Source organism: Borostomias antarcticus (genome assembly GCF_949987555.1).
Source record: "Borostomias antarcticus genome assembly, chromosome: 1".
NCBI classification, from domain to species: Eukaryota; Metazoa; Chordata; class Actinopteri; order Stomiiformes; family Stomiidae; genus Borostomias; species Borostomias antarcticus.
In genome coordinates this window covers 53,757,503-53,826,152 of record NC_140234.1, presented here as the reverse complement: position 1 = coordinate 53,826,152, position 68,650 = coordinate 53,757,503, and the positions used below count along the sequence as shown (strand labels likewise).

General features: G+C 41.8%; 5 protein-coding genes across 6 annotated transcripts; 3 read left to right on the top strand and 2 right to left on the bottom strand.

Annotated features, from left to right (window-relative positions):
• Window positions 1-12,972: 12,972 nt before the first annotated feature.
• On the top strand, window positions 12,973-18,048 carry jam3a (junctional adhesion molecule 3a; the record flags this gene model as incomplete). Its single annotated transcript, XM_084436669.1, has 9 exons — window positions 12,973-12,991; window positions 13,265-13,333; window positions 13,432-13,545; window positions 13,656-13,808; window positions 13,928-14,130; window positions 14,290-14,389; window positions 14,661-14,790; window positions 17,650-17,701; window positions 17,847-18,048. The coding sequence occupies 9 exons, from the start codon at window positions 12,973-12,975 to the stop codon at window positions 17,880-17,882; spliced, it is 876 nt and encodes a 291-aa protein (XP_084292795.1). The 3' UTR covers window positions 17,883-18,048.
• A 1,100-nt stretch (window positions 18,049-19,148) lies between these two features.
• Window positions 19,149-22,577, top strand: LOC311316974 (vacuolar protein sorting-associated protein 26B-like). Its single transcript, XM_084447959.1, has 7 exons — window positions 19,149-19,261; window positions 19,444-19,874; window positions 20,066-20,222; window positions 20,529-20,693; window positions 20,850-21,025; window positions 21,105-21,247; window positions 21,430-22,577. Exons 2-7 carry the CDS (start codon window positions 19,652-19,654, stop codon window positions 21,565-21,567), a joined length of 1,002 nt encoding a protein of 333 aa, XP_084304085.1. The 5' UTR covers window positions 19,149-19,261; window positions 19,444-19,651; the 3' UTR covers window positions 21,568-22,577.
• Window positions 22,578-22,789: 212 nt separating this feature from the next.
• On the bottom strand, window positions 22,790-26,552 carry LOC311309601 (thymocyte nuclear protein 1-like). 2 transcript variants are annotated; one of them, XM_084438932.1, is made up of 8 exons: window positions 26,477-26,552; window positions 26,298-26,351; window positions 25,991-26,205; window positions 25,825-25,893; window positions 23,451-23,543; window positions 23,276-23,371; window positions 23,013-23,163; window positions 22,790-22,934 (listed from the first exon to the last, which is right to left on the bottom strand). In XM_084438932.1, exons 2-8 carry the CDS (start codon window positions 26,347-26,349, stop codon window positions 22,888-22,890), a joined length of 723 nt encoding a protein of 240 aa, XP_084295058.1. In that variant the 5' UTR covers window positions 26,350-26,351; window positions 26,477-26,552; the 3' UTR covers window positions 22,790-22,887. The 2 variants fall into 2 exon arrangements, with proteins under 2 accessions (XP_084295058.1, XP_084295057.1); XM_084438931.1 differs by having other exon boundaries at window positions 22,790-23,163.
• A 539-nt stretch (window positions 26,553-27,091) lies between these two features.
• LOC311317267 (isobutyryl-CoA dehydrogenase, mitochondrial-like) lies at window positions 27,092-32,307 on the top strand. Its single transcript, XM_084448341.1, has 11 exons — window positions 27,092-27,226; window positions 28,188-28,288; window positions 28,529-28,698; window positions 29,459-29,568; window positions 29,714-29,790; window positions 29,944-30,081; window positions 30,227-30,362; window positions 30,496-30,593; window positions 30,711-30,863; window positions 31,401-31,503; window positions 31,673-32,307. Exons 1-11 carry the CDS (start codon window positions 27,109-27,111, stop codon window positions 31,726-31,728), a joined length of 1,260 nt encoding a protein of 419 aa, XP_084304467.1. The 5' UTR covers window positions 27,092-27,108; the 3' UTR covers window positions 31,729-32,307.
• Window positions 32,308-33,151: 844 nt separating this feature from the next.
• LOC311307785 (endothelial cell-selective adhesion molecule-like) lies at window positions 33,152-53,300 on the bottom strand (the record flags this gene model as incomplete). Its single annotated transcript, XM_084436654.1, has 8 exons — window positions 33,152-33,611; window positions 33,718-33,850; window positions 33,943-34,065; window positions 37,932-37,976; window positions 39,458-39,613; window positions 41,054-41,255; window positions 42,796-42,966; window positions 53,049-53,300. The coding sequence occupies 8 exons, from the start codon at window positions 53,298-53,300 to the stop codon at window positions 33,152-33,154; spliced, it is 1,542 nt and encodes a 513-aa protein (XP_084292780.1).
• Window positions 53,301-68,650: the final 15,350 nt, after the last annotated feature.

Genomic DNA, 68,650 nt, shown 5'->3' with positions numbered 1-68,650 from the left:
GGCTGTGCAGCTGTTCATGGATTAGTCTACTGTACCCTCAACCCTGGCGGTGATGCTGTTCATGTGTTAGTCTACTGTACCCTCAACCATGACTGTCCTGCCTATCCATAATATTTTGGCAAATGGAATTCCATACTTCATGGAAAATGCCTCCAATTTCTGAAAGTAACACACTTCAAATGTTCATTTGTGAGTTTTGTTTCCTAACGCTTTAGGGTAAGTATCTGTTTAACTCCTGGTTGGTATACTGTTACCTTCATGAGCAGCTCTGCTTCTCTGTCCATGCCACAGTCAGTGAGATAACACAGCTTAAATGTCGTGTTTCACACCAACAGCTGCACAAAGAGTCTCTGTTTGGTTACCGTCTGCTTAAACAGAGTGCTGAGGCTGAGAGGAGATGGTGTAATGGGAGGTGGGGAGGTGATAGCAGGCTGCCTAGTGAGGGCCTTGGTGTTGTGAATTCACAGATCTAACATGGAGCTTATGTCTCACATAAAAATCCCAAAAGAGATAATTCTGATCACCTCATTCTGTGGTGATTCATGCAAGACATTTCTCTGCAAAACTGTGCACTCTGTGGATACTGAGCTAGGCTCAGTGGAGAATCTTAAATCCTAATGTTTCTGGAGCTTTAACAGGAGTATTTGATATAACATAGCATATCACAACACATAACATCTAGAGAGTCGCCATACCCATCCAAACCTTTTTTGAGTACATTCAGCATAATTAAGTGAGGACTTAATATACACAAGATGAAGAGTCATAGATAAAGTATGCTTCAGAGAGGTTAACATTCCATTCCTTTCAGAAGTTGTGGGGTTTGACCTTTCCCACTCCATAGCCTTACTGAGGAAATACAGAGCAGTACTGAGGTGAACCTGTCCAGTGTTGTTTCCATGTTATGCACCACGACCGAAAGCAAATTCCTAGTATGTTGAAAAACTGCATGGCAATAAATAAATTCTGATTCTGAATCAACAGAGTAGGGTTTTGTAATGTAATTCATGAAAAAAACTTAGCAAAGCATAATTAGCATCCTTGGTGTACTGTATGTTTGAAGTGAATGACTGCATAATATGCTAACACAATATTGTACATAAATGAAAACACACATGTCTCTGTGCCATGAAGTGCTGTTCTGTGTTACAGGACAGTGATACAGTAGGCTTCATGAGAATGCAAATGTAGGGAGCCATTTTGCATTTGCCATGATGGCTTTCTTAAAATTTCAAGCACACACGTTCCCAGGATGCTGGTCATTAGCATATAGAGCACTAGAGTTAATGTCCTATTCAGCCCTTATGTTGGTGAAGATATTGATACTCAAGGGGCACATTCAGCCATGTCAGCACTACTTCAGATCAAGCATAAATAAATACAATATTTAGTTAAATGATAACAGCAAATGATATGCATATAGATAAATAGAGGAGGAGACTGTCAAAGTAAATCAAGTAAAATGATTATGTATGACTATGAGAGTCTGGAAGGCTGGTTTCAAGTAATTTAATGGGATATCAGAGCCTTTAAAATGAGGATACTGCAAGGTCAGCTATTTCTTTGAACTTCTCCAACAATTCCTTTTGTGCCACTATCTCCCCTTGTAAATACTGCATAAGTGTATCATCCAAGGGAATAATCCCTCCTCTGCAACACACAATGTAGGCTACTAAATCTCTTTATCTGTGATTATGTATTGTAGAAAAACAAAATAATTTTCATTTGGGGAAATACATGAGAATTACTTCATAGAATATATTACTTACACTAAGGTTAAAATGATTACAGCTCAAGGCCTCCTGTATGGAGGCTTCTCTTTGATATTCTCTTTGATAATAAAACCAAGATGCATGTCACAGCACTCCATTTTAGGGCACATATAGGCAATTGCTGGGGTCAAAGTTATAAAGTAAAGCTCTAAAATTGCCACCCAATAGTCTGACCTACTGTATGCACTAAGATTTAATGTAGCTGTCATTTCAACGCATATCATAGGGCTCTTGTTCCCCGAGGTACCGGTACCTGTACAGGCAGTGTACAAACCATTGATCTGCAATGAACAGTACAGTATACTCAATAAGTCCCCAAGGTATGGACTAAACAAGAGGAAAAGACCAGAGTAATGTTTACTGATATCAGTGGACGGACTCCGGCCATTACTCAAGGGCTCACAAATCATCCTGCCTCCTACTGGTGGCCGTAGCCCAACAGACTTCCACAAGCCCAAGAGTTTAGATGGCAGGCTGTTCATCTGAGCCTTGCCTTGATTCCCTGATTACTCACAGCTCTGACCTCACACCCGCAATGAGCCAACCAGCTCCTAAGAGAGCTGGCTACATTAGCATGCGCAAATGTTCTGTAGATTGTCATATTTTAAAGTTCATGTCCTGGGTCTTATAGTCCCAATAGCTACATGTCATGTCGTGGACACGAAAACAGTCCCTATGATGAAACATTCAAGTTTCCGTGACGGAAAGAGTCCCAGGATGAGGATGCTTTATTGTCTTATCCTCGCATCACCTTGTCCTGTCAGCCTTGTGAAAATGGCAGTTTCATTCTAGTGATTATGTTTCAAACTCAGGAAATGGAATTCAGGTGACAAATGTGAGATCCATATACTGTGATGTCAAGAAGCTGCGATGTGCAGAAGGATCATTGATCCACAGGTCATTAATCTGAAATAGAGGGGTGAGAGAGAGAGACCTCAGGGATGGACCCAAGACAACAGGACTGACAGGCCACTCTGTCACGTGACAGATATAGTAAGGTAGAAGGGCAGGAAAAACAACAAAACTCCTTCAATATATATTTTGTTGGGATGTTGATAAAGTAGCAGTCTCTGAATTATCTCTGATGTCAAGGAAAAGCCACATGAACCAATCACAGCATGTTCACAAGAGCAATAAGTGTGAGGGAAATGTATTACTTTCAAGGAGGAGCCTGAGGACACTATGAGGAGGAGACTATGCTTTGCTAATTTGTGATATAAGTCCCCCTTGCAGTCCCATTTACTGAAGCAGTCTGCGATACTGTAAATGCCATGTTGCTTACATGCCAAATATGTTTTTTGACAGATATTATTCAGCCAACTTCATAGAAGCAGATAGAATGTCTATATCTGGCCGTTATTATTGAAAAGGGAGTGCATTGTTTAATTATGCATGACTAAACTAGAAATGGTGATCTGAGAGCACAAACCTCCACCCCTGAATGCATTTTGTGGCTCTGTGCATGCCAAAATTGAATGGGTTATAAATTGGCCTATGCTACACCCCTCCACTGAGTTTCATGAAAATCAGTCTGGTAGTTTTAGCGTAAACCTGGTCTAAAGAAAGAATGGAGGTGAATGGCTAGCCGTGTTTGGGAAACTCGTGGACCTGCCCCACTTCCACAACAGAGCAGTGTTATGAGCTTGTTTGCATCGATTGACACAGAGATGCTGAGCAAAGTGGTATCACAAGTTAAGTCATCTACTGTACATGCCCTCTCAATCCTATTCCTACCAAGTTTTTCAAGACCATTTATAGCTCTGTGTCTGATGACACTTTAGCTATCGTTAACTGTTCCCTCAGTAGGCCTACAGGCTTTTTCCCAGTGGCACTTAAATTTGCCCTGGTACCCTTCCTAAGAACAATAACTTAGACTGCTAAAAAATGTATTTTAACAGTTAAATGACTTTCTAGATGCAAATTGCAAATTGTATCCTTGATACATTTCAGTCTGGTTTTCGCCCTCATATTAGCACGGAGACAGCACTGGTCAAGGTTGTAAACAACCTCAGAATCAACACTGACCCCAAAAAGCTATTTGTCCTTGTCCTTCTGGACCTGAGCACAGCTTTTGACACTGTAGATCATGATATCCTTAAATCATCATAGCTCAAACAACACTTCTAAGACATGTGGGATCCCACAAGGATCCTTTCTAGAGCCCGTACTTTTCAGACTGTATATGCTACCCCTACTGTACGTGACGTCATTAGGAGGCACAATATTAGCTACCATAGCTACCTGTACAGTATGCAGATGACACCCAGCTCTATATTTCTGTGACACCCAATGATACAACTCAGTTGACCACTTGGTAGAATGTATTGCTGATAAATGTATGGATGTCACAGAACTTCCTTCAGTTAAACCAGGACAAAACAGATGTGCTGATCATTGGTACTAAAGTTGAGGGGGAGAGACTATCTGGGCATTTAAAAACACTGACTCTGAACACCAAATGCCAAGTCAGAAACCTAGGTGTCATGTTCGATTCTGATCTTACTTTTGAGGCCCATATTAAGAATGTGACAAGGACATCCCTTCATCCCTTGCTAAGGTGAAACCTTTTCTCTCCAAGGCTGACACTGAAAGACTAATGCATGCTTTTATCACTAGCAGGTTGGATTACTGTAACACTCTCCTGTCTGGTCTACTAAAGAAAGCTATTAGTCAACTTCAAATGATACAATATGTTGCAGCACAAGTCCTCACTAAGACCGAAAGGAGGGCACACATCACAGCAGAGTTACAATCACTACATTGGTTACCTGTCAGTTTTAGAATATATTTTATTAGTTTATAAATCACCCCATAGTCATGCACCTGAATATATGTCAGGCATGTTTCTAAGATATACATATAGTAGGTCCCTGAAGTCCTCTAACACCAAACTTTGAATGGTTACTAGAGCCAGGGCCAAGAGACATTTAATTTAATTTCAAACATTTATTCATACTCGTTACAGTGTTGACGAGTTCACACAACAACAAAAATAACAGAACAGATACCATACACAATAATAATAATAATCATAATAATGATAATGATAATGATAATGATAATGATAATGATAATGATAATGATAATAATAATAATAAAACAGTTACAGGTCGAAGTACAAATGTCAAGAGCCATGGATTTAAACTCCGTGATTGAAGAACCTCAAGCTTTAGAGTCTGTTGTAAAGTATTCCAGGTATAAGGAGCATCATGGAAAAAAGCAGCTCTACCAAGTTCAGAATGCACTCAAGGAACCCTAAAAACAAGCCGATTGTTTGATAGGGTCTGGTAGGTACCAAGGCTCCAGCCTTCCGTTTTTATGTTTTATGTTGGAATACCTTGCCAGAAAACCTAAGAATGGCTGAAACTGTGGGAACCTTTAAGCGAGATCTTAAGACTTACCTTTTTAATATCACTTTTATAATGTAGCTGTACATGTGTTATCATTAAATCTTCTCAATTTTAAAGGTATAATATGTAATATGTGGATTAAAATAAACATTTTTTCTAAAATAATACATCCATAGGGCTTTGCAAAGGCTGCAGAGTAAAAGTATTGCTTTTCCATAAAAAAAATATATTTTGTCTGAAATTATTACATTATGAAATTTTGACGGCCGACAATGACACTCTGTTGATATCAGACCAGCCAATAGTATTACAGCGTTGGTACTGCGCGCTGGGTTGCCAGGTAATATTCTAGCTTCACCACTGTGAGATTAGCAGTAGCCAGCTAACGTTATACTTCCATGAATTAGCATCATTATAGATGTTGGTTAGTGTGTGTGCGACTATAAAACGGCAGCTTTTCCGTCCACTTCCGCTTACTCTTTTCAGCTAAACGTTTGGTAAAATGGCCAAGTTTCGTCGTCCTGCTTCTCTGCATGAGCCCCGGCGAACCGTGCGATATGAATCTCAAAAGCTTAGTGACCGAAGAAGGAGCAAAAGTTGGATAGATATCAGGCCAGCCTTTGCTCGTTGGACGGAGTTTCATGGGATAAAGTCGCATGGTGACATGGCTACTGTTCTACTAGACCGGTAAGCTAGCTAACTAGCTATCGTTATCTTTCTTGGAATCTGCATAGCCAGACCTAACGTTATCTCCACACTACAGCATCTAACGTAACTTATTACACGTCACTCTGAAATACTTGATTGTGATTACTGATTAGTGTAACGTTATGTTCCTCTCGGAGTGAAGATCTTATCACAGTATGACTGAAACAGTGCATTCTCTGGCATTTTGGCAACAATACGTTGTGTTGTTGCAGTTCTTATCTTTAGACACTAGATGGGGGAAAAATCCAAATATTACATATTATACCTTTAAACTGTTTTTTTTTGTTTCTTTTAAATTCATTTCTATTCTCTTTTTTTCATATATTATCTGTCTTTGTTTTCTTGTTTTTGTACCATTTACTATGAACTATGTTTATATTTTCTTATTCTGTAAAGCACTGTGTGATACATTTGCTTGCATGAAGTGAATAAACTTGACTTTGACTTTGTATCTCAAGGATATCTGTCTATATTACTACCGGCCAGTGGCACTCACTCCAGTGGTTATTAATTGCCTGGAGAAACTAGTGATGAAACACGTCGACACCACACTCACTAGACCCACACCAGTTCACTTACAGAGCCACGAGTCTGTGGATGATGCCATCTCACTGGCCCTCCACTTTGCGCTGGAGCACCTGGACAAGAAAAAAACCTATGTCAGGATGCTATTCATTGACTATAGTTCTGCCTTCAACACCTACACCCCATCAACCTGGTCTCGAAGAGGTGTAGGCCTGAGCCGCTCCATATGCAACTGAACCCTGGACTTCCTCACTGACAGACCACAGGTGAGAATAGGCAGCATGTTACAGCCAGTGGTCTGGCTGTAGCTTGTGTGTATCGTATGTGTCCGTTTTGTCTCCCCCTTCTGTCTCCTACTCCCCTTTCAGTCATTCAGGTGCCGTGGGCGTGGCCCGGTTTCCTGGTCGTCATTTACAAACTCCATGCAGCTGCGGCCGTCCAATCAGCGAACACGCCACCCACTATATATACACTACTCAAACTCATTAATTTGCCTTTGTGCCATTTTGATGTGTGTGCCATTGGTTTGTATGTTCAGTTGACTTTGTGTTACTTTTTTTTGTTGTTAACCTTAGTTATGTTGCCTCTTTGTTGTCCTCAGTCGTAGCCACACTAGTTTTGTTTATTGTATTTCGTAGTTGTCCCTATACATTGTATAGACATTTTTGTTAATCACAATGTTTGCAACTTAGCCCTGTTTTCAGTTAATGACCCAGGTGAGTGGGGGGGACAGGCTAGCCACCCCGGGGTTTACACTTCTCAGCCTGTAGGTGACTCCCCTGTTTAGTACACCAGTTTAGGAGTGTGTGTCAACCGCTTGTCCTTTTTTGTCATGCTGGTCTTCACTCAGCTGGCTATTGGGTAGGGAAGGTATAGGCAAGTCTTTTTGTTTGGTGAGGTAAGTAAGCTAGGTAGGTTTAAGTAGGGAGGTTTTATTTTTATTTGACACCACTCTTAGTTTCCTCTGCTCCCTGTAGTCTATTTTGGCTTTGTTAAAATAAATATACATTTTTGTTATTCCTTACACTGGTCTCCTCCTCCACTTTGTGCCCACTCCACCTCCACTGGTACACCACGCCCTCCAGGGGGCGTAACACAAACACCTCATCCACACTGAACATCAGCACTGGAGTCCTGCAAGGCTGCTGCCTGAGTCCCAGGCTGTACTCACTGTACATCTGTGACTGCTCGGCCAAGTACAGCAGCAAAAAGTTTGCAGATGACACCACTGTGATAGGCCAGAGCTCCCCCAGTTACTCATCTGAATTAGCCTTTTAGCAGGAGGTGTAAGGCTTAGTAGCGTTGTCAAGACAACAACCTGATCCTCAACATTAGCAAGACAAAAGAGATGATTGTGGACTTCAGGAAAGGAAGAATCCCCTGCCCCCCCCCCCTCCCCCCGCCCCAATCATCATCAACAGAGAGGGAGTGGAGAGAGTGAGCCACTTCAAATTCCTAGGGATGCAGATCTCTAATGACCTGACCTGGACACAACATGGATGCCATCCTAAACACTTGATCACTTTGAGCACCTTGCATCTTGTTTATGCAACAATTGACTCTGTACTACTGTACACTCGATCACTTTGAGTTAACACTTGACAACACTTGAACAGTTGAACCCCTTGCAGGGCAACAGGCAACTGACTGTACAACGGCAGAACTTGAATTTTTTGCACATTAATTGTACCACCTATATCACGGACACAGTCACAGTTATCCATGATTGGATGGAATAAATTGGATGGATGGATGGAATAAATGAGGATCAAATTGATAGACTGATAGTTGCCTAAATTGCCAGTTAACCTTTAATGCTGTAGCCTACCAAGGACTGTTGGAATGAAGAACTGATTAGTGCTGATAAGATATTGTAAGGACAAGCCATTACAAAAATTCCAATGTAGGCTACCTGTACTGGTTAGCCTATGGCAAGAATAAACTATCATTTTCCAAAAGCAATCCGTTGGATTGTTTTTCACAAAGGAATTCTGAATGCTGGTTATGAAATGTTAACTTTGCCCCAGGGCCCAGGCCTTCAGTATTCTGGGAGAAAAACAAACTGTTCATAGTCAGGATATATGTTCTTTTTTTAACAATTCGATTGAATCTGTTCACTCCTGCTTCTGTAGCTCGTAAAGCCTTCTGATTCACAGAGAGATGCCAAAGTCCCTGATCCATAAGGGGGATTCCCACTGGGGATGATTGCCTAGCAACACATTAGCAACAGCAGGTGGGTGCAGTAGATGTTCACCTTGGTGAGTGACCATTCAAAGCAATGAGTGCATGGCTCTGTCTTTTTGACAATATCAAATAAAAAAGACAATGAATTACATCATAGTAGATTGCCGGGATTATTATGACTGAGATCTTTGTCTGCTTTCTTATAGAGAATGATATGAAATAACTGAAGGCTGGGAAGCTTAAGTGACCGCCATATTTGTTCCTGATTAGTCTACGGATAATCCGCAAAAACGACTCTTTCAGTTGGTTTTGATTGAGGCGACATGATGTTGTAGGGTGTGTTTTGTGGCGTGATGAGGGATAGCTCCATGAGTGATATTTGGATATACACTGACATCTGGTGTAAATGTAGGGAACTGAAGGAATCGTCACCTCAAAAAATAAATAAATAAATAAATAAATAAATAATTTTTGCACTCATTCGTCAGGAATATGTGAGAGATAGCTCCATGAGTGATATTTGGTTATACACTGACATCTGGTGTAAATGTAGGGAACTGAATGAATCGTCACCTCAAAAAAAATAAAAAAGAATAATAATTAAATAATAATTATATAATAATAATAATAATAATTTATATATATATATATAAATGCTGAACTATAAATGTATATATTCTATAAATCTTTATTGCACTTATTTGTCAGGAATATGTTTAACATAAATGGAAATTAACCTGGTTTCTCGAGTAGCCTGGGCTATGTCTTGACATGGTTTGAACATGAACATAGAATATGAACATTGCATGAAATAATGTAGCCTACACTACGTAGGTTATTGGCGTTTCCGGTCTCTGGACCATCCCTCTTCTGACGCCATAGTAGCGTGAACCCAGCCCAGTTCTATTAATACATCCATGACCAGCCTCACTGGGCCTCAATTGCATATCCGGTTTGCAGAACGCGCTAGACAACGCGATTTATTTTCAAAATAAAAACATGGGCTGCAATGTGTCAGAACGTGTGAATTAGTTAGCGGTACTCACTTTCAGGTTTGAAAGGTTCTCGCGGTTATTATTAGCAAGGGAAACACCGTGGTGAACATGGTTTAAAAATAGGCCTATATCTGTGTGGTTCTTTGGGTTAGAAACGAGCTGTAAAACGTATAATAAACACCTGAAAAGTATGTAGAGCATGAACTAATCAAAATATAATTAGTATGCAATTGCCATCTCTCTCTCTCTCTCTCTCTCTCTCTCTCTCTCTCTCTCTCTCTCTCTCTCTCTCACTCACTTACTCACTCACTCACTACTCAGTAACTCGCCTGCACTCTCTGGTACAATAGCCTTGTTAATTTAAGCTGATTCATATTTAGATGCAGATCAGTTTATTGCCATGGTAGTTTACACATACTTGGAATTTGTTTAGGTCGTACACTGAAGGAGACAACATTAGACAGTGCTGGACAGTGCAGAGACAGGACAGTGCAAATACAAAATACAATACCCACAAAAGAAAGTACAAATGCAAAATACAATATAAACAGAATGGAGTGTGGTGAGAGAGTGTGTATACAGTGTAATTTATGTGCAATGTTTTATATACAAGTGGTGCAAAGCGTCGGCGAGCCTTGTTGACGAGGCTGATGGCAGTGGGGAAGAAGCATTTTTTAAATTATATATATTTTTAGTTTTAGTTGATTATTTAAGTCATTTTTGTTTAAAAAAAAAAGTTTTTCTGTTTTGTTAACGTATTGGGACAGAACGTGTTCTTTGTACATGATTTCAAGGTGAAGTAACCAAGTGCATTTGTTTTGTGTGACCTTTATTTTGAAATTCCCGACAAGAACACTACCGGATATGAGTTTGGCTATTGAGGCTGAATGGTCACACTGCTCCCTTGTAGCTATGGAAACTCGTCAATGGCAACATCCACCAGCAGTCTGTTCACCTCATAACGTTACCCATCCTAGCAAGGTGCTGTGTGATATCGTGTGTGCAAGTATTATCGATAGATCAGGGGCTTCAAGATGGCGATAAAACGCATAATGGCTTTTTTCATCCTCCTTTTAAGCTTCAGTAAGTTCTTTTACTCCCCTATTATAGTAACTTAACGCTAGCTAAAATAAATACGTGTTGGGCATATATAGTAATTGAAATCACAGAGCGATGCTTTGTTATGGAAATGATGGGCTGACTTGCTTGCCAAACGCAAGCAATGTTGATATGCCACATATTTGCAACAAAGCAAATGAATGACTTTAGCTTATGGAATGAAGGCGCGCTACTCAAATGTAGCTAGCTAATGTTAGTGTTTTAAAGAGGTTGAAGTGCAGTCCTTGCGTTATACCGTTGGCTAGCTAGCTCATCGTTAGCTGTATTTTTTCTGCTGGATCTGCTGTCACTGTGACACTCAAATTAAGGAGTCCAAACCCGTTTGAACGACTCCGGCGCATATGTCCCATGTCACAGCACTTTTAATTCGTCGTTTGTGCAATAATTTGTTATAAAATATTTGTAAACTTCTGAGTAACGTTACCTACTCAGAAAACGTCAAACGTAAAAAGTGGGGTCGTTTTTGTGTCAGGTGGGCTAGGTCTAATCACTCGCGGCAATTAGAAAAAAAATGATGGCAACGTAATTTGCTAGAGCCACAGAGACACCCGTCTACGTCCAGGGTGTACGGGGAGGTCACTTATCAACATACATTCCATTTCTTTATCAGCAGACCACTGATATAAAAACGGAACGATTTCAGAATATTTGCTGCACTTAAGTCACCACACCATATGCTCGCATATAAATACATAAAAAAATCTCAAACGGAAAACGTTAAAGATCTCGATGTAACTTCTGTAACGACTGTACATGCGATCTCCAAATCCCACACACGGGATGACATTCAGACAGGCTTGCTTGTCTTTCAGCTTGAAAAACTCAGCTGGAACGTTTCGCTTCCAAAACAACTCAGCTGATCATCATTCCACAACGTACAGGCAAATAGCCTACACTGAATTTTACAGAGATTTCAGTTGTAGCAGAAAGTTACCAAACGAATGTCTCCTAGTTGCTGAAACTCATGAGGACATTGTAGTAGTAACTGTCTGTTATTGGGCTATCATTTCAGTTTGAAGATCTTAGCCATTCAATTCAGGCTTGCTGTCTGGCCATTTTCAGTTTGGCTGGAATGTCTGGGAAAGGTTTTTTTTTTAGTTGTTTTTTTTAGAAACACACTGGATCAACAGCGTGACTATAAGAGAGCATTTCACTCACAGTAGGCTATAACCTTACCAGCATTATGACCATAGAGGATTAGACCGAAATAGATTCTGTAATATCCACATACATCTGTCGCATTATTTTCTGTCTATTGTGCTGTTTAAAGAATCAGACAACATTGAGACTCTACTCCTCGCATAAGGGATCCTTTCTTTATATATTTGGGTGAACAGAGGGAGCTTCCACTAGCCTATGTGGAATGTTTTAATTATTTGTATACAATAGCAATAAGCCATTGTCTTTTTAATTGACCATGGGGATTCTCTCCCATGGCCTGAAACTGTCTGGGAACAAAACAAAGCCTTTTGGCAGCCATTGTTACAGAGGGGCTTGCATGACTATAATGACAAACGACATGTCTTATTGAACAGCCAAAAGCAGAGTTGTCTAGCTACTGTAAACCTATAGCAGATAGCATAGCAAGTCATATTTAGATATTGCTACTCACAGTAGACCTATTCAGTGTAAAGATTATTGTTATTTGGGTGATGACTGAAGGGAGGACAAATCCCTCTGTTTACCAAGAGAAAATTCATATCTTTGTGGCCAGTCACTGTTGGGTGTAAAAATAGCCCTTGATGTACAGGCAATGGGAACATCAGCCGCAGAGACGGAAACTGGGACCTGAGAGTCACATCTCATCAGTGTCCACAGCTGTGCTAATATGACTGGTTGGTCCTGTTTTAGGCGGAACTAACATAGGAGGTAGCTAGCATTCTACCATGCAGTATACTATCCTAGAGTATTTTGGCCTGTCTAGTCCTGTCTGGGTAATTAAGGAATCGTAATTAATGTGCATCATCAATTGTTAACCAAGCATTCTAATCAACTGCAGAGTGCTTTTATCTGTCTGGATTACACACACATCTGAAGTGTATATCTCAGATGAATTATACTCATACATAAGGGTCTGATTTCTCCTCTGAATAGAAATCCTTCACATCGCCCACACAGGGGAGGGAATGTTTATAGTATATCACTGGGGTCTCTTTTATCAGTTCTTATACTGTACCTCCTCGTTATTTCATTTAAGAGTGGTGTGTACAGGGCCGGACTGGGTGAATATGTCATGCCCAAGTCAGGCCACGAGCCGAGCCGACGCGGTGAGATGGAACACTTTCAGTGTTCGGGGGGGGGGGGGGGGGGATGCTCCCGATGGCCAGTCCGCCCCTGGGTGTGTAGATTAAAGTGGGGAGAAGACACTGAGTACTGAGCTCCTCTCCAGGACTACTCGCTTGCCTCTTATACTGTTAGTATACATTTTGGTGGACAATGGGAATTACAGTATTCATCAGATACTGTTATCCTAATTATTACTTATTACTCCCCTCTCCTGTATTGATATTCATAGCTCTAATCCTCTTTCAGGCTATGTGCTTAATTGGCACTGTCCCACGATTTTGGTGCAAGTGTATGCCACTAATATTTCCTTTGTTGTCTTTCACAGCCTACAATCCATCACTTGGGGTGACCCTGCGCACTACAGACCAGACTGTCTGGGCTAATGAATTTGAGCGTAAGTTGTTGAAAAACGGACCTTCTTTTTTTGCATTCCATTTCCAGTCTGCTATGCTGTTCTGTATTCTCTTTTGACACAGTTCATTTTCTTTTCAGCTATTGAACTGACCTGTTTGATAGAGTCCATCTCAACTAACAACCCCAGAATTGAATGGAAGAAAATAAAAAAAGGTGTTGTCAGTTATGTGTACTTTCAAAATCGTATTTCAGGTAAATATTCCTTGAAACACCAAACCAACCAGCCATCTAATAAAATTCATAATCATAGGCTATTATTCATGACGTACTGTCTAAGAAGAGTGGGGTTTTGTCTCTATTAGGGGACTTGGAGCACAGAGCACAGCTCAGAGAGCCAGCTAATCTTCTGATCACAAACACTAGCCGGTCGGACACTGCACAGTACCGTTGTGAGGTTGCTGCTGTTGATGACCAAAGGGACTTTGATGAGATTCTCATCAGTCTTGCAATCAGAGGCAAGCATACATTTTCATATTCCTTTCACTTAACTGTCTTATAGTTGAGACCCCTGCATGTTTATAATGTTCTACAGTGTAATCTTCAGTAAAGTGTGATCATTGTGTGTGCTGTGCAGTCAAGCCCGTGGTGCCACGATGCAGTGTGCCCGTCTCAGTGACCGTTGGCACGTCCTCCGAGCTGCGCTGCCTGGAAAACGAGGGTTACCCTGCCTCACAGTACAGCTGGTTCCATAACAAGGAGGAACTTCCTCTGGACCCCAAGAACAGCGTCAAGTTCATCAACTCATCCTACACCATAAACCCTGGCACAGGAGGCCTGGTGAGGAACTGACTGGCTTGGAAGGAAACTAACCATAATGAGGGAGATAATCTCTGCCTTTTTACATCCTCGTACTATACTGTACTATTTCTCCTACTTTCCTACTGTTGAAGAAATGTGTGGTGTTATATTTGTTGATTTTGGGGTTTGTCACCGCAGAAATTCCGGAGGGTGAGGAAGGAGGACGCTGGGGAGTACTTCTGCCAGGCCAAGAATGACGCAGGACATGCACAGTGCCTCCCACAGCTGATGGAAGTCTGTGAGTACCATAACTAAACAGGCGACTGACATTCCTACCATGACAATGTAGTGTTGTGTTAAATTTAGCTGTCTTTTATACCGTTGTTACATCAGACATGCCTTGTGCTTACTGAACTTTAGTGAGCCATTTGGGTTTATAAATCACAATGCTTGTCATCCCTTCGACAGTGACATTCCAAGGTCATTCCATGGAATTCTTTAAACGTGTGGATGTCAGCCAGATGTTCCATCTCTGAATGTCCTTCCCATGTTTTTTTTCTTTTCTTCAGATGATGTTGACATTGTGGGGATATTCCTGAAGTCATTTGCAGCAGTAGCGGCACTTATCTTTGTGGCTCTAGGGATTTGTCATGCCCATAAACATGGCTGCTTCTCCAGCAAGGATCACACAGGGAACAAGTTAGTAGTACCATGCAGGGCTTTGTGAGAAAACTGGACTAGAATGTTAGTGTTCTGTTCCATACGGGACCACGGTCCATGTAATGTTTATCAGTTTAATTTTATCAATGACGTGACTAAATAGAATAATATGTAATTGTTTGCCATATTTCAATTTAGCATTTTTTTTTACCTGATGTTACATAACGATCTGGCCTCGTTTTTTACAATTGTCAATTTTTGTATACGCTCCTTTGAAATATGAAATTTGAAATATTGACGCGGTCAGAAAACTGGAGTATTTCCTGTTTTTCGCCTCATCTGGAGGGAGGAGGGGAGGGAACTCTGCTGCACGTCATCAGATATCACAGCGGAATCACACCGCCAGCTTGCTCCTGGCACTAATTTCAGTTCATTTCTGTCTGCGTTCCCCGTAGTCAGCTAACGTTATGTTGAGCTAGCATAAGATATAATACATCTTCGCCCAGTACATCAATATAGGCTACCATGCATATTCATCAAAACAACTACTTGTCCTATGTCTATATATTCATGTAATTGTACCACCATAACAGACATATTCAAAGCATATCTTCACTATTTTTGCCAAGTTAAAATCATTGTGTTACAGTTACAGTACTGTTAGTTCAATTAAATTGATAGTCTTTTGCTCGATCTAGCCTTCAGTAGGCCTACGCTAGCCTACTCTGGCCAAATGTCAAGAGGTGGACATCATCCTCTCTTCGTAGAATCTGGCTATGTGCTTTTCTTACATTTCCTTCTGGATCAATTAAGTATTTATCTATTTCTATCTTGAGCAGTTGGATTATTGTCATTATAAGCATGGAGAATAACCATGCACTGACCCGACCCCCGTTCGGACTTGAATTACATCTTCCATTCATTTTCTATGCGGCTGTGTGTGTGAGTGATCCTGCCCACAGAGAGTAGCCTGTATGAGTCAGTCGGCTATAGTTTATCTGTGTATTATCATAGACTCTGAGGCTCCAGCGTAGGATAAGGCTCAACTATTGTAAGAACATTATGGGTATCTATAGTCTCTGTTGTGGAAGTTTGTTTGAGACAGGTAGGCTATGATCAGTCAACTTGTCTGGGGTTTATAGACCTAATAGGCCTACTTAGCTCTTAGCAGGAGCACAGACCTGCTCTCCTCTTCAGAAGACCATGTCCAGTCGAAAAGTTGCCTGACTATAGCTCAGTTTAATAAAGTATCAGGACCTAATCCACTGTGCGGATATCATCTCCTCTCAGAATTGAACCTTTTTATCCTGCACCTGGCCAAATGGTTGGATGTGCACGCAGCTACTCTGTCACTGTATATATGGTAAATGGTAAATGGACTGCACTTATATAGCGCTTTTCCACCTTAGCGGCACTCAAAGTGCTTTACAATGGCCTCTCATTCACTCATTCACACACACATTCACACACCAATGGCGGTAGCTGCCATGCAAGGTGCTAGCCTGCTCATTGGGAGCAATTTGGGGTTAGGTGTCTTGCTCAAGGACACTTTGACGTGGACAGTTGGACAGTTGAGCTGGGATTCGAACCACTGACCCTTCGATCACTGAACGACCCGGTCTACCAACTGAGCTACAGCCGCCCCCGATATATATCGCCTACTACCAGATAATATATGCTATGTCATAACCGCCACCCTAGTTCTATACCTGGAATAAAATCACCATCCGTCTTTATGTTTTGTTTGCCAACAATCTAAGGGCTGCAACAGTTACCGTGGATCTTCTCACTCCTGCACAATGTAGACTATACTGTAGATACCCATAATGTTCTTACAATAGTTGAGCCTTATCCTAAGCTGGAGCCTCAGAGTCTATGATAATACACAGATAAACTATAGCCGACTGACTCATACAGGCTACTCTCTGTGGGCAGAATCACTCACACAAACAGCAGCATAGAGAATGAATGGAGAATTGAATTCAAGTCCAAACGGGGGTCGGGTCAATGTGTGGCTCTCCGTGCTTATAATGACACTAATCAAACTGCTCAAGGTAGAGATACATAGTTAAATACTTAATTGATCCGGAAGGATATGTAAGAAAAGCACATAGCCAGATTCTACGAAGAGAGGATGATGTCCACCTCTTGACATTTGGCCAGAGTAGGCCAGCGTAGGCCTACTAGGCTATATCGAGCAGAAGACTATCAATTTCATTGAACTAACAGTAAGTGCTACTGTAACTGTAGCACAGTGATTTTAGCACGGCGAAAATAATGAAGATATGCTTTGAATATATCTGTTATGGTGGTATGATCACATTAATATATAGACATAGGATAAGTGTTTGTTTTGATGAATATGCATAGTATATTGATGTACTGGGCAAAGATGGATTATATCTTAGGCTAGCTCAACATAACGTTAGCAGACTACGGGGAACGCAGACAGAAATGAACTGAAATTAGTGCCAGAAGCAAGCTGGCGGTGTGATTGGTTGATTCCGCTGTGACATCTGATGACAATTTTCACTTTTCAAAAGAGCATTTACAAAAATCGACAATTGGAAAAACGAGTCCAAATAGTCAAATTTCTATTTAACATCAGGTATAAAAAATGCTAAATTGAAATAATGCAACCAAATACATATTATTCTATTCACTCAAGTCATTGATAAAATTAAACAGATAAACATTATACGGACCGACCACAACCTGTAGACAATCTGTCCAGATTGTAATTGCAACTGTTGAATACAACTGGTTGAACGAGTGTAAGGGTGAGGGCAACTGGGACGTCAGTTAAATATCTGTTGAAAATTAGCTGAGTATCTTTAAACTATTATAGTGGCTAAATGCATCTTTGTGTGGAAATGATGGCCTCATTTTGCCTTTCAGCTACAAACTGCCAGCACAGGATGACGGAGTTGAGTACGGAGATACAGATGAGGTGAATAAAATGAGCATGGGCCTTAATAAAGAAACGGCTCTATTAAGCTGAATTAAGACATGTTCTATCACCAATAGATTTTATATAATGTGTGGGAGAAAAAAAAAAAAAAAAAGGTAATGTATGTTCATCATGTTTCCATCAGGGTCATTTCCGCCACAAATCATCATTTATCATTTGACATCAAAGAAGGAGGACGGACAAGAGGAGACCGACGGACAAGAGGAGACCGAAGGAGACCTGCTGAAGACAGAGGCATAACAAACATGGGAGCTTTGTGTGAGAAATCTGAGCTGTTACATTGCACATTTTCGGTTTTGATGTACACAGGACGTGGCTACTTTAAATTTTCCTTGGCATAAGCGATTTATAAAATCAAGTCCTGTATTCTAACCTACTGTATGGCTTGCATCAAAAATGAACCAACAAGCTTGCCAAAGTTATCATGTTAATCATTATTTAGCTATTCCTTTCTGAAAAGCAATTGCTATTTCATGTAGCTGTATTAAGAGTATAATAATGTTTTAGGACACTATGTTTTTATTTCTTCAGTCATCACTATCATTGCATAAACAATACAGTTTCAAAGCTGTGACATTTGAGTTTGGTCAACGTGCTCATCTTAACTGATGCTGGAACATTCCCCAACACTTTGTAGAAAAACCTCTTTTTTACTACGTTCAATTTCTATAGTGTACATGTTTTACGGGAACTGTCAGCATCTCTGATTGCAAGCTTGCCTGGTTTGTGTTGATATGGTTGAGTATATGTATTTGTATATAGTTATACAGACAATATGTAGACATAAAGCTTATAAACTGTCAGAGTCCAAATGCACAGTATTATAGTCTTGATGTGCTAAACGGAGACAAGTAACCTCTCTGATTACAAGATAACTGCTGATACAGTTTATATATCCCATAAATGCTGCAACTCAAGGTATACTATACGTGAAGTAAGTATTATTTTTTTACGAGTGCCGTTTCTGTGTACAAGTGACCTTCTGTGCTTAAATTTTGTTATGAATATTGGACATATTGTCCAGTTTTCACTCAGTATTATACTGTATGTATGTATGTACATAATGTTTTGTTATATATTTTAATTTTCATTTACACATTAAAAATATTCAAGTGATGGCAATAAAACTATAGCACATTTTATTCCAGTTACGGTGTGTATCATACAGATTTAACAATGTTGCAAACTGAAATTGTTATTGTTTATATTAGTTTAAAATTTTCATTTGTATAATTTGTAAATAACTACTCAGGAATTGTTAAAGATGTTCGTCGTTCATTTGTTGGTGAAGTGCTGAATACTACTTATTTCCATTTTGTCAATAAAGACTAGTAACTGTCACTGAGACTTTTACTGTGTAGTAACAAGAATCTAACTTTTATTTTGAAATAAGAAATCCGGAAGTGTGTACTGAGAGGAAATGATCGTTTGACAACATATGACATTACCCGTCTCTGGAAAGAGCCCAAGTAGAGCCACAATTTACCAACGATTACATTTCAAGGATATTATTAAAACGCAGGTGTTGATCACTGTTGGGTAAGTATAGTTTTAACTCGAAAGAAACACGACCAACAACGGTGTTAATTTCAATGGATATGACATTACTATGCACATTTTGATCGCTGGTTGTCGAGGCTGTAACGTTAACGTTAGCTATTCCTAACCTAATTTGAAAGGAAAGTAGAAACGCTTATATTTGCATCATCCCCCCCCCCCAGACCCATCTCTATGCGAAGAACCCAGAAGCGGTACAAGGACTGATCTGTAGCTGACCACGGTGACAAATAATTCGGTTTATTGGACTTTGCCATGAACAGCCTAATTTGATAGCAAACAGGGCACTGGAGGTGTCACGTACAGTCACTCAAAAGTAGCAGACACCACTTCATTCCTGGATCCTCTTATCCAAGTGTAAAGGACAAAAGTATGAGTTTCTTCAGTTTTGGCCAAAGCGCAGAAATTGATGTAGTTCTGAATGATGCCGAGACGAGAAAGAAGGCTGAACACAAGACTGAAGATGGAAAGAAAGACAAGTATTTTCTCTTCTATGATGGGGAGACAGTTAGTGGAAAGGTGAACGTCACTCTCAAGAACCCTGGGAAAAGGCTTGAACATCAAGGGATCAAAATAGAATTTGTTGGACAGATTGGTGGGTACACACTTTTACTGCAGTGGTGATTTATATGTACATTACACATGTTGCAATCTGAACTTTCTCCTGAAATGGTGAGAAAAAGCTATTATGTTGCCCTATGTCCTGCATTGATCCATTCATATTCTATAGAGCATTACCCTAGTGATGTTAAAAATGTCTTTTTGGTACATGTCTTTCATTTTTAGAGTTGTACTATGACAGGGGAAACCACCATGAGTTTGTCTCCCTGGTAAAAGACCTTGCAAGGCCAGGTGAACTCACCCAGTCACAGACCTTTGACTTTGAGTTCACCCACGTTGAGAAGCCCTATGAGTCTTACACAGGCCAGAATGTCAAGCTACGGTAAGGCAAAGCAGTTTTCACTCTGCTATAAGCCTATAGCTGAGGAAACCATTACTTTATGAATTACTCTTTAACCCGAGTTCACCTTTGACTTGTCTGTTATGTGCACTGTTCACTGCTACCTCTCGACACTGAAGTTAGAGAGTGCAAAGATAACATTCCACATGGTTGACATTAAATGCATAAGACTAAAAAGACTGTCATTAAAGCTACATGGAGGAGAGCAATGAGAATAACTTGTGTTAAATGTCATTCATACAGTTCCATTGTATCTCAGTTCTCGTGTTCTGTCGGTTCTACTTGTAGGTACTTCCTCCGGGCTACAGTCAGCCGGAGACTGAATGACATCAGTAAAGAGATGGACATTGTGGTCCACACACTCAGCACATACCCAGAACTAAACTCATCTATAAAAATGGAAGTGGGAATCGAAGACTGTCTCCATATTGAGTTTGAGTACAACAAATCCAAGTAAGAAATACATTGCTAGCCCGCAGGGCCAATTCAGCTCATGTTCTGTGTGCTAGTCAACATTCTGCACCCATAATTGTAGGTTTGGGGTGATTTCTGGATGATTGCCAGATAATAGCGTGCTTTGTTCTTCTATAATGATATCTCCCTCTGTAGGTACCACCTGAAAGATGTTATTGTGGGTAAAATCTACTTCCTGCTGGTGAGGATTAAGATCAAGCACATGGAGATTGACATCATCAAACGGGAGACAACAGGCACCGGCCCTAGTGTTTACCATGAAAACGATACCATCGCCAAGTATGAAATCATGGATGGGGCACCAGTCAGAGGTAGGTAACAGTGGAAGATGATGATTTAGAGTCGGTCGGTCATTGCCCTGCCTTACTCTTTGGTTGTTTTGGGTTTTAGGAGAATCAATTCCCATCAGGTTATTCCTGGCCGGCTATGAGATGACCCCCACCATGCGAGATATCAACAAGAAGTTCTCAGTCCGTTACTACCTTAACCTTGTGCTGATTGATGAGGAGGAGAGGCGCTACTTCAAACAGCAGGTAGAGCATGGAGTATTCTGATGACCAGTTTTGATTAGTTTTAGTTGTGCATGCAAGGTGACAAGGATGGAATTTTCAAATGACATCTCTAACAGTGATAAGATGATACTTAGCATTTTTACAAACAAGTGATTGAAACCTAGCCATATGAGGAAGCTCATGGTCACTCCCAACTCTTACAGGAAATCACACTGTGGAGGAAAGGTGACGTTGTGAGGAAGAGTATGTCCCACCAGGCCACCATTGGTGTCCAGCGGTTCGAAGGCTCGGCTAGTTCAGAGAGTGCCCTGGAGCAAGCGGCCAGGGAAGACAGTGGCTAAAGCTGCCTTCCTCCATTCTCCTCACAAAAGACTGGCGTCTGCTGAGGAGTAGTGCAGGCACTTGTCAGCTCACATTATCACTGTTGAACCAGCCATCTGTTTATTACAGCTGCTGGATAAAGGGAGAGAGGGAGGATGAAGGGACACTGGATATATACACATGAACAATGAAAAAGAGAAGCCTGCATGTGGCATTACAGATGGATTTTGGCTGCAGGCCGTCTTCATCAACACACTTCTCCAATAAAAGTTAAGCCAAACACATATTTAGACCTTCCCTGTGTGGAAACTAAAACAAGAATATTATACTGCCCTTTTATCCATTATCTTCAATCATCAACTCTCACAAAATGCAATTATAACCTTTGCTTTCTGTATGAATGATTCTAACATAGTACATAACACTGTACGACCGTAGGGAATTACAATCATGAGACATGATGCATTTTCAACATTCCATGCCCAATCTAATGCATTCCTGGCATTTGGCATAATGGTTCAGAAGAACGATGAAAGTATACAGTATGTTATATGTTTGCAGTGATGTTTTCTTTGCTTCTAATTCTTGTGTCAGTCATTCTGTGTTACAATTGCACAAGAAAATCATTGGAAAGATTCTGTTGCATCAAACGTGTACGGTCTCCTATTGTTGATAGGGATTAGGTATTATCCTATACATTTTATGTCCTGTAAATAAGAGCAGCTATTGATTCTCTTACTCATGCCCCTCTTATGTACATTGATTAGCATTACAGTAGTCTGTTCCCCAAAATCAGTTATAATTACACGCTTTACCTCAGCATTCCTAGTGTTAGCAGAGGCAAGGGTACAGTATAGTGTGCTTGCGTTTGAGGTCTGATAGTAGTCTTCTAAATCTTCCACATTTTTAGAGACTTGAAATGTTGTGCCTATAAGTGTAACTAGCAAATGAATCCTCTTGCGACTAACACATTTTCTTGTTTTAACCTAAAAGATCAATTTGTCTATTCTTTGTGCTCTGCAAATTACTAATCCTGTCCCTAAAACGTAAATAAATTGATGCCAAATTCTCCATTTAAAGTCTCTGCATTGTCTTTCCTATATGAAATGGTGGATGGTTGTGAGCTGCTTTAAGGTATATATCTAAAACCTGACTACTTCTCCTGATAACTATTGCGAACAGTCATAGAATTATGAACCGTAATAATGACAACATAATGACAACTCAATGACATGTCTTTAATACTGTATAGACTTTGGCATAAAAATAAACATTTTAATAGTCTCAATCCAAATCGCAATCACATCCACGTCCATCTCCATGTCATCTAGTCCAAAATATCACAACGGATCTTTGTTCTCCAAACTCAGTACAAAATCAAATTCCTCTGAAAGAAAGAGACCGAAAGGGGAATTAAATGAGGAAAATGGTTTCAGTGGAAATGTACTGTGTGATCTCATCTCACCAGTAGTCAGGCGTTGGATGGACAGTCTTGCCCTCGTGAAGAGTGCCATGTCCTTCAGGGGCCCTCCTTTTGCCTTGTGCTGCTGGTGGTATTTCTTCAGCTCAGACAGAGGGATAAAGCGCTTCATCATCCTCTGATAGTGGACGTCCACCTGACAGACAAACACAAACAAGATGGTAGAAAACCAAGACAGTCTTCAGCAAAGGAATTGTTTATGTCTGACGTAACAAACAATGACTTATACAATATTACCCCATTCTTACCATACTCCATTTGGGGTTATCTAGCTTGCTGGATGCATCAAAATGGACATCCTTTTTGTCAAACTGAGTGTGGTCCACGTATGCCTCCTTTACAACCTAGGACAGACCAAGCAGGTGAGAGCCTATTACTAGCTCCTACAGTGTGTGAACTACCAATTGGAAGAAAGAGGCTCACTTTCATTATCCCAGCTATCCCAGGCTCCTTACAGTTGCTGTGGTAAAAGAATGCCTGCTGATCCTCTTTCATGTCCATCATGAAGTTGCGTGCCTGCAAAATATATTATTGCTTTATTTCAACAGGAGTCAAATTGAGGCAAACTATTGCAAGTGAGCCATGCATTAGGGTACACGAATGTGCACAATAAATAGCAAATGCAAATATATAAGGTATTAAAGTACAAATAGGCCTACAATATGTATATTTACTGATGGATAAACGACTAGAAATGGTGCTCAGTGAGCACAGACCTCTGCCCCTGAATGCATTTCGTGGCTCTGTGCACGGCAAAATTGAATGGGTTCTAAATTGGCCCATGCTAAACCCCTCCACTGAGTTTCATGAAAAACAGTCTGGTAGTTTTTGTGTAATCCTAGTCCAAAAAATGAATGGAGGTGAATGGCCATCTGGGCCGAGTATGGGCAGCAGGTGGACCCGCCCCGTGATTCGCTGGGGCAGAAATAAAAATGACGATGTGAATGGGTGGCTGTATTTGGTCAGCTCTCTGGCGCCCCCCTCAGGTCAAAGCCGGTGGGGGGGAAGTGGGATGCACTCTGGGTTAGCACACCCTGATCCAAACCCCAGTGAGAGCCTATGTTGGCTCTAGCCCCAACACAGGGAGCTGGCTTCATTCAAAGTTTCCGGCCTGTGATTCAGATCTGCTCAAAAATGTTATGGGTTCTAAGATGGCCCATGATACACCCCACCCAACCTGTGATTCGGATCCACTCCAAAATTTAAAGGACATGGCCAAGATTATGGGAAATATGCTTGTTTTCCATCTTCCCTGGGGTTAGACAAGCAGTATGAAGCATTTTCAACTCTGTGCGTGCAATATGGAGTGGCGAGACCTGGACCAATTAGCCTAGCTTAGCGGCATTCACTGGTACCAGGTTAGGCCGATTAGCCTACTTTCCAAATGTCAAAAAAGCTCCGGATCCTTTGGAAACCTATGGAACGACCCGTGATACCCTGGCCTCGACTGCCTGTTATTACAGCTCTTTACAACACACTGAACCATATTTCTAAAGTTATGGACGCTGTATCTAGATACGAGCTAGTCTACTGTAGCATCCAACTATGTGCGAGCTGATGATATTCACTTCGCTCGTTGGAACGCACGTTTGTTTACCTCGATACCTAGCTAGTCACAATGCTACGCGTTTGGAATGATGCGTGTAATCCCTACGCCTGGTTCTAAAAAAAATAGTTCTGAGTATTTCTGCTTAGAAAACAAAAATGTTTAATCAAAAATTGTGATCACTCAACGTGGTAAATACACACATTAAAAACTCTAAACAGAATAGTTTTGGAGTTGTACTGGGGGGTTATTTCGTGACATTTGGAAAGTAGGCTAATCGGCCTAACCTGGTACCAGTGAATGCCGCTAAGCTAGGCTAATCGGTCCAGGTCTCGCCACTCCATATTGCACGCAGAGTTGAAAATGCTTCATACTGCTTTTCTAACCCCCATGTCCTTTAATAGGTAACAAGTTGGCCCATGCTACACCCCGCCACCAAGTTTTATGGAATAGCATGTGCCAACTTTTTTTTTTTTTTTTCCAACACCAAATTTTGGAGCGGATCGGAATCACGGGTCAGGTCCACGGGCCGCCCAAACATAGTCGGACTGCTCATTAACTTCCCTTCATTTTTTGGACTATGATTATGCAAAAACTACCAAACTGATTTTTATGAAACTCGGTGAAGGGGTGTAACATGGGCCACCTTAGAACCCATTCAATTTTGCAGATCCCAATCATGGGCCAGATCCACAAATGAAAATAAAACTTAGAATGAATCCAGCTCCCTGTGTGGGTGTGCTAGAGACAGGGTTTGGACTGGGGTGTATGGGGAGAGAGCCAGGAGTGCACCGCACTGCCCCCCGGCTGGCTGCGATCCGTGGGGGGCGCCATAGAGCTGTTCAAATACAGCCACCCATTCACCTCCAGTCATTTTTTACCTCGCCCCAGTGAATCACAAGCCACCCAAACACGGCCTGAACGGCTTTTCACCTCCATTCATTTTTTGGACTAGGACTACACAAAAACTACCAGACTGCTTTTCATGAAACTTGGTGGAGGGGTGTAGCATGGGCCAATTTAGAACCCATTCAATTTTGGCATGCACAGAGCCACAAAATGCATTCAGGGGTGGAGGTCTGTGCTCTCTGAGCACCATTTCTAATTTAGTATTAAAGGCTTGTAAGGCTAGGACATCAAGTACTGTACTTAGCAAGAATGGGTTGAAGAGAAAACAAAGGAAAAGACATCTAGACTATCATTAATACACTGTCAGGGAAAGCTGTCTCATTGAAAACCATTATCCGGTACCTGATAGTTCCTGACACCATCCCAGCACCCAGTTTGGTTAGGAAGTGCCTTTAGTTCCTCAATCCCAAACTGCAATAGAAACCAACATACCTGCTTCAACACACCACGTGGACGACCCGATGATGATGAGAATGTGCAAGTGCATTTTACACTGTGGTGATTATACCTTCACATCTATGCCATTTTCAAACCGGCTCTCGGGCTCTGACTTCATCAGCCAGTGACAGTACTGAGGGCAGCTAGGTGGTTCTTCACCCTTTGTGTTGTCCTTCTCCGCAGACTTCTCGAGAATTGATGCCTTCCTTTTACCACCGACTTCCGGGCCAACCTCCACTTCCACAGGTGAGTCCTCACCCTGGGCATATTTCTGAACATCACTCCCTAAACAGAATAAACAATCACCCAATTGTGTTTCCTGAATCAATATTAGACTATTATCAGTGCATGCACAGATCAAATGTATGTGATCTTACTGGGCTTTCCAGTTCTTGAACGCCCAGTACGGGCCCTTTTTTTAGGTGCCATGCCTGAAATGGGGTTTGAGAGACATCAATAGCCAACAGCCAAAGGTCTCATCACAGTTCCTCAATAATCCCAGCCCTCATAAACAAACACATGCAATATATCCATTAATTAAATACATTTGACATACCCTCTCAGCCAAATATCAATTGCGGTGTGTCGTTATCGATGCCTCAGCCTGAACTGGAACTGGAGACTGGCCCGCGGAAAACAACTCGGATGTGCTGTAGGAGCTAGCCTACCACGTGACGCAAACAAGCGATTTCTTGGTCAGTGTACATAAAAACAATAACCGCGTATGACACGCAATTCTTATGTTGACATCTTTATTATGCCGCATTTCTTTGTAAAACCTAACTAAAGCTAAATGTGTTACTTAACATTCTATTGCACTACAATTCCTGGTCTAACTCGACTACATTTCCCTACACAGCAATGTGACATGACTAGACTCTAAAGCTAATGGTGCATTCGTTTGTGGTCGGAGGTGGCAAGTCGCAAGTGGCAAAATACCTTCCTCCGACCTGTGTGCATTCGAGCTATATACCATTATATCACAGTTAACTAGTTATATCTAGTGCATTCGAGCAACTGGGGGCTGAGAAACATATCCGAATTTGCGACGAGGAAGTGCGAGTTCATGAGGTGTTTTATTTAATCATTCCTAGTAGCAAGTCGCAATTTGCCACCTCCCAGTTAAAAACGAACGCACCATAAGTTACTGTGGCTAGTAGAGAGAGCTAGCTAGCTCGACCAAGCACCATGGCTGCTGTGGGGACGTTATCTAGAGTTGCCCGACTGAATTCATGCATCGGCAGAAGTCGCCATTTAATATTTAACAGCATAGTACACAGACGAGGAATAGCTTCATGCATCGACCGTAAGTCCGGTTATTTTAGCTGGTTTTCAGGCAACCAAATGGCACCATAACATGCACCATGTTAGCTAGCAGCTAGCCATATGGCATCATGGTACGTTAGCTGACAATGCTAGTAACGTTAGCGTCGTTTTGGAGTGTAACTCGTCAGTTTTGTTTTAGATAAATAACACTTTCCTCTGCATCGAGAAAGGCTGTCAATTAAGCTAAACTAACGTAAGCTAGCAGCTAGCTAGCTTGTCTCCTTCATTATTCTCGTGGGACCCTGATATCAGTTTTAACTAACGTTAGCTAGCAAACGTTATTGTAGTGTGATGACTTGTTTCATGCATTTGGCTGGATTTGAAGCAACCAATCAAGTCAGTTGATTGACTAGCCAAACCAGTTGCTCCCTAGCCTCGCGTCCTTGGGGGAGAGCCTGGTTTCTATTCGCTTGGTTTCCGGTCTAGAGCCCGCTGGTATCCTGTCACACAAATGCCGAATCGAGCAGCCTAGTCTCGCCAGTCGCTACGAATTAGAATAAAACATGGATATACCAAACGGAGTAGCCTATTCCATAAGAAGTTCTTGCCGCATCGCAGGTTTGTGTTTTTGGACAGGGTGGATCACTATCCGCTTAGACCGGAAACCACAATTGCAAAGCAAATAGGCCCAAAGCCAGTTGCTCCCCGATGAGAGCCCGGTGATTAGAGGCTACATTGGAGACTCCTCTCCACCACTCAGAGACAAGGTTGTGCATCCCACCCCCTTCCTGAAGTGACTGCCCCCAATCTTACCTGACCTTTAAGGTGTAATACAATGTTAGAAGAGATTTGTTGTGGTATTTTATTATTTGTTGTGACATACTGTAGGTGATTAATTCCTCAAGATAACCTATTATCTTTGCACGGTGGGTATGTTACAACTGTGACACCATTAGGCCCTGTCCAACTGTGTGACTGTAAACTTGATCTCTCCCCTGCAGCTGCTCATGGGCTCACAGATGAACAAAAGGAGTTTCAGAAGGTGGCGTTTGACTTCGCAGCCAATGAAATGGCTCCTTACATGGCCGAGTGGGACCAAAAAGTATGTCTGTTGCAGTCCTTCAGTGCTGGGATGGCAATGTTGGTGTTTGTCATGACACTAGTTTGCACCATTTTTAATCAGACACAGCAGACACACACAAACACACTACACACAACATACAACATCAAGACAATGGATAAAGTAATACACACATTTCAAACAGCTAAAAAAAGAACAATCATCAACTAACAGCAGAGGTTAATTGTCAGTTGAAGGTGACAGTTCTCTTTTATTGTTCAGGAAATCTTCCCGGTGGAGACAATGCAGAAGGCTGCACAGCTGGGATTCGGAGGCATCTATGTGCAGCCGGAGGTGGGAGGCTCAGGTCTATCTCGTCTGGATACATCAGTCATCTTTGAGGCCTTATCCACAGGCTGTGTCAGCACCACTGCCTACATCAGCATACACAAGTAAGCCTGACTGTTTATTGTCCTATTTGCTGCGACTATGCTGTTTCTTGGAACCCGATTTAGGCTTGAGCTCTACTCCCTTGTAGAGGGGATTTGGAATGCAAATAATATGGTGCCAAGTTTGGATGCAGTTGATGTTCAAATCCCGGATCCTCCTGTCCAAGTGTCCTTGGGCAAGACACTGAACCGCAAATTGCTTCCAATGAGCAGGATAGCACCTTTCATGGCATCCACCACCATTGGTGTGCCAATGTGAGTGTGAATGGGTGAATGAGAGGCCATTGTAAATCGCTTTGGATAAAAGCGTGTGCAGTCCGAACTGCCCATTGACGTCAGGACAGCAGAGTCGTTACCCATCTTTCGTCGCAGGCTCAAAACTCATCTCTTCAAGAAGTACTACCACAATCATCCCTCTTAAGCACCTATTGTATTTTAGATTGCTATTCTTGCACTTTGCCTTCAGCACTAGATTTTGCTCTTAGTCACTTGTTTTATAAAGGAAATGCACTTGTGAGTTCTGGCAAGTGGTAGTACATTGGCTTTTCCTACGTTTAATGCAAGTTGCTTTGGATAAAAGCATCAGCTAAATGACTGTAATGTAATAATGTAAATGTAATGTTGTCTGCACAGATTCTGTCTGACACCGGTGCTACCTGCCCCTGGACCTCCCTAGGGGAGACCCCAAATCTACTGTAGTCCCGCATGGGGTCCCTGATCCTAGTGATGTTTCTCCAATGAATGCTCCTTCTTTCCTGTGCAGCATGTGTGCCTGGATGATTGACACCTTTGGAAACACTGAGCAGAGGGAGAAGTACTGCCCTGATCTCTGCACCATGGACAAGTTTGCCTCCTATTGTCTTACTGAACCAGGCAAGGCTCTGTTAGTTCTAGTCTAGGTCTTTCTGTGTGTTTTCTTTATGTCTTTAAGTCTTTAAGTGTTTATGTCTTTCTGTGTGTGGTCTGGCACCCGATGAGTTCTTGATGCAACTATGTTTCTTTGTTTGTGTGATTCTAGGAAGTGGAAGTGATGCTGCATCCTTACTCACTAACGCACAGTTGAAAGGAGACTGCTATATTCTGAATGGCTCTAAGGTACATTTGCTCAGATTTGCATTATTTTTGTTGTAATGTTTGTTTAAAAAGTTTTCCCTCAGTGTGTGTGTGTGTGTGTGTGTGTGTGTGTGCGCGCGTGTGCGCGTGTGTGTGCGCGTGTGTGTGCGTGTGTGTGTGTGTATCCTGTTGCAGGCCTTCATTAGTGGTGGTGGAGACACAGATGTGTATATAGTAATGTGTCGAACGGGAGGAAAGGGCCCAAAGGGCATCTCTTGCCTCGTAGTGGAGAAAGGAACTCCAGGACTGAGCTTTGGCAAGAAGGAGAAGAAGGTACTTACTATTTACATATGTATTTTTATGAAACACAGAATATCTCAGCCATGTCCACTAGGTGGTGGAGCTGAGCCATGTATTTGGTCTAAATCAGGGAATGCAATGATTCTTTTAACAGACTGAAGTTTTTTTTTATCTCAAGATGGGATGGAACTCTCAGCCAACCAGAGCAGTGATATTTGAGGACTGTGTCATACCAGTGGCCAATCGGCTGGGCCAAGAGGGACAGGGATTTAATATGGCCATGAAAGGCCTGAATGGTGGCAGGATCAACATTGGTGAGGATTTAGTTAATCACTTCTTCGTTATAGGGCTTTATTTTATTTATGTATTTATTTATTTTACTACAGTATAGATGTGGAAGGAAACCCAATGTTGTCTAATACATTGTACTGTGACTTCTCACTGCAGCTTCCTGTTCTCTTGGGGCGGCTCATGCATGTGTGCAGCTCGCGAGGGATCACCTATTAGTGCGTAAGCAGTTTGGTGAGACACTTTCCAACAACCAGGTACACGGCCCTTTCACCAAAGAAATTAGTCTCTTCTAAAATGTTTGTTCCATTCTGTGTGTGGTTGGACTTGATACTGTATAATAGCTGACTTGTACCCTTGATGTGTTCTTGTAGTTCCTGCAGTTTAAACTGGCTGAGATGGCCACTAGTTTGGTTGCGTCCCGTCTGTTGGTGCGCCAGGCTGCTGTGGCGCTGCAGGAGAATAGGTCTGACGCTGTGGCCCTCTGCTCCATGGCCAAACTGTTTGTCACAGATGAGTGCTTTAATGTAAGTTACCGCCTGCAGCCGTCTTTCAGAAGTCAATGTGACTTATAAAATACAATTACAACGGTACTGTAGGTACTTTGATTATTGGGGTGCAACAGGCTCACTTATCTGACACTGAAGCCGGTAGTGAGGAAGGCTACTCTGTTGGATTGGATTACCATAAACATCATCCCCTCCAGGGGTTTTGAGCTCTATTGCCATCAATTTGATGAGCCTGAGTAGGAAATTAACATGCATGAGATTTGCACATTGCGCATGCATTTTTTGCATTGTATACTGTATATCATTCTACACACATTTGTGTGATTAGTGTGATGAAGATGTGTTTCTGTTTTAACACCCCCCCTTATAGGACATAACACATTGATAGATTGATTGGTTGATTGATTTCCACTGAGAGAAATTGCTCAAACAATTATGTAGATTAAATCGTATCAGTGTGCATTCTATGAAGGATTTTAGTTCTGCCTTGTTAAATTGGATTGATGTGGTTCTCAAGCTGAACACATGCAGTTCATGTTTGTCATTCCTCAACAGATTTGCAACCAGGCTCTCCAGATGCATGGAGGATATGGCTACCTAAAAGACTACGCAGTTCAGCAGTTTGTAAGGGACATCAGGGTGCATCAGATATTGGAGGGTAAGTGTTTAAAATACAATGTCCACTCCAGTAATCTCTGTAATAATGGCAGTGTGATTTCTGCTTATTTTGAATAGCAGGTCCGTTTGGGAGGCTCTTCTTGACCACTACCATTGACATAGTAAGTACCTCTAACTTTCCATGTCTCTCCCTCTCTCTCTTTGTGCAGGAACAAATGAAGTGATGCGGATGATCATCTCCAGAAGTCTTTTGATGGACTTGTGATGAATGCTATTCCATAACCTCCCTAACTGGACTTTATCTTGACTCGGATGGTGATGACCACTTTGGTGATGACCACTTTTCCTGTGAGCTGTTTGTCTATGACTGGTTTCCTCTAAACTAGTGTAACTGATGACATAGTTGTGAGATAACTTTAGGCTACTGCAGTCATCCTCTGTGTTTATGGTATTATATCATGTTACGTAAATATGCATTTAGTTTTTAAAAGTTCTTTTTTTTTTAATGAGAGCTACTTATTGAGATTAAGGTATAATCTGCCCCAGACATGCAAGGTCTCTTTCCTCACTGGTGTATTCTATGACTACAGATGTGTTTGATACTGTAATATAGCATTGGGATGAAGAATGTCAGGCTGTTGTACAGCAGAAAAAAAACATTTTTATCACATGTCAGTGCTGAAATCAACTAAATTTAAATTTCAACTAAATTTAAATTTAAATGTATCTGTCCAGGACAAAGTGGCCTTCCTTGTATTTAATGTTTGCGATTTTCCTTGGTTTGGTGACTACAGATTATGCAGTCTTTTTTGTAGACTGAAAGACAAATTAAAATGTTGAATGCACACAGGCAGGTAGGCTGACAAAGTAGTTCCATGATATATATATTGTACTATGTATGGTACTCAAATGACATACCATCCAGTCATTGTCAATTACACTCCAATAAAAGTTTTGTCTGTTCCACTTGCCCAAACAGTTTTTAAGATGCACCTAGCCTACGTATACTGGTACAGTAGTTAGAAGATGTAAGGAAGTCTTAGAAAATATCATTTACAGGCTTGTTTCAAACAGATACAAGATCTTGTTAAGGGCAGCCCTTATAGAAATGCTTACTGTTTCAACATGTTAAACATGTTTATTAGAAAAGATGTAGCCACAAAGTAATGGCATAATGAAACATAAACTCATAAATCTCAAATCCTTTGAACATGGACACTCCACACAATGGATAAAATATAGGCTACATTCCAAATACTTTTTAAATGTACTGTATTAATAACCTCTCAGTATACAGTACATGTATCACTGTATGTGATAAAACCACAGTAACATTGGATTATATAAGAAGTTATTATTACAATAGATAATTTACAAATATGGGTCATAGTATGTCAGAATTCAGCGATGACATCCTAAAAACACCTCGATAGTAAGTTGAAAAGAAAATGAAAATCTTTCAAACTGCAACTTAAATCAACGGACAATGTCCAGAATCATCACTAGGCTTTCCTGCAGAAAACACCTCTTATTCAGAGTGCCCTTCTCTCAAAGAAGTTGTTTGTTAGTTCTCAGTACTTGTACAGGAAACTCCCTCCTAAACGACCAGAGGGCTGAAATGCATTCATTGTTGCTGCTGTACTATGCATTCAAATAAGCGTTTAGTGTGGATTTTCCCCTTTTTGACGCTACACCAGCGACCCCGCCTGGCTGTCAGCTGGCACCATGACTGGTACGGCGCCCATGCCTGTCAGGGTGGAGGAGCTGACGCCTGCAGGAGCAGCGAGCGGGTGTGGCACCTGGGGCTGGGCACCCTTAGTCCTGTTGGATGGAGTGACCCTGGGGCTGCGTGGGGCCTGGGGAGGGACCCCGTTAGCACTGGGGGGCCGGGGGTGCTTGTTGGGAGGATTTCCATTGTAGCCCGGGAGGCCCTGCAGTGGGTTGGGCTCCCCGGGCCGAAGCTGATAAGCAGTGAATACTGAGCCTGTGTCAGAGGCAGGTGTGAGAGGGTAGGGGTAGTGAAAACTGGGCTGGTCTCGTGGTCGCGGACTCGTGGCAATGGAGGACAGTGTGCCATTCTTGGAGATGATGTCCGATCCCGTGCCGCTCTTTGCCAAGGACACACGCCTGGGTGCCTGGGCGTCCTCCCTGCATCAAACAGACGGAGAACCAATAAGTAAACAGACAATCTGGATTCAAATGGATTTTGTCCATATACAGTGGACTTGCTATGAATGAAAACAACAAAACTCACTTGATTTCATTGGCTATCTCCTCCTCTGTGTCCCTCCTCCTCCTCCTCAGTATGTAAACGAGGACGAGCAGGATGGCTACCAACCCCACTATCGACCCCAGGGTGGCCGCTGCAATCACTCCAGCATTGGAGGCTGTGGAAGAGGAGGCAGAAATACAGTTCAGTCAGGAGGGCCATGATATTGAGCAGTTTGATTATGTGTGCCGTTTACTGCGTTGTACGTACAGGTGAAGACCTCCAGGTTAATGGAGCAACTGTCTGAGCCGGCAGTGTTGCTGGCTCGGCAAACATACTTCCCTGACATGCCTTTAGTCAGGTTATTCAGCCTCAGAGTGCCTTGTCTCTCATCTGGAAACGAAGCACAGTGTTACACACTCTTTACGATGTAGGCCTACTGCACATACAGCAAGAGTGGTTAAGATTAGTGTGCGAGCTATGTGGGGGCTAGGGGGGGCTCAGCCCCAACAATGTATGAGCCCCCCTGAAAAAACGATTTGAGAAACTTTTGGGGGGTCTCTAAATTAATTTTTACAATATGCAATTTTTGCCAATGCAATACATTTCTATTTTTCAGCATCTTCACCATCATGCATAAAATTAGCTAGCCTATAGGCCTAATGATAGTCATAGTTTTATTATCATTTAATTATTGTGAATGGAGTGACCCAGTTCTATTAATACATCCATGGCTGTCGTGCACCAACATTTTTTTCTAATGTCGCTGACTCAGTCACAAATTGTCGCTCAAGTGTGATTGGATAGCTAGATAGAAGGCTAGTGCGTTGCCATGGATATGCTTGTTCCACAGCCTTGTTTTAGTTTTGTCTGTCATTTGATGTTTGAAGGAGTAGAGGAACGGCTCTCCGAGCTTGTGAGGAGATATCCCCATCTATACAATAGATAATTATTGTGAAAAAATAAATAATTAATTAATTAAAATGAAAACGAAGCTTGGACCGTAGCTCCCGGATTCCTGAGTCGCCGCAAATGTAGGCTATGTGTTTATCGACAAAATAAAGGGTGCGTTTTGCATGTGCACATGCACAATTTTTCGCGCACGCGCTTCACTTAAAGGAGTAGTAAAGGGAAAATGCATGTTTAGCCCTGTTTTAAGGTTACTTATGATCATATACAATGGTTCAGATCAAAACGTTGACAAAACTAGCACTTTTGAGAAAGTCTGATAATTGCTTTACCACTGTTTTGGTCATACAATGGATGTGGATGGGCACCTTGAAAAATCTTTCAAAAACATGTTAAACTCTCGATTTCAAAGACAAGAAGCTCACAGAGGGGGTAATTGGTGTCCGTTGGTGTTCTGACATCAAATTCGCCACAAAGTATGAATCCTGTAGGGTTTTATTGATCATTTTATGAAATCCATTGACTTGTATTGACGCAACCGTTGTAGATGTGTAGATCAATCCGCAGAGAGGATTCAGGAAGCGGAACTACTTACGGTAGCTATTGTTATTGTTTATGTTGCTAAGCTACCTAGTTTGCGGACGTTTGCACACGTATGTGCTGCGACTAAATAGTTCTATGCTAAATATTTTAAAAAGCCTTTCCAGATGAACTAGAATCTTACTTTATGGCGAATTATATGTCAGAACGCCAACTAACACCTCGTGAGTTTCTTGTTTTTGAAATCGAGAGTTTAACATGTTTTTGAAAGATTTTTCACCCACATCCATTGTATGACCAAAACGGTGGTAGAGCAATTATCAGACTTTCTCAAAAGTGCTAGTTTTGTCAACGTTTTGATCTGAACCATTGTATATGATCATAAGTAACCTTTAAACAGGGCTAAACATGCATTTTCCCTTTACTACTCCTTTAAAAGTGAGCCCCCCCCCCCCCCCGAAAGCCATAGTTCGCACACTGGTTAATATATTATGCACCTCATAACACAAAGAGTTACCCAACACAAAGAGTTAGACAAGCTATCACTGTAATGTACTATTACAAAACATTCACACTTTCTACAATACTCTCTACACACTGTGAGGTATTCTGATCCTACAGAGGGTCACATTATAGGACGCTACAATGGCGTTCCAATTGGAAAGTGTGGAATGATTATCGTCAATATCATGGAAGCCTGTACTGAAGGTGATTTACACAAATGCATTCATAATATTGATTTGCAGTGAAACAAGGTATAACCCATTCGAGTCTTCAAGCCCTCAGAGATGGGGACTCGTATCACTAGGCCACATGGCAACAGGCATCAGCACAAGTCTGCAACCCTGGATTATTCTCCATAAATTCATTCTACACAAATCTGTTAATGTGATCCATTTCTTTGCCTTAAAGCTGCCGTGTTATGAATGTCTACCACTGGAGACAAACACGGGGGAGAGTTCTTATCAAACAAATCATCTACAATCCGCTTTGAGACATCACATCAGAGAATTTAATCACGTGTTTACATCTTTATAGAAATATTAGGAAAGAAGCAAAATGTCTACATTTTCTCTTTCTGCAGTCGGGCAGAGGATCGGGGGATTATGAATATATAAGACAGGCTATACTCTGACTGTTAAACGATCTATGTAATATGTCCTTTATCATTCGGACAAACAGCTGTTCCCTTCCCTGAGTCCTGGGAGTGAAATTCTGTCCAAGGCTCCTGTTTAATAACATCAGCCTTTTCCATCTGCTACAGCACTGGGAGGGTGGGGAGATCATCACGCACACACAGTTGATGAGTCTCCAGCCATAGTAAACAAATGAGTTACTAGCTCATCTGTTGGTCATCTGAGTATTTGCTGTGCTGCTACCAGTACTTGGACTGGGCCATCATAACAAAATGCTTTCACTTAGTATCTATACATAATGTTTTCCATAATGGCCACACAAACTGCAGAAGTAAATCATATGACACAAAACAAAATCATGAATCATACATAAGTCAGTAATTGCAAATTGGAAATCAAATTTGATTCTGAGTTATAGTAATACAATTTGAGAGATCAGCAATACAACTACAGATCAGCTGTGATTGATTCACAACCTGCCATCCTTGATCCAATCAGTGTTGAAAACCAGCCAAGAGAAACAGACTCCAACGTGACAGATTACTAGCACCAGCTGACTCTTACATGGCTTATGTTCAACTTCTCACAGCAGGATCCAATGATGAAGGCGATCTGAAGTTACATTTGTGACCTCTGAATATCAAGAGAATATTCTAATCATATTACAGGGGCATCGAACCAAGATGTTAAAAAAGGGACACGAGACATATCCACATATACAAACATGTAATTGTAACTGTAAAAATGCAATGCAACTGTCACAAACATGTATTTCAGAATGTTAAACCACTTAATACAATACCCAAGACAATTATTCTGGCAGTCATCCTTAACATATGGCTGTACTGATCAGAATTAACACGATCACTAAAAGTACATGATCCTCAGTCATGGCCACTATTGTCATGCTACTCTTTGACCAAAACAATAACAAACATCTTTATTTGTCACGCAGTGAGAGGCACATCACACTGTGTAGGCGTCGAAACACATACACGAAATGGCAGGACCATCCCCGACGTCCTACCCCCAAGGGCAGCCGGGAGCAGACAGTAGGCAGCGTGCATGGGGGCCAACTAAGTGCTCCTGTCCGTCTTCGCCAGGGACAGACAGTGTTGGCTGTTTCAGACTTCTGCATGTTTTTCCGTACTGGGTTCTTTATGAGGGAAACCCTTGCAAACCCAAAGACCTTCTTGAGGCAACAGTACAAGGTACGTGTGTCATTGTGCCGCTTTATGGGTTCAGTGTCTTGCTCAAGGACAATTTAGCACACTCCGGAAGCTGGGATCAAACCGGACACCTTGCGATCCCCAGCCGGCCACTCTACCTCCTGAGCTACGTGCCAACCACTACGTAGTACTTATGTCACTTTGTCAGTATTGCTTCCATCCTCACTTGCCCACACTGGGTTGGGTTCGAAACTCGGGTCCTCTGATCAAGGTTTCCTCAGCCAGCCACACCACTGAAGAGCTAGCAATCGCATGGCGCAGGGAAGCCATGTCAGGGAGGACATACAGGAAAGTACTTGCTAAAGTACTCGCTTGGTCAGGCCTTTGAATGGATAACATACAGCTAAAGGTTTGGACTGGAGCAGGGTTTGGGCAATGTGACATGGGGATGGAGGTGAGGTTCTGGCTCCTAGGGTGATGTAGAGTGAATGAATGAAACCCTTACCCATGAACCCAAGAACGAGCAAGGGCTGCGGGCAGGATCTCCATTCTGGGTAATGTAAGAGAAAAAAGAAGAGAGAGAGATGAGGGGGTGATGTAGGGCACAATGATGGGAAGAAATCGTGTGAGATTTTATTATTTTCTGACAACAACCCTCCAGTCTCTTTGAGGGACCACGTCTCCATTAACTGACTGGGGCATTGTTGAATAGAAAGGAGTGATAGTGAGTGAGGAGCAGTGGTAAAAAATAGTGCAAGATAGAGAAAGACAGAGACCAAAAAACGAGTATACAGTAGAATGAAGAGAGACAAGTGAGTGAGTGAGTGAGTGAGTGAGTGAGTGAGTGTGGGTGGGTGGGTATGGATAATGGAATATGCATTGAAACCCATGGCTATCTATTATCGGCAAAATGGATGACATGAAAAGAGATAAGGAAAGTATCAGAGGAGCAATGCCAATACTCGCTCAATCAGTCTCAGCTCCAACAGCTGGTGTTTTCACAGGAGACATCTATTTTCTTTCTTTTCTTTCTAAAACTCGTTAATGAAACCTAAAGCTAAAAATAAAATTTTCCTCTCTAAAAGGCCGACATTTTTGCACATGTACTGTATGGTGCTGTTTTTTCATTTTCAGGATTGGGTATTTCAACAGAACTGGAATTGAGGAGTGATTGAGCATCCTGCAGTGCGATCTGTCTAGAAGATGCATTGCAGTGTCTTTGCAGCTTTCATGGGGCATCCAGCATAACAAAAGACACAACAGAAAAAAATATTCTGTCGGCAGAGAGAAAAATGAGTCTGCAATCTCACCACCAACAAACCACACATTTGTCTTTAACATCTACTTTGAGAGTAGCTCTGTCTGCAGAAATGGGGTATGTTTGCAGAGATAAGACCACCCATGGGGGACTATATCCATGCTAATCTGACCCATGCTGTGTGAATACTGATATGGCAAAATACAGTATAATTAAAGCAGCAATCAGTGATTTTATTTACCGCTTGATGGCAGGAAGAGACTTGTTTACTAAGAAAAGGCTAAAACTTATATAATATATATGTTTAAAGTACGGGGCAGAGCAAAGGCACAGGCTGGCTATTGACAACAACACATGCATAAATGCTGGAATAACTGCAGACGTGGCGACCGGTAGGGATGAGTCATTGAAGAAGGACACTAATCGGACGCTATAGCTTAGTGAAACAATCTGATATCAGGTGGTTTTAATTAGTTTTGACAATGTGAATTAAGTCAATGATTGCAGATTTAAGTATAACAGATATACTACATTAATTTAATTAGGATTGTGGATTGTATTAAACTTTAGTTTTTTTATTTTTACATATCTGCATCTGTCTATTATAGAATAGTTTTAGAAAATAGCATGAAAGATGATCTGTATATACACCACAGTCCAGTACATAAGATGCATTGCTAATGGGGCTACCAATACCAACAGATCAGTAACAGTTCACAAAGAGGTTTCAAGGGATTGTTCCCAATTATTGGTAAAGGGCCACAAACACTTACTCTGAGCAGGAGAGAAGAAGATTTCTGAAATGGGTGCCATCTTGGTCCACTTGTACTGAGGCACAGGTTTGCCAGAGCTGGACTTGCAGCTTAGAGTAACGTTCCCATTCAGCACAGAGCTCCCCGTCATGGTGCACACTGGGGGCGATGGTGGGACTGAGATGGAGAGCGAGACAGAGAGAGTGAAAGAGAGACCCTGATACAGATAGATGAAAGAAACGTATCAACAGAAAACACAAGTAATAATAATAGTACACTTTATTTGCATAAAATAAGATATACTTTAATAATCCCTGTGGGGGAAAATTGTTTTATTTATTTATTTGCATAGCACCTTGAATACAAAAAGTGCTTTACAACAAAGAAATTAGTGATACTGTAGATAGAAGCACACAGCTTAGATAGCTTGTAGTAGGCTACAACCTTTAATTGACCTTCTAAATTTCTGATGAATCCATTTGAAAAGAATAGGATAGGTTTCCCAGAATGGATGATCATATTGTTGTAGTTGAAGATTCTGGCCCCGTGTCCATCTGTTGTGGCTATAGGATATGTCGTAATAGCTACATTTACTATAGAACATGTCAGTAATGCAGACAGCTTCATTTGGAAAGTGCTTGCCTACATATGTAAATATCATGATTACCAGAGCATGGATTGACTACTGTGCATGTTAACAATATAGCGCATAACATGTGTATCAGTGCTCAGGAATGCATTTTATTGAAAACTGCATACCGTATGTTTTCTGAGCTGAAAATCAATGCAACAGCAACCTTCTCTCTACCCTGTATAGGGTAATAGGCTACTTCCTCAATCAATGCAAGATTGCTGTTTTGAATAACAGTTTCAAAGAGTTACTTTATAACTTTTATTTTCTGTTAAAATGTATGTTATAGTATCAATTAACCTGATTATGTATCTGCCCACAATAGTATTGCCTCATGTAGGCTATTTACTATATCATTACTGTACAGTATGTACACAGATGTGGCCTATACAACTGTGTACATTTGTGCAGCTGTGGAGAAAGGAACGTATACTGTATGTGTATACACCTTCATGTTGGGTATTAAAATAATTTAACACCGGGTTCATCCCACATAATTAAGATTTCCTGGAAAATATGACCAAATACTGCAAATATTAAAGGAACACCCCAACTTTGGGGAAATTAGCTCATTTGCCATCTTCCCCAGAGTCAGATAAGAAGATACATGCTCTTCTCTTCTCTGTGCATGCAGTAGTCAGCATTGAGACCCATTAGAGTCGTTAGCCTAGCTTAGCTGCAATCACTGGAAGTGGCTTGCCACCAGTTAGCCTAGGCTAATGACTCTACAGTAACTGGTCTCAAAGCTTCCTACTGCATTCACAGAGAAGAGAAGGGTATGTATCTACTTATCTGACTCTGGGGAAGATGGAAAATAAGCTAATTTCCCAAAGTTGGCATGTTCCTTTAAGTCAACCATTCTCTCATGCACTATAGATACTTGTTTTATTCAGAAGGAGAACTGTTTGGTAATGATAAAGGGAGGTAATAAAGGCCCTCTTATGTGCTATCGGTTTGATTGACAGTTTGGAGGTTGTCTCTGCTACCTTTGACATTAAGGCGCAGTTCCCCAATGAGACCTGGAGATGAAGGGATGATGACGCTGCAGACGTAGCGTCCTGAGTCCGACTCCTGGGTGTTGTTGATGAAGACTGAGAGGTTGGCCGAGGGCATGGACACACTGAAGCCTACGCGCTTCCGAAAATCAGAGCTACCATCATTGATAACATTTGGGGTGTAGGAGATGACCTGCACAAAGTAACAGGAGGAGAAACATCTTAGCACTTCTGCATTGTAACCATTTGGTATTTGTGCAAAAAACAACTGTCAACCATAATTTTGGTGTACAGTATTTCTGTCATACTGAGCGAGGTTATTAGACAATAGAACATAATTTTCTCCTAGAATATCTTATACTCATCTAGAAGAAATATATGTCTGGTACAGGAGAAACCAAAATCAAAAACTTTGCAAAAACTGTAACCATATACCAGAAGTCCTTCATAAGGGGGCGGGACAGACAGTGTTAGCAATCTGTCCTTCTGTTTTAGACTTCTGCATGTTTTTTTGTACTGGGTTCTTTATGGGGGAAACCCTTGCAAACTCCGCACAGAAAGGCCCAAAGACCTTCTTGAGGCAACACTACAAGGTACGTGTGACATTGTGCCGCACGTGAGCGATTTTGGGGTTCAGTGTCTTGCTCAAGGACACTTCCCACACTCCGGAAGCTGGGATCGAAACGGGGACCTTGCGATCCCCAGCCGGCCACTCTACCTCCTGAGCTACGTGCCAACCATTGTGCCAAAAATTTAACCATATAACAGAAGTCCTTCATAAAGATAATCCTGAGGTTTACATGCAGATGGTCGAGTTATAATTTTTTAGGCTGATTTTCTGGTTGAGATAAGCTCACAGGCAACCTACAGAGCATTCATGTAACACACTTGCTGGGTCACCATTAGTTTGCATGTCTGTCAATCCATATCTTCCTCTTGATTGTATGTATGGCTGATACTCTAGGAACAGTGGTGTTCAGGATAATTTTAATCTAAACAGTTTACCAACACCGATTCAACTTCCCGTCAACTGCCTTTTAGGACATCCCAGCAGCACTATACAGTATATATATACATTTATATCCCATCTCACCTGAATTAATTTGAAGGCTCTTTAATTTTCTTGTAATATGCCAAATGGATGGATATTCGTATTAGGTTGCTCGACAAACTTGCTATTAATGAATAAGTCATGGAACCTTGATTCATAACTGAACATAGAATTGGGAATTGGGGATTCAGGAATTGGGGATGTGTGGTCAGTAAGTAATGATCCCTGAATGTTGCAGATGACTTCAGGTTTTTCCAATACTTTCTCTATGTGCACTATTTGTCACACTGTCACAACTAAAGACATTGGATCCCAGGACTCCCTATACGATATGGGCAATTGTTAAAATTCAATTCAATAAATCTTAATTGTCCCCGGAGGGCAATTCTGGTGCAGGTTAAAATCATGAAAACAATAAACACATTGAAACATGTAACACTAAAACACAAACAACAAGTAAAGCAATCAACATGTTAACAAAGACCATTTGAAAAAAAAGTAGTAGTAGTATTCCCAAGTCTAACAATAAAAGTCTAGATGGACTTTAATTCATGGTTAATAGCAGTAATTGCCTTAGGAATGTCTCTAGAGCTCCTGACATTCCTAGTTAATTGAATAAATAAGCATGAATGGATCAGACAAAACAGTAGAGCTGGGTATCTGAAACCACTAACACACTCACCTGCTTGGACTCGTTGGCCATGAAGCTCCACATGACGGTGTTCTTGCTGATGTCGGAGTTGGGGCTGTACCAGGCCTGCAGCACCACCATCTGGCCCTTAACCACCTCCATCTCTCGTCTGGGGATCTCCACCCCCTGGGCATCACCTGGCAAATCACCAAAACACCCACACTGTCAACTCTGTTCTGTTCTCCCAACCCACAGACCATGACTGGTGAAAGATATGTTTCACATATGACCAATGTCAAAGTCCAAGAAAGTAAGACTTAGGGTCAAGAGCAAAAAGCGAAATCTTGACATCTGCATCAGCCTCCCTTATCCCACTCCACTGGTATTCATTTAACATGCAAGTATCATAATCCAACACATGTGCAGTTGTTAATCCGACAAAGGCTAGTAGCCACGGAAAGAAAACATGCAATTGCCAGAAGACAAGCGCGAGGGAAGCCTGGATAGGGCATTATCAAAAAAGATATAAGCAGAATAAATGGCATGTGCCTTGATTAATGTTGGATAAACCTGCTACTCGCCGGCGCAGCTGTGAGACTTTATGTAATCTGGGCAACACTGAACCTTTCCCTCCTACACTCTTCCTCTCAGCCCAAACATAGACTCATCATCAGTCATATTTCTATCTGGAATCTGGTTCTAAACTATAAAGCTCCCATCCCTTATTCCCCTGCAAACACTTACAAGAATTATTAACTATTACCTATGGGACTGTAGATTGTAAATGCCATTGATGCTAGTCATTTCCTTACTGTACTTTAATCATTATTCTACTCTGTACCTCTCTGTACGTTGTCATTACTTTTGTATTTTTCACACTCTGCTACTGTATAAATTGAATATGTTGTCATTGTTGTCTGCAGTCACGGTTCTTGTATTTTTCTGTACTCTGCTACTGTATTAGTCTATATGTTGTAAGCACGGCACATCTGTAAAAGAGAGCTGGTCTCAGTATGTTCTTCCCTGTCTAAATTAAGGCTTCAATCTATCTATATGAAAATGCTTTTTTTTGTTCTTGTTTGATGACTTGGAATCTTCACAGTCAAAACGAGTAGTATATCACAACCTACTGCACAGTCATTAACCACTCATTAAAAAAAAAAAAATCAAACATGCATGACTAATAAAGAGATAAGACAAGAGTATCCAGGGAAAATGCATACTCATCTCAAGCAAATTAATTAGTTGGATTATCCCAGAAATACCTTAACTTATCTCAAGCATTTCAATTGATTAGACAAATCGAAAACTGAAGGGCTGACTCAATTGGATGCCATTTAATGATAGATCATTCACATCCCTACTTGGACTTTAACACAAAAAGGCATCTTTTTGCAAGAATCTGCCAATTACAGTAAGAACGAACAGAAAAATTGATGGCAAGAAACAAAGAACAGCATACTGTATATGAGACAAACATAACAGCCATAAATCCTTCAATGGCAGTTAGTGACAAAAACAAAGGTCAAGGGGTGGATGTACTCAGACAGGCGTGACAGAGAGAGAGAGAGAGAGAGAGAGAGAGAGAGAGAGAGGCAGGGGAGGAGTGGAAGAAATGCAAATGTAAGAATAGAAAGGTCGGTGGTCAGCAAAGGCATTAGGTTCAGGTAAACTCACAGGGTGGCCAGTCACCTGAGCTGGTGAGCTGAAGGTGGATCAACTGATCCCAGCAGCTAGTTTTCTCTGGATCCGCCAGCTTGGAGCTTCACTCCACACAGATGTTCACTCAGAAAAGCCCCGGTCTGGGCAAATATACACTCAGCAAACAGGCTCTCAATCCCTGAATCTAACACTAAAACACTCTCGCTGTAGGGGGAGGGTCTTAACCCCCAGTCCACACACTCAAATACACACACAAACACACACTACCAGAGAGCCAGACTGTACACTGGGACTGTTCCACAGCTGCAGTGCAGGCAGAGAGAGAGAGAAGGAGAACAGCTGGGAATCTGTTAGGTCCTTGCATCTTGTTTTGGGCTTAAATCTGAGGTGACTATCTGATTCTGATAGTCTGGTGCCTCGTTTAATTTTGTTTGTGAAAATTTGGTCAGTCCTACTGACTAATCCTTAAACTAGAAATGCCGTTTGGATGGCACAGACCTCCGCCCCTCAATGCATTTAGCGGCTCTGTGCGTGCGAACAGGACTTGTTTGGTACTGCTACATTTGTTAGGTTGAGAGCTTTATGCCAGTCCAAACCCTGTGTCACTGTGACCATCCCATGTCGAGATATGGCCGTTTCAACCCCCCCCCCCACCCCCCATTGACAATGAATGGGGGGAATTTTTCGAGTTTAAGTGTAAAAAATGAATGGGGCTGAATGGCCGGCCATGTTAGGGCGGGTCGTGGCCCTGCGATTTGGATCCACTCCAATATTTAATGGGCTGTAAGTTGGCCCATGCTACGCCCCTCCACAGAGTTTCATTAAAACTGGTCTGGTAATTTTGGAATAATTGTGCTAATGGATAGACGGACGGACAAACCAACACAGGCCATCGGAAACATTACCTCTCGCCCTGCACCCAACCTTTATGAAAAACCATAACAGCCTTCAATCAGAGATGACCCATGTGTTATTACAGCAAATACAGTAGAGCAGATAAAATAATAAAATCTGACATGGTTCCAGTGATTTGAGTTTGTCCCACAAATCCTGTTGTGAGTGCTTATCATGATGAAAACCTAGCTTTGATGCTGCTGCTGCAGAGGATGCACCAGGAAAGGGGAGGGGGGTTATATTCGTTGATTTACAGTGTTTAGTGAAACTTGGACAATTCAAATTCTCTTCTATTTTTGTTCTCTTCTATTTGTTTTCAAAAGAAAAAAACTCCAACATGAATGAAGCGCACCTACTGTAAAGTGCTGACTACAGGAAAAATATCCCTTGTAACAATCGTTGTTTTGCGAAAGGTTATTATAAAAAAAGTCCCAGTAGGGAGAAGGCCCTTGAAAATCATGGTATTTGTTAGGATTGACAGGGCTGTGTATAGGGCCCAGAATGTTGTGGAACGCCCCTGAGTATACTACAGTATATTTTGCTAATATCATAGTGTACAGTATGTGCCTCTGGGGGACATGTGATACGGTAAATATTTTGATATGGATCATAATACAGTGATTGCTGTAGAATGGTGATGCATGGAGGCAAGTTATCTTGAATGATAGATTCCATGTTAATGCAGGATAGTACTGTGCAGTCTTCTAACTATTCCTGTGGTTACATTTGGTCAGGTTTATCCGCAGATCTGTGTCATTCAATTGTTTATCAAACGAAGGAAAATCTTCCCTAATCCCTGGCTGTCTCCATCTGGGGCCTGTTGGACTGCAGACAGAGACAGAGACACTGGAAGGTGTGGATGTGGGTCTAAATCCAAAGTCAGCTAAACCCATGAAAAAAAGGAAAAAAACAAAACACAATCTACTGTTGACTGTATTATTATTTCAAGAACTGTCATGCTCTAGACTGCAGTCAATATGGGCATTTTCTTTTATTGTAAATTATTCATTCAGACCTGAACTGTGCCTGGTGCTAGTGACTTTACTGTTGCAAAGTCCGTGTGACAGCCATTATGGCGGTGGGATGCACGTTCTGAATATGATCTCAGTCAAGCAAGCACTGCCATGCATGCTGAGCTCAATTAGGCATCAAAACATGTGATGTTGTTGTGTGGTTCAGCAAACAATAGGGGGCAGCAGATCTTTAGCAGAAAATAAATGACCATCCCACAGCACAACACTGCCTTTCCAAAGAAATTGAACAATTAAGCAATATGGGAGGTGATATATTGACTTAAGCAACCTGATATTTCAGATAAAAACTGTTTCATCACATTATGAATAAGATTACACATTTCTTGCAAGACAAACTGATTCAGTTTCGTTCAGCTGAACCACACAGGATTACTCCTAGTCCATGGCCCTCAGGAAGGTGACAACCCAGTTCCCATTAACCAGTACCACACTATCTCTCTTTTCACTCTAGTCCTAATCATGAGGGTCCCGAGATATTGCTGAGGCTAAGGCACCACCCCTCTCTTTTGTACCTCTGTCCCAGTGACAGCTGGGCATGAGGTAATGTTTTCGGTGGTGTGTGTACGTCCGTTTCTTGATTTATTTGTTAGCAGCATTACACAAAAACTACCAGTGAAACTCGGTGGAGGGGTGTAGCATGGGCCAACTTAGAACCCAATAAATGTTGGAGTGGATCTGAATCACGGGGCATGTCCACAAGCTGCCCAAACATGGCCCTCCATTCACCTTCATTCATAGAGAGTAGAAATACATTCAAGGTCAAAACACCCTGATAGCACAGAAGGGTTCACAGGGGGCATGGGTGGGCAGGAGAGTGCGTGGCAGGGCCCTTATGAGCTGTGCCTGTTACCACCATTGCATTTCAGAGTGGCATCCAATAATGGAGAAATATGAGGCTTCATTAAGAAGGCTGTTCCTCTGACTCTGTTCAAAACTAAGCTCTCAATTTGGCAGAGGTAAAGGGTGGATTAACAGAAACAGAGATAAGAGGAATGCTGTTTGGAGTGAAGTTTGCAGTATGGTATGCAGGACAGTGAGATGGGCCTCTTTGGGTAAAACAGTGCATATTGGACTGTGACCCCTGAGGGCTTCAAACAGATGGAGTTTCAATTATTCATATTTTGGAGGAGGCTCCTTTAAAGTGGATTACAGTAGCGTTTCTCTATTTTAAGGCATTTTGAGTCTCATCACAGGAGCTTTAATCCCTCTCAAGTTTTGATTGTGTTCAAATTGATTCGGCTCAAAACTCTTTTCTATTGCTCTCTATCTCTCTCACACACTCACAAACACCCACACAAACACACACACTCCGCATATACACACACACTGACTGGGGTACTAAATCACATTATTTATTCATCTATGGGTAGAGCACCCAAAGGAAGAGCACTGTGGGGAATATACATTTTTTTGGTATTGCAGCTGATTGAAGGATTACTAGACTTGGATTCTCTGGTTGCTCACCCAGAGAGGCTGAGAGGCACTGAGGAAGGGGCAAGGGAAGCGCCATACAAAAGTTATTTTGAAATATGAGTATGAATTGCATTGTGCTTCAGTTGACGACTCAAAAACGCCTAAACATTGACACGTGACTGTTATAGGGTATGACAAAACAGTAGGAGATTTCATGGAAGGAGCAGAGAGAAATCATCTAGCTTCAACGTTGCCATAGAAACCGCCTGTATCAATGCTAGGCAATAGAGAGAGGTCCACTGACTCTCAGTCCCTCAGTGCCTGTGGCAGAACGACATATTCTCATCCCTAGGCCTTTATCAAATTCAGACCTAGTCCCATCAATCCCTCAGACTGAGGCAAATGCATGTGACTGGAATGATACGTTGAGGAAACTCTCAATAAGACAAGAGACTGCCAGGCCCAATCAACTTAACAAGTAGCTTCCCCTGGATTTCTCATTTGAGCTTTGGTAGTAACCATTATGTCCATGACCATTACATCATAGTTAATGGCACAATCATGGTGCAACCGTTAACATTCATATCTCCATTGATCACTGTCAATAGCCACGACCCACTTGGATTCAAGAAAGACAGAATGATGAATTGAGAGACAGAATGAACAGCACCAAGCAGATATGAGGGATTCAGTATGGACAATAATCAACCAATGAGAGGAATCCAGGAAGTGGATCACAGTAATGACTCTCCATAGGGTTAGATGGTGACTGAGTTACTGCCGGTGCTGGTGGTGTTGAGTTCTGTTCCACCCATATCAAACTATGAATGGGTCCACCCCACAGGCCTGGGAAAAGAATAGTCATGAGGTTCTTTTGGAGTCCAACAGTTACTTCTGACTAACATTACAACCACTGTATGTGGCTCCTGTTTGCTCAGTACCTTCAATACTCATGTTTGTTTGTTTACATGAATACTTATGCACCGACAGTGACACAATTCATCAAGTATGTGTGTCTGCTGAGGAAGAAATGAGAAAGAGGAATGGACACAAGAGAGCCACCCTATGATTAAGATGAGAGTTGCAGAACACTGGATATGTAGGAGCTTTGGTCCTACACCAGGCAAAGGGAGCTTTTTGATGTAAATGCATATAGTACAATTAGCCAACTATGCCCTTTGTGTGTGTGTGTGTGTGTGTGTGTACGTGTTAGCGCATGTGTGCGTGCTGATGTTTGTGAGCAAAACAGGTGCAGTTTAACGGCACACAAAAAAGAAACATTACACTCTCAAAAACGTTTCTAAAAGGGTTATTTAACTATTTTGAGAGACCACATTTCCTCAGTCCTCCGCTCCCTTCACTGGCTCCCGGTGAGGCAGAGAATGAAGTTTAAAACACTCATGTTCGTCTTCAAAGCCCTCAGCGGTCTTGCTCCAGTCTATATTGAGGAACTCCTACACCGATCCTCCAGCTCCAGGTCCCTCAAATCAGATCAAATGACCAAATGGGTCTGAAGATCTTGAGGCCAACCTAATAATGAAAGGGCTTTTGCAGTGATGGCGCCGAAATTGTGGAACAAGCTATCTTTAAACATCAAGTCCGCTAATTCCCTAGGGACTTTTAAGGCCTTGCTTAAAACCCACCTTTTCGATCAAGATGTATGGCTGATGTGTAATGTTTAAATGGTCCCCCCTGTCTGGCTGCTTGTTTGTATCTGGCTGTTGTTTGTCATCTTAAATGTTGTCCTGTACATTTGTTTTTTCTTTCCCCGGGCTGCGCCCCGGGCCAATGTAAAAGTTGGATGGGGGGCGCATTATAAATGAAAATCATATAATTTTAGACCCTATTGGGGGACTCTCTGATTTTTGTTCCGCTTCCTGGTACAACCGTTTATTGGTGAAATGGTTCTAGCTGGAACCTTTGCTTGATGAAAAGGCTGTTTCTTCAAAAGGTTTGGGTTTTCCCCCCACAGGGACAACAGAAAAACTTGAAATGGTTCTAGTTAGCTAGCACCTTTATTTCTGAGTGTGTAGTTGATGTGTGAGGATGAAGAAGGGGTTAGGTCACTCCTCTCTCATGTCAGATTCTGAATGGTTTCACTGGCCTCATCAGCTCAGCAGTCCATCATCTGATGTCTGACACCCCAGTCCACATGGCCCCTGGTCCCTGGGGCAAAAACTGGTGGCAGTAAATGAAAGGGAAGCCGTGGACCTAAATGGGTCTGCACTGCTTGCACCACAACAGCAGCTTACCACCCCAGAACCCCAGCGCCATCTTGATGCTTTGAAGGAGAGATATTTATAAGTCATTAGTGTAGCAGAAGGGCAAAGGGGGGGTTTCATCTCCCAGATCTGTCGTGTGTTTCCCAGGGAGAGGGGAGCAAAAGCAGGGCTTACAAGAGTGACAGAGTGAGTCAGTCAGGAGGACAGAGAGCCTCCCATGGTGGGAGAGTACCATCTACACTCAGTAGGTCGATCCACAAAGCCAGAGTATAGATTGTATAGAGTCTAATCCATATGACTGGCTTTGCAGTCGCTAATCACTATCACATCACAGTCACACAGTATCCCACGGCTCAGGAATAGCCTTTGATCTCAATCGGAACGGTCAACCCTTAGACAAAGGCAACAATAAGAAACCATTCCCCGCAGATTGATCCTTATCCTGGCATTGTATATGTTGTGTTGAAGCAGTTTGCTATGAGGACAACCATGTTCACTGCCCATTGCCTCATGCACATTGTGCATTCATGGAAATTAGATCATAAAAAATGAATACATCTACTGCAAAACGGATAATGTACATTGACATTCAAGATTTATATCTTACAAAATCAGTCCAACATAAAAGTGAAATATATGAGGTCCACATTTAGTTTGGCTACCAACACTGATGGAGAGGTAAAACATAGAGGACATGGGAAACTACCCCTACTGGGGAGATGGAGTGGTGGGTGTCTGAAGGAGGCAAAATAATGAATAATGTCGGTTTTCCCCTGCATTTTACCACCTAAACTTGACTCAACTCAACTCTGTTTGCTTTTTTCACTTCGTTTTCCACTGTTTTCCATCGTTTTAATGGTTTTACTCAGTGCATTCAGTGAAATGGGGAGAAAAAGACAAGAGTTTATGAAGGAGTGTGTGTAGGATGATGGGGTGTTATCATGTTCCTAGACGAGTATTGTGGTGAGAACTGTATTAGACTGAGGTGATTTATTGGTCTCTAAATAGAAGGCTGCCTGTGCTGAAAGCATGGAGACTGACAGGAAACTGGAAGGCTGTTGAATCATGTGAACTGGGCTTAGGTGGCTCCCTGTGATGGTCAGTGCCCAGCCAGAACTCACACACACACTGAGATTGGCAAGCCCTAAACTGAGAGAGCTTGGAGACCCGAGGAAACATTTTGTCCGTCAAGTCTCCCCCTGAGCCCTGTGACCCCCTGACAAACGCAAACTGCTGCTGATGTGCTTCTCTGCCACAGAACTGAGAGGAAACATGCAGACATTTTCCAAGCCCTCCAACTAGTTATCTCCTCAAATGAGTCACTCACCTGATGGACATGGTTGATCAAACATCAGGTGAGTGACTCATTTCAAGAGATAACTAGCTAGCTCATAAAAGAGAAGCACAAATGGTGAATAATGGAGGCTAATAATGCAGGAATAAATAGCCCTAATAGCCTTATTTAAACAAAATTAGGGGAAGTAATTCAGTGTGGCGAGGAGTGTAATCATGGATTATGGTGCAGTGTAAAAGGATTCAATGGTTCCAACACCCTGCCACACTAGATTAACTGAGAAAGGCTTTTAAAGCCTTTTGGGTCTATGTCCCTACTATCTGGGTTCGGCCAACTAGCAGCAGCAGCACGTGAGTGCACTGTAAACTGAAGAGCTCTCTCTGATGCTGGGATTAGGCCCTCAGCGGCCTCCTTCACACTGACCTTGTTGTGTTTCTGTGTAATGGTAAAAGACAAGAGCAAGATTATTCAAGTCTGTAATCCTCTATCCTCTTTGGCTTCTTACTGTTCTCCCCCCACATGACACCCCAAGTGTAAGGAGGAGAATGGGGCCATCAGACACCACCTTAGCTTAGCCCCTCCTTTTCTAACAGGTGTCACTGCATGGCTCATGAGCAGGGGCGGATTGGGACGATAAATCTAACAGGAGTTTCAAAACCATGGTGACCTAACAACATTATTATTATTGTTTTATATTCATTATTATCGTATAGCCCCTAGGCCTACATATTATCATATGAAGTTATAATGCTGCTGCTGTTGGTGTTGTTACAAGATGACAAGGGCGTACATGTAGCCTACGTTACATTCTACTCGCAAACAGACACACCAACGGAGGCATGAAAACTCGGTTTACTTTCGCTATACTTGCAATAATAGCTGCCACGGCAGATACCAAAAAAATACATTGATGATCCACTTCCAACAACACAAAACTACAGTAAACGCACATATAACGCACAGCTTGTTTTCTTATAATTCTCATTATGGTAAAGCAGCCTGCATGCTAGTTTTCTGTATTTTTTAAGAACCAGTTTCTTCAAAGTAATGTCTAATCTACACACACAACGCAGGACAAGCTTTGTTTGTGGGACATCAGAGGTGTGGTCTTAAGAAATCAGGCAATCTTATTGATTATTATTCTCCGCATGATTGACAGGTCGGAAAGGTAAATTGGTTGAAATAGGATATTTCACATTCACACAGGTGTTAACTCTAATTTGAGATGTTACTCTGTAATTAATTGTCACAATAATACATTTGGATTCTGTTTCCATTCTACTTGTACTTCTGTCTAGCACCTAGAGCTTATCACTTTTGGATGTGCGCACTTTTTAAACCTTTTTGCATCTCCTCCTCACGGTCCTCACGATTGCTAGCAGCAAGGGTAGTTGGGTTTTGGGCCGTTGCAAGGGCTGAATAAATTGATGATCTTCACGCATTTAGTGGCATTCGGTTCTATAGCTTTCATTTTTGAACTCGCAGCTGAAGTTGAAGTTCTCAACAGAGTGTAACTGTTGTGGGGCGTGCGTGGTGCGTGTCCCGGTCTGCCTCCCCTACACCCGACCAGTCCTCCACCTCTGCGCACTCTCGGAGAGCGTTGCCTAGGCGACGACGCAGCCGGTCCCCATCAGGCAATCAGTGCACCTGACATCGTTTAGCTCCGCTGCTGTAAGAGCCAGCCAGACCGGCTGTTCGTCGCCAGATCGTAGCCTCGAGTTAATGGTACAGTCGTGCTCCTTGTTTGTTATCGTTACTAACCTGTCTCGTCATACCCAGCCTTACCCCGTTTGTTGTCTTCCCCAGGATTTTCTTTGTTCCCATGGACCCTCTCTTTTTCGTGTTTTCCCCGGCCTCTGCTCCTCCTGTGCTCCCTCCAACCCCTGCCCTGCCCGCGTGTCTACGGACCCCCCAGAACCCCCTCGAGCCTCCTCGAACCCCTGGACCCCCTTGGATTGACCTCCCGGTACCGCCTCGCCTCCTCCCACGGACCTCCCTCTGGATTTCGGACTGGACCCTCGTCAGACACGCGCACATTCGAACAACACCTGTCCCGCCTATTTTGTAGCCTTGCACTCACTGGTTAGTCCACACACATAGTCCTGACATTACACCCTACACATAGTTAACTACACATCCTATATCCACTACTACAAGCACCCCATTCGCTCTCCTGCACGTTCCCTCCCCTTTTACCTGAATAAATACACCCTTGGGCTTCAAGATCCCCGCTCTATGCTGCCCTCTTTGGTCCTCCCGGGTCGTACCCTTAACATTAACGAGTTGACAATTCTGTTTGATATCAGGCTACCGAGATTGGGGAAGGTTAATGGCGCTCTGACTCTCAGGGCAGTTGTTATTGGTTGTTGTGATTGGTTTGAGGGGCTGGAACACTTACAACACTTACTTCTGTGTATGAAATGCACTATACAAATAAAGTTTGATTTGATTTGATTTACAAATGTGGGCCAGTAGGTTCAAATCCTACTGGCCCACGCACAGCACTGGCCGTCCGCTAAAACTCGGTGTTCCCGAAGGCCAATCTGCCCCTGCTCATCAGTCTAGCTTCCACTCTCACTTGCCCCTTGCTGGGTTCGATCATGGGTCCTCTGATTTACAGACACACATGACCACCTCTCATAAACACCACTTATAAACACCGCTAGAAATTTGATAGCATGGGTGGGAGGTAGGCTATTTATACTGAGGAGTGAGTTCAACTAATTCAACATGGTTGCACTCACCCACCTAAACTGGTGCTACACATTACTGCGACCCCAGGTGGCTGACAGTTGAGAGTCACTCAGGTACCCAGGCCATCTGGTACCTGAATGAAACCATCTAGTGTACTGTATATAGTGTCAGGATACCTAGTGTATAGCATATACAGTAGTGTACTGTATATGACAGATGCACCCCCCCCACTGAAATATTTATATTTATAGCATGTACATATACATCCATGCCTCTAGTTGTATTTATTTTGTGAAATTTGTAATTATTTGTCGATTGATGGGTTCGATCTTAGGTTCTCTGACTTACCAACACACGTCACCACCTCACATAAACACCACTTTAGCCAGCTGGCACTGTGGGCGGTATTTACACTGAGGAGTGAGATTAACCAATTCAACTATGCCTGCTCCTATCTGCTGGGCAGGATGGAGAGATGGGTAACCCTCAGCTCGCAGATTTGATCTCCTATGAACATGATCCATGCACTGCTGGTCTCTCCATACTGACTCGATAAAATGTTAAAGGAAAATGCTCGTTTTTGACAACCTGGACCTTATTTACGACATATTATAAGAATTTTGACTCACCCAGATCACTTTTGTGTTGTTCGGAGGCCTGTAGAAGAAATTTAAAATCCAGCGCGAGCCAGTATATCCATGTAATGGCGGCGCACGGGGCACTGAGAATGCAGTTTCTCAAAATCCATTTTCGGCCGCTAAACGGTTGTTTTCATCAATCAGATTGCATGAATCGACAGTAGAGATTCCTCTACGCGAGCCATTCTTTCGGTTTTCAAATACGTGGTCTGTAGCCTCTGTAATATGATCTTTACACTGGCTATTCTCCCTCACATTCTCTGCGCTACGATCGGATTGTTGCTGACGAATGACGACGACAATATTCTCGGCACCAACTACGATCGTAGCGCAGAGAATGTGAGGGAGAATATCCAGTCTGCGCGCTGGCCTGTGCGCATGCGTGCTGGAGCAAGTGGGGGAGAGGCGTGTAAAGATCATATTACAGAGGCTACAGACCACGTATTTGAAAACCGAAAGAATGGCTCGCGTAGAGGAATCTCTACTGTCGATTCATGCAATCTGATTGATGAAAACAACCGTTTAGCGGCCGAAAATGGATTTTGAGAAACTGCATTCTCAGTGCCCCGTGCGCCGCCATTACATGGATATACTGGCTCGCGCTGGATTTTAAATTTCTTCTACAGGCCTCCGAACAACACAAAAGTGATCTGGGTGAGTCAAACTTCTTATAATATGTCGTAAATAAGGTCCAGGTTGTCAAAAACGAGCATTTTCCTTTAAGACAGATGTCTACAGAATGGATACGTATCTAATACAGAGACAGCTTGATAACTTGATCCAGATCTACCCCTGACCAAGGATGTTAGTGTCTGTTGGCTGCAGCTTAATTATAGCTTTATTTTCAAAGCATGTTTAACTGCTAATGATCAATCTGTTGAAACTTGCACAACAATAAACAACATGTAGCCTTCTCCAGAGGAGAAATAACAGTCAATAAAAAGTAATAAACAGTTCTATTTTTGGCGTTCTTTTGATCCGCAAACTGCTGAAGGTAGCAGCAACAGCAGCAGGTGGGACATGCAAATATATGACATGAAAGTGGGAGAGAGAAAAAGGTGTCACATATACCAGCACTTTAATCGATCAACAGGCGTGCTCAACGGGACAGTGGCTGAGTCAGCGGAGGATTGGAGATAAAACATAGCAATGTCAGGAGATGAGATTCAGCCATCGCAGCAGCAGGAAAGGAGAGTCGGTATTCATATTCATGCTGTGAAGTTATAAATTACCATATGTGGTCTTTTTTTAACCACTACCTTTGTACAACATTACTCACACGCGCACACAACATCCACCCTAAGGGATACAAAAGAGAGAGATACATTGGTCACACTTTACAATAAGGGTCACAAAAAACATTAGTTAACTGTTAACTAATGCTTATAAAGTGTTACCGATACATTTTACTCGTGTTTCTTCTATGATATAATTTTAGATTAGAGGTAGTCACGTTTCTAGTAGCTGTTGACAGAACCAACCAATGTGAGAGGAGAGATACCGTGTTAAATCTTGCTGGCTACAGTATATCCACTATTTCCGACACCTGTAATATGCTTCTGTCTCAATCTAGATTTTTGCAAGTAGGCTAGCTGTTTTGTTTTTTTAACTAGTCTTGTCAATCAATGGCTGTGGTTGGAGAGGGCAAGGCAGGATGGTTGGGGCGGCACGTAGCTCGGGAGGTAGAGCGGCCAGCTGGAGATCGTAAGGTTCAATCCCAGCTCCTGGCAGTGTGCTGAAATGTCCTTGAGCAAGACACTGAACCCCAAAATCGCTCATGTGTGGCACGGTGGTGCAGTACTTAGCACTGTTGCCTCAGGGTCTCCCAGGGCTTTCTGTGCAGAGTTTGCATGTTCTCCCTGTGGTCGCAAGGGTTTTCCTTATAAAGAACCCAATATGAATAACATGCAGAAAAACAGATAGCTATCTTTGTCCGTTCTTGACAAAGGCAGACAGGAGCACTTGGATTGGTCCCTGGGCGCAGCTCCCGGCTGCCCTTGGAGGAAGGACAAAGGGATGTCCCAACTGAATCTCACATAGGCAATGAAGGCAGTGACAGGGTTTATTTTTAATTTTTCTACAGATCAACAGAGCATTGATTAAAATGGAGAACGCTGCTGTCAGGAAGCCACTCAGAGTTTCCTAGGGGAGGAAAGTTCAGGGTTTGTGTGCTGTGTAGAGATTAGCACTGAGTGGGATTAGCGGCAGTCTGTGTGTGTGTGTCTGTGTGTGTATGTACTGTGCCTCACCCATCAATGTGCATCAATGTATGCTTTAGGTATACAATTGTGCACAACATATACCTTGTGAGTGTATGCTGAGTAGTGACTATGGAGATACAGGCACATCCATATCTCCATTACATGCTATGAGGGATAGTTGCTGTTTCTTCGACCAGGTTGCTAAATTGTCTCTCCACACCCTAATCTTATTATCAGTCCAAGCTGGCGTTAAGGGGAGGGATCAGGGTTGGTGGGGCAAGTGAGAGGGACAACACAATTTTCACTTGCTACTAGAAAGGTTTACATCTACTATCTGTGACATCATGCTTTACAAAATATGAAGATGCCATCTTCACTGGGACTCAAGAGAGACAAATAATTTAGTATAAACAGTTAACATGGCATTCATCCTAGACACTATGTCCACTGAACTCATGCACAATTCATACATGGACATTGTGTAATTAACTTGTCTTTTGCCTTGCTTTCCTTGTTCTGGGTAGCAGGTTCTGGTGTACAATATTGTTGCAAGCCTTCCTCTAAGACAATTAAGAGGGAAGAAGTTAGGGGTGTAACAATATATCGTGCCACAATATATCGCGATACAAAGCAGAGTGATCTTAATTGACAGGGAGAGGAAAAAATGTATGTCGGTTGTGGAGAGAGAGGAGGAGAGAAGGAGAGGAGGAAGGAGAGATCCAATTTCCATTGCTCTGCCGGAATGGAAGAGGCTTCCTGGGATTTGGAAGGCTTGTAACGGGACAGAGAGGCACCAAGGACACACTATGGATAGATAGGCCAGGCGTGAAATTAGAACAGAAATTAGGAATGTCATTAACTTTCCCATCAACATGCACTCCAAGTGGAAGAAAGTGATTGAATGTTATCAGAGACACACAGTATGACAACACCTGGTTGGTAGTTATTACCTACTGATCACCAATGTTGAATTTTCTAACCAGATTTCATTGCCTCTAAATCCTGACATGCCTTCTTAGATTCTACTTTTGGAGATGTTCATTCAAAACTAGCCTAAACCAGTGTTTCCCCTACCATTGTCTTGGAGCCCCCCCCCCCATCAACAGGACCCCCCAACCATCCTGAAAGCCCCAAACAGCGGACTTTTAGATCACTAACATTTCTACTGTAGCATAAGTCAATTGAGTTTAACATAGCAAAAATTTGCATCGTGGCTAGCGGACATTTTCTGACTGGGAGTAAGAGATGATGAAATGAAAATATTTTTTGCTGCTGTAGCTAGATATAGGGTTGCAGATAACTATTTTTCTAACGATTAATCTAGTGATTATTGTTTGGTTAGTCGATTAATCTAATAACTTATTTAACTTTTTTTTATTGCCTGATTAATAGAAGACTTAATTTACCCAAAATAAATATAAAACTGTGTCTCATTAATATTTCAATATTTTATTCAATTATCTTCTCTTAAAAACAAAATGTAACAAGAAAAAAAGTAGCTGAACTGCAGGGCATTATAAAAGTTGCAAAATCTTACTAATTTATAGCCAAACCATTTAGCTGGCAAATTATTGCTTTAAAGCTACATGCGATAACTACTGTAGGCACTTTGGCAGCCCCTCTGGTTGTTATAAAATCGTTACAAAGTTTTACAAACCCACAATCCCCCACTCACTCGCTGTAATGATGGGGAAAAAATTGTAACAAACGCGTGTAGCGCAGACTGGATTGGAAGATTTTAGCTACTTTCTGGAAAGATGGCTTCAATGCAGGTAAATACCGGTCTTCTTTCTTGTATGCAGATTTTGTTTTGTTTTTGTTACAAGTGTTTGTTGTCTTCCTGATATTGTGACACACAAAACGTGTCACTTCCGTTTCCACCACAAGATTTCCCGCCAGTGTACTAGCCAGTACACCGAAATTCTAAATTAATAAATTCACTGGGTCTCATGCAGTCTCATGTCACAAAAATTATTTTTGGGGTCTTGCAAAGGCCGATTCATAAACTAATAGCAAGTAAAGGTGAATATTGAACCATAAAAAAGTTATCTCATTGAGCTTTAAATCAATGGTTGGTTACCTTCAAATGAGGGTACGTACAGTATGCTGGAGTACTGCAAGGGGTACGTGAGACTTTGAAAAAAATTTAATTAAAAATAAATACATATACTATAATACTGTAGGTTCAATAAACATTTAAATGTACATTTTAAGTATGTAAATTCAATAAACCGCATTTTATATTCAATAGTCTCCACAACATCAGTCATAGCACTCAAGGCTTCTTATGAGTTGTCTTTGCTCGTGGCTAAAGCCAAAAAGTAATTCAACAAAGTTGAAGGCCGATTATTTCCAGCCACTGTTGTATTGGCCGAGAGTATATGCTGGACAAAAAGGCAGCAGATAAATTACAGTACAGTTTTTGAAAAAGTTTGAGAACCACTACTTTAAATCACTAACCCATGTTTGTATAATTTAGTTCAAATGTTATTTTACATTGAAACAAAACATATTTTAACAACTCAGTTGATTAAGCTCTTTGTTGAACGTGCCTTTTCAGTCCCTCCAGAAAAACGCAGGCAAAAATCCTTGATTATGTGGGCAAAAATCCTTGATGCATGCAATGGTTTTATGTGATTTTGTGTTGAAAATGCGGGGATTTTCTGAAGTTGCGGGAACTTGCGAATATTGCGAGAATATGCGAAAAATGCAAGAACCTGTCCTGTATTTTCATGCACACCCCACTCTAATGCATATAGCCTACACTATTACGTCTTCACATGCTTGGAATGATAGCCTACGAGAAATAACAAAACCATAGCCTATGCGAGAGCGCCTAGACCAGGTACGGTAATAGAACGTGATAGAACATGATTGAAGGCAGCCTTAAAACTTACAGTGATGATGAAACTTAGAAACAACCATTATGCCAATGTCTGGTCTCTGTGGTCGTCCAGGTCATTTGCTATTTCCAAGTTTATCAGACCAAACATTTTGCCCATGTCTATGATCTGATGTTTATTGATTTGATCTTAATATAATCGATGCAGCTGTGCCTACTCTTATTTGCTATTTATTTCCTTCATTCATGATGAGAATAGCAGAGGACTTTGAACTTGATGCATTAAACATAAATTGGTGCAATTCACTAGAATGCAGGAAATGAGACTCACAATCTCATGGGGGAGGACCCCCAGACCCCTGCTTGATTTGTGTTCCGTGTGCATGGGACTGCTGGCAAGGTGTCCCTTATTTTTCCCCATTGAAGGTGGCAACCCTACGAACAAGGTGAAAAACATTAAAACTTAAAGCAGAAAAATGCGGGAAGTATGAAATCAAGCGAGCCCCGCATATTCCACGTTTTTTGCGCAGAGTTCAGTGACTATCGCGGTGAAAATGCGCTCTTTCTAAAATTATGTGACCCTTGCATAATCTGTTTCTTTTGCTTGATTATGCAATGAATTATGCGATCGCATAATCGCGTTTTTCTGGAGGGACTGCCTTTTCTCTTTAGTCTTACATGTCACATGAGTATTTTATTTTTATTTTTATTCAATCATTCATCCAATACACATCAAAGGCACAACACAACAGCCAGCATGTCAGACAAGATCCAGGAATCATGTCACATGAGTATGCTCAGAGACTCCTTATGACAATGACGCACAGCAGCTCACAACAGTTGCTACAATCAATTGACACAACTACAAATCAATGTTAAATCGGTACAAATATGTCCTATTGTTTGTTTTCTGGTTTCTGATTTAATGTTTAATTAAATAACATAACAATATAAAGTCATTAACAGCTCTGACTGCAAGTTCTCCACGTGTAGCCTGAGCTTTTGCTAAATGTTTCAAAGATTGCCTGTTTCCTCTCTCACTTGCAAAAGACTGTTCTCACTTAACAACGAGCAACCAAACATTTGAGCATTTCCATTTTCTCCACTCAAGAGCAGTTGGGTCTCAAGGATGTTATTCTTGAGACCCAATGTTGCGCAATACCGAATTGGAGCGGAGGAGAGATGTCTCCTGATAATTTATAGCGAAAATGCTTCCTAGACAAATATCTTAATCTTATAGCTAGTTAGAAACTGGGTTGGAACGATAACAGGTGCAAGATAATAGAAAGTCAATTTACAATACTGTTTTGACCGGGCACAGCCATCTTACTTCTTTGCGACATGTCAACGCACGTTTTGCAAGTCAACGTATTTACGTAGTCGATGATGTCCACTACATCAATGCGTCACCCCAGCCCTAGCTAGTTACATAAGTAACCGCAGTTTACTGTATGTATTCTGGTGCTAGTAACTACATGTAGGCGACTGTAACTGTAGCTAGGCTATGTGTTGTGGACTAGTTAGTTCACATTTTTCCCATTTAGGCTATGCATTTTTAGCAATGCTTTTGTGATTTATTTTCAGCTGTTCAGCATTCACACACATCTTCTGCAGGAAATGTAATATTTTCTAGTAATATGTTTTTTTGTTGTAAATAAATATTGTTAATATTAGTTTAGGCCTGCGTTATGAAGGCCAAGTTGTTTTATTTCAGCTCAGTGTAGGGAAATGCACCGATACTAACAAACATAGATATGCTAACAAGCACCTTGCGCATCTGTATGACGGAACTGTCGATACCATGTATCCATGACATGCCCACCCCACGACAACAGTAGTAGCCTACTTTTGGGGGGCTACAACTATCCCTAGCCTTAAGCATCAATGTAGAAAATTGAAGAATAACAACTATCCTGAAAAACATTAATAACTCATAACTAACTTGCATAAAAGAAAACTATTCATCAGTATTTAGCCTCTGTCAGGCTAATTTGCATCTCTCTCATCTGTACTGTTACCGCTAGAAGATTATGACTCTCTATAGTAGGTCTATATGCATGCCTTTAGCCTTGAATGATCTGCTGGTGTTCTCAATTGATATGCCTTGTTTAGCATTCCTCACAAGATGCACACGTCCTTATGAATTCAATATCTCAGTCTGTGGCCTGACTGATAAACAAACTTTTGGTTAAGGGATACGAATAGCGCTGTGCACATGACTGCACTGATTGGTAGATGTATTAAATGCATGGTAATAATCTAAGGGAACCTTTTTAATTCTCTGCCACAATGCTATTTCTGCTTTCCTACAATTACAACATGGATAAAAACTCTAGTGAATAATATAAAGACCCTGTCTGACTGCACCTTGTGAGAGAACATGGACCTTTTGTTGCGAGACCCATGTTGATGCAAATCCAGACCCCTGGGTTCATGTCTCATGTGGCCTGAACTGCCTTTTTGAAAATACCACTGAATCTGAGCCTGGGCTCTCAATGTCAGGCTTGACTGACCAGAAGCCTTCCGGGCCAGTAAATCACAAAAAAAAAAAAAAAAAGCTTTATCCTTAATTTTACACATCACAGATTCCCTCCGTATGAATCTGAACCATTCATTCCCAAAATTAGGTTTTGTCAATCCACCTCTGGGCACGGTTCATGGTGGTGATTACTTCTGAAAAAAAAAACACATTGGAGATACTGTGGGGATAATAGATGCAATAAAGATGCATTAGAAACAGATGTATATCCACAGAAGGAATTCCATTCATAATAAAACAAAACATGGAGGACTGTCAATAAACATACTGGCTAAGTCTCCTCTTCCTTTGATACCTTTTAAGAGAAACCGGTGTCAGTTTCAGCTCGGACCAAGTATCTTGACTGAAGTTCAACTGTTACTCATTTCTTGCCTCTTCAAAAAAAAGGAACAAATAATTTTTTATGACATGGACTCTTGACAAGACATGAGTGCCTACAGTAGGCCTATATGACATCACTTCACCTTAACTGTCTGAAATGGGAAAAATGACACAAGGTGCCCTGGTCTTATCAGCTGGAAGCAGGTTTCTCAGAACCTGCCTTGCTCAATTAACTGAGAGTAGATCACTTTAGAGAGCCAGCCAACCTTGGAGTCTGAAAAAGAAATGGGAGAGTTTCATCCCTGGCTGAGAACCTCGGATGAATATCACTTGCTGTGTTATGCAGTAACTGTTAATCTAATTCATAACACATGGTGTGATTACATCATTAGGAAGGAAAAATATAGGTGGGAGTGGATACATTGGCAGGGCCGATTATATAGTACTGTATGTCCTGGTGTGATGGAAGGATACAGTATGAATTTGATGTTCAATTGCAAAAAGAGTCTGAAATAATGTTCGGGTTGTTTCCCAAGGCTTTGCGCCATGATGTAAAACATCATGTAGACTATGGGGAATCTAATCATACCAATATCAGCCCTACGACTAATTGCAGAGGCATTGAGCTGGTCAGACACTTTCAAATCTATTTGGCTGAATTTCAGGAATCAGGGCAGATGGGGAGAGGATAATTGGGGAGAGATGTGTCTGCATTTCAGTTCCCTGACCTGAGTCCTAAAGTGTTCATATTCTGTAATCTAATCATTGATTTCCAGTAAAACTTCTTAGTGAGGAGCTCAATCCAACTAGAATTAAATGACAGGTCTTTCAAGGAGTACATTTAAACAGCAGTTGGCTAATGAGAAGCCTACTGTACATAGGCGTTTTCTCTTACTGTATATGCCAAGGTATGTCTAGCATACCCATCCAAAAGCTTATAAAACTTGATTTCTGTGCCTTCTTTCAGTGAAATCAACTTTCAGATTGTTTTTGACTTAAAGCTCAATAAGATAACTTTTTTATGGTTCATTATTCACCTTTACTTGCTATAGTTTATTAATTGGCCTTAGCAAGCCCCCAAAAATATTTTTTTTGACATGAGACTGCATGAGACCCTGTGATTTTATTATTTTAGAATTTCGGTGTACTGGCTAGTACACTGGCGGGAAATCTTGTGGTGGAAACGGAAGTGACAAGTCACAATATCAGGAAGACAACAAACACTTCGCCCCGCAAAACAAAATCTACATGCACATACAAGAAAGAACACTGGTATTTACCAGCATGGAAACCATCCCTCTAGTGTTGCACGGTGTATCGATACTAGAAAAGTACCGCGATACTCTGTCGTCAAAAACGGTACAATACCCAAATTTAAAGTATCGATACTTTAAGAAAGACAGTGTTTTCATAAGAGCCGTATATATTGAGTTGCGTTCATGTGACAGTGAAGCCGTGTTTGTTTCTAGGCTATAGCGCTCTGCTTCTCTCTCCCAATATCCCCGAGTCGCGGGGCAGTATGTGTGTGTGTGTGTGCGCGCGCTCTCTCGCTCTCCTCGCTCTGTCACCTAACCTGAGTCAGTCTAACCTGAGATGGCTACAAGTACAAATGTCGACCGTCCACAGCTTGTCGATAAAGCTGATGCGCAAAGCGAAATCTGGCATTATTTTGCTTACAGAGCCGACAGTGAGGGCAAGCCCCCGGACATTACAAAGCCCATCTGTAAACGATGCTACAAATCTAAACAAACCAAGGGAGCCAATACGATCAACCTGGCAAAGCATCTTGCAGACATGCCGACTTTTTACAGTACACAAAGAATTCAAAGAACGACAGGTTAGCGAATGTGATAGAAGATAAGATACACACAATAGCAACACCAGTACTGAATACAACCAAAGGATATTTAGGCTACCTTATGTTTGAATGTATGAATGCACAATACATTTATTGCACCAGATGATAGCTAGAGAAGCTCATTTTCATCCGTAGCATGATACTTTTAGCTAGCATAGCTGCAGCCTGGCTGCAAGCCTAGCTCTCTGCCTAGGGCACGTGTGACAAAAAAATCTATACCTGCTCCAACCTCCTAGAGCGAGAGAACTGTTAACCGTGAGACAATTATCTCTTCTGATAATTTGGAATAGCAAAAATGCTTCAATAGGCCTGGGTTAATTAATAATAATAATAAGCTTTTCAAGTTCTGATTATCTCACAGTTTGCAACAACATAGGCATAATTTATTGATTTCTCCCCACACAGACAACAAACTTGTCCTTATTAGGGCTGAACGATTAATCGATTTCAAATCGAAATTGCGATTTGAAACAACGCGATTAGCAAATCGCAAAGGCTGCGATTATTTTAGGCTGCGTTATGAAGCGTGTCTGGGTCTGGACCAGCGTTTCCCCTTGGATGACAGTTTTACTCACCAATCATTAATACGGTGCTTGCTCAAAAATCAAAAGTGGCCAATGGCAACTGCTGCAGGGTCCGCCCACCAACAACATGAGTGAAACTACGAGTGAACTGAACACATGGCTAGCCTACACCGGTAGCTCAGTAGCCAACGTCTTCGTGACCCGGAAATGTCATCGGCTGAGCCAGAAGAAATAGAGCATTTAATAGCCAAGAAAAGCAGTACATCCGTAATACGGCAATATTTCGGGTTTCAGGGGACAGATGTACAACAGAGAACAGTGCTCTGTAAGACCTGCCGCGGAACAGTTGCTACATCCCGGGGAAACACCACCAGCCTGTATCAACACTTGAGTAAGCACCATAAGGAGATATACGATGCCTGCAGGGCCAAAAAAGCGAGTGAAAGTAACGTTAGCAATGTAGCCCAGTCTAGCAAACAATCCTCCATTTCACACTCATTTGCAAGCGTTACCCCGTATGAAAAAGGATCACGAAGGCACCGTGAGGTTACCAACGCCGTGACAAAGTACCTCGCTAAAGACATGGTGCCTGTTAACACCGTGACAAAAGACGGGTTTCGAAACCTTGTCCAAACGCTGGATAAAAGATACGTGCTTCCCTCCCGCACATATTTCAGTCAAGTCGCCCTCCCAGAACTGTATGCGGATGGATGAAGGGAGAGATTGAGGGAGAGAGGGAGGGATGGATGAAGGGAGAGATTTAGGGAGGGAGGGATGAAGGGGGAGAGAGGGAGGGAGGGACGAAGGGAGAGATTGAGGGAGGGAGGGATGAAGGGAGAGGGAGGGAGGAACAGAGGGAGGGGTGGATGAAGGGAGAGGGAGGGATGAAGCAAGAGATTTGAGGGAGGGATGGATGAAGGGAGAGTGAGGGAGGGATGGATGAAGGGAGAGTGGGGGAGGGAGGGATGAAGGGAGAGATTGAGGGAAGGATGGATGAAGGGAGATTGAGGGAGGGATGGATGAAGGGAGAGATTGAGGGAGGGATGGATGAAGGGAGATTGATGGAGGGATGGATGAAGGGAGAGATTGAGGGAGGGATGGAGGAAGGGAGAGAGAGATGGGGCAGAGGGAGGGAGGGAGGGAGGGACAAAGGAATGGAGAGAGAGATGGATGGAGGGAGGGAGGGGGGATTGGTCCGGGGCCACTATGCTTCTGTTTTGAATAATTGTTATGCACTTAATCCTAGAGGCCGCACATTTTTGGCATTCTGTTTAACATTGTCGTTGCTGTTCATGTGAACGACCTACCTCTTTTGCAATGCCAGAGATTATTTACTGAAAGATCCTGTTGTTTTCTTATTGTAAAGTTTTATTTATTAGTATTATTACTTTATTTAACTTGATGGCAGAATGTGCAACTTGGATGCTGCTCCTGAGCTATAAGTGATTGACTTGCCTCTTGAAAATGTCCTAGTCCTAATAGCTCATGTATGTTCCATGCCCATGGACACTGTGAAAGACGTGTATGTTGATGGATGGATGGATGCTGCTGTTATTTATCAATAAAAGGCCTACAAGTTGGAAAAGTTGGAAGCTATTTATATTTTCATCCTTGCATTAGAATATAGAACAGTTGATTTTCTCATGCAATCTCATGTGGTATATAACCCAGATGGTTTAGACAGTATGAATGGATGGATGGATAACTTATAAATCTAACCTATGCAACCTAAATAACATAAATCTAACCTATGCAATATAGGGTTAGTGAAACAAACATGTATATTTACATTTTATTTCTGAAACATTCCTGATAATATTCTTATTTACTTTGATATATTTTAGCATTCCCACATACCATTATTAGTTTATCTAGTCAATTGGACTGGGTAATATAGTTCCACTGGTGGAGGACGTTATCTGGCCGACGCGCACGGATACTTTTTCTCTTGTAAGACAGATTTGGCAAGGAAGAAAAACTCCGGTTGAGAGAGAGCTATTTGAGTAGAGAAAAGTAATATATCTTTTGTATTCTTTCAAAAAGTCAATTCTATTGAGTGAAATCGCTGCACAAGACCGATCTGGGGACACGGACAACCTGTTGTGCTGTGAGAACTGCATTTTGGTATGTGTTTAATCGAGCTTTAGCCGCGTTAGCATAAATGCTAACGCTAGCATTGCTAATGGAGTTTAGCTGTGTATTTGTGTATTCGTTAGCATCGATGCTTACGCTAGCATAGCTAATCATATGAAGACCGGCTAGAACTGCTAATGGGGTTTAGCTGTGTATATTAGTGTCACAAACGTCTACAGCCTAGCCTGTTAGTCAATCCAATTACATGTTTTGTTTAGTCATTGTTATTTAAGTTGTTTTGGGTGATTGAAGATTGAGCATTTTATTGCTATTTCTGCCTAGCTAGAACAATGGCTGCAGGCTGTAGAGCTCCACTGTAGCTGCGCACGTGGAATAATTTCCCACTCATGTTATTTAGGTGCTGGCTACTTCATGCCAATTGTAATGTTATCCTGTAGAGGGAAGAATATCATTGTTGTTTTGTTATTAATACTTTATCTAATTCCTGTTGATATTCTGTAATTAATAGAGTATTTAGAGTATTAGAGTATGTACTGGAATGTCATTTTGTATGTTTTGTACGTTCTTATTTGCTATTAGTTAAATAGCTTATTGCTCTGACCTTACCTATTTTAGGTCAGGTTTTTTGGGAGACCATTGATTAGATTTGGAGAACAGTATTGGATGGCGAGCCGCCCAGCATTGAACTCAACCGGCGAAGAAAATCTGCATGCAAACGCCGAGGGATTGATCTGATCTCAGAGGTTCTGTACCACCTGCCAGCCTACAGTACGGTAGGACTGGTGTCATCTTCATCAGACCTCGAGGACCCTGTCAGTGGACACCCACTGCCATTGCTGAAACTGAAACTGACACTGACTACCACGAAAGGAGACTGACACCGACTAATATTCCAATTTCTTTATTGGGCACTACATCTGTAATTGCTTTAATGCAAATTTCTTTTTCTTCTTTTACTTACCCGGGTAAGCTGTGAAAAAAGTGCACTAATTGTTAATCATCTTGATTGCTACTACATTTTTCTTATCCCATTAAACGGAGTGTGTATACTCCAAAGGGGTTTAATTGTGTGTGTGTTCCTTCTGCAGGTGCATTGTTGACCTGGCTCTGTAGTCGAATCCTAGGTTCTTCTGATCTTCTTATCTCATTATTATTAGTATACCCATTTCATATAGCATATTCCTTAGATTAAATATAAGTAACTTCTCCTGATTAGGGTTACATAAGTGGCGAGCCAGCCAGGAGCCTAGGTTATCATCAATCACCTCAGAAGATACACTGTACTATTATACACCTCCTAGCAAGAAGCCGCATATTGCTACGAGATGGATGTTGTTGACCGAGAGAATGTTAAAATTCCAAATGCCGTCCTAGTGAGCGGATTAGAAGGGAAGGATGATGAAGAGGTTCTAGAGTTCCTGAAAAAATATGGCTCCATACAACGGACCATTTACATAGATCATGACCCAAACTCAGAATTCCATACAAACCTGATAGTGGAATATACGAGTGGCTCTGCCTTAGAGGCATTAGAGGCTCTTTTGCCTTATAGTCAGCCGTCAACAAAAGAACTTATGGTCACTTACTATGTACAAGCTCTGGCAAGTGTCTACTCAAAAACCGCAGGGAGCAGTGTCACACAATTGTACCTAGATGAGTTGAAAAAACTAGCCGCG

Bases quoted from the DNA above. Each gene is read 5' to 3' on its own strand.
- LOC311316974 (XM_084447959.1), top strand. From the start codon at position 19,652: ATGAGTTTCTTCAGTTTTGGCCAAAGCGCAGAAATTGATGTAGTTCTG. The intron at 20,223-20,528 runs GTAAGGCAAAGC...TTCTACTTGTAG, and splicing joins GGCCAGAATGTCAAGCTACG to GTACTTCCTCCGGGCTACAG. The intron at 21,026-21,104 runs GTAGGTAACAGT...TTTGGGTTTTAG, and splicing joins GGATGGGGCACCAGTCAGAG to GAGAATCAATTCCCATCAGG.
- LOC311309601 (XM_084438931.1), bottom strand. From the start codon at position 26,349: ATGGCACCTAAAAAAAGGGCCCGTACTGGGCGTTCAAGAACTGGAAAG. The intron at 26,206-26,297 runs GTAAGATCACAT...TATTCTGTTTAG, and splicing joins TTCAAGAACTGGAAAGCCCA to GGAGTGATGTTCAGAAATAT. The intron at 25,894-25,990 runs GTATAATCACCA...TTTCTATTGCAG, and splicing joins AAAATGGCATAGATGTGAAG to TTTGGGATTGAGGAACTAAA.
- LOC311317267 (XM_084448341.1), top strand. From the start codon at position 27,109: ATGGCTGCTGTGGGGACGTTATCTAGAGTTGCCCGACTGAATTCATGC. The intron at 28,699-29,458 runs GTAAGCCTGACT...TTTCCTGTGCAG, and splicing joins GCCTACATCAGCATACACAA to CATGTGTGCCTGGATGATTG. The intron at 30,594-30,710 runs GTACACGGCCCT...GTGTTCTTGTAG, and splicing joins AGACACTTTCCAACAACCAG to TTCCTGCAGTTTAAACTGGC.